Genomic DNA, 59,209 nt, shown 5'->3' on the forward strand with positions numbered 1-59,209 from the left:
GAAAATCGCTTATCAAAGATTTTTTATTTAACACTGTTCTATTAATAAAGACCCATTAGAAATGCATCATTTCTGATGAGTTTTTATTGATGAAACACAGTGTTAAATGAAAAGTTTTTGTTAAGCGATTTTTTACTAGTTTCCATCAATTATAGTAATTTTAATTTTATGGTTAACATCAATAGACTTACCATTAAGTAAGATATAGCTTATTTTAGTCAGCTGTTCGATCTCATTTTTTAATGTCAATTCCTCACTACGAAGAAGGCCTGCAGTTTCCTTTACAAATTTAAATCGCAAAAGCCGACAGCACAAAGTAGGTGATGGTTTAGAATTTCTCCAAAGAATAATGTTTTTATCATTGTAAATAGATGAGAGCTCTAAAGGCACAAAGCATGTAATAAACAGAGACTCCTCACTCTTCAGATTCCTAGTACACTCATCATCATTACATGTTTTTTTATAAATAATATGCCCACTTGAGCTATCAAAAGCAGCTTTGTATATAAGAGTTACTCTGTTATACTTATTTGCTATTACATTACCAGTCTGTGTCTCCAAAAGTTGTAGAGTGATCCAGTAGATCTTGAAATGGAACTCTAGCAGTATAGTCAGTTACACCAATGTTTTTAGGATAGCGTTGATCTTTTGCCACTCTAACGTTATTACATGATGGGTAGAGATGGTATTCTTTTTCATCAGCTTTATTTTTCGTATGCAGAAGGTATAAAGTCAGAATCCAAGCATTTTGCATACTTTTTCTCAAATGCTTCAGCTTTACGGCTAACATCATTCCAACGAGACTTCAAGTTCTTTAAGAATGCTATTAATTTGTTTCTTATAATTTCAGAATCATCTAAGTCTCACTTGACAACTAATTGATCATAAATTGTTAGATCTTGTATAGAAACATTATTTGATCTATTGCAGTTGTATAGATGGTGTTCTATTGACGTCAAGATGTAAACATTGTTACTCCGACGCCATCTTGTAGGTCAAACAAATGCGCATTAGTTTAACGCAAGGCTAATAAATATTATCTGTTAATGTGGTTCCTATCGAATAAACAGTTAAAAAGTTTCTTATTTTTAATAAAATTTATGTAGAATTTAATTCTCTTTCTCATGATATAATTAATTTTTTTTTGTTCAAACTAAAAGTCAATATTAAAAAACTTATTTTCTAAACGCTGTCAAACAAGGTAATTAACCTTAGCAACTAAGTAAATTGTAAATAATTTTAACAATAATACAATACAAACAAGCAAAACCACAAACTTAGAAGAAGATCCAAATGACTATAATTTTACTATAAACTAAAATACTATAAACTTCAAGTTGTTGAAACTTTATGTTTACCATTAGCTAAAATTACAGAATTTTTTCCATAAAACATAGACTTTTTGTTTACAATTTAACTCCTAGCATGGTTGATGGTCATAAATTAAACTTTAAAGTTAAAAGCTGTGTGTTTAAAAGTAGCTGCTCTTTACATTGAACCCTGCAGGTAAGAAAAGTATACTCATTTGATGAAAGTTTGATATAGGTCTTCATTGGTTTTAAGATACGTAAGAAGTAAAAAATATGAATCAAATCAAAAAATTAATAAAATAAGTTGTAACATTTCAAGGACTTTAACGTATAGTACAAGCATGAATATTAATGTATGTTGATCTCCTGCCACCATATAAACACTTCTAAAAGCATATGAAGCTGTTACAGTATTTTTATGGCTTGTGCTGCTTAAAGAAATGAAAAAAATTGGAGAAAAGGCCATTCATCATTTAATAGAGTTGTAAAACCTCATAGCAGTAATTAAATAGTATTCAGGTATTGTCAGAGAACTGTGAATCGTGTAAAATTGTGGAATGCAGATAAAAATATTGATTATCACTTAAAAAATTGATTTTACTTCATGGATTTGTTTGCAAAGTTTGCATTTACATTTTACTACAAGGATTAATCTATCATTACATCTAAGTTAGAGCTTCTGCAGTTTTGTCTTATTTCATTGAATTCATTGATGCATCTTTAACTATTTTTGATGTCTGTAAACAAAAACACATCAAGCAAAGTTTTTACCCAAAGTTTAAAATGAGGGAAAATCCTAAAAGCAGAAAGGGTTTGCTGAATAAAGGTTCCATTCGAAAAGAAATTTGAGTTTTTGTAACTTATTAGTTATTTTTGCTTTCATTTTTGCGTTTTCTCAAAACAAAATTTTTCAATATGGACATGTAATTGAAAATATGCTCAAATCAATATTAATTTTTAAAATGATATATAATCAATTTTTTTAGGATTGTTCACTTGTGTACATTTTTTTTTCATTATCAATTTAAAAAATCTGTTTCAAAAACTCAACAAAAGTGTAGTTTTTTTTCTTTCTATAGGAACAATTACAATAATAATACATCTATAAGATATCAAGGTTAGAGAGGATAAAACACAAAAACTTAAAATTAGTAGTAAATGTCCATGAAATCCACCACAAAAAAAGATCTTCAGTAAGTCGTTGAATTTTTATTTCCAAATCTATAATATTATATTTTTTTATTTCAATGATAGGCGTTTAGCTGTATATATTGCTGTGAAAATGGAGGAATATGCTCAAACATTACAGGCTGCTACTGCAGTTTAGTATGTTATAAAATTATAGTTTGTTATTGGGGTAGACCTGTAAAATTAAAATTTAACGAATGGGACACAAATCATAAATCACTTCCTTCCGTGGAGTACTTCGGTAAAGTATGCACATATGCTTAGCAGATATTGTATGCCTACAAATAATTTATTCATGGATGAGCCTAAATATATGTATTATTGAAGCATACAAGCAAATTAATTAGGAATATCAATATCATAGAAATATTTATTTTGTTCCTAATTATGTTCCTTATTAACTGAACTAAAAAAAAAAAGGTATAAAAAAGTTGATGTCTAAAAGTACTTAAAATTCCTGCTACATATTACATTTAAAATTATATATATATATATATATATATATATATATATATAATTTCGAGGAGGAGAAGGTTCTTAGCTGGGTTTTGACCCCGTACCCCGACCCCCGGGGTCAGGGGGCCCCAAAATAGGCCCCCCTAACCCCGGGGTCAGGGGGGCCCATTTTTTGGGCCGATTTTTGTGTACAGATATCAGGTAAGCCAGTTTAAATATTGGCCCGGGCAACGCCGGGTAACTCATGCTAGTATGTATATATATATATATATATATATATAAAGATATCATTCATTGTTCAGGTGAACATACTTTCGAGGATTTGATTGGTTCTTTTTGCCTATTGTATACTGCTGCAATCCACTCGCAGCACCTCTGACAACTCAAGCGTTTTACTATCTTGATGCTTAATAATAGCGGGAAAGCTATGGAAAGACATCTTGTCACCGTCATGATATCAACTGTTGACTTGAGTAACTGTTGACAAAACAAGTAATTAGCATAGCTTTACTGACAAGAATAAAATAATTTATTGCTTCTATGAAAAAAATAAATATATTTTTACACACGTTTCAAAACAACCTCTTTTAAAATGTATAATGAAAGTAAATAAACTAACTTTTTATAATTAAAAAATCTCTTTATTTAAACTTTTATTTTCACCTATAAAATTCCAATTAGAAAAGTTGTACTTTATATAGAACACAGTTCTAAAAAAAGTTGTAATGTATATTATTTGAAACGTGCTAGTCCAGCATTTTTTGTCAATTTGAGCATATTTTTGAAATACGTGTATTTGAAAATTGATTTCTTAAAATCCAGATAACTTAAAACGTTCAAAATTATGTTAGTTTATAGTCTCAACAAAAGAGTGTGTTATTAAGTCATTATTGAGATCCATTATTAAGTTCCAATTGTTTACATTCATCGTTGAATTCAATAGAATTAGAAAAAAACTGCACATGTCCAACACACTTTACTTTCAGTGGTAATGTATAGAATTGTACATAAGGCCCACAACTAACAACATCTTTAAATGACAAAGAGTCACTTCTTCTGAGAAACTCATTGCACACTAATCAATGAAATGAAATAGATCTTCTAAACATAATAACAGCTTGCTTGAAAATGTTTTAATACTTACATATCTACTACTCATTTACTAGTATTATTTATAGAAGTCCTTGAAATGTTACAACTTATTTAAAAAAAGTATATATAATTGAAGTTGATAATAAAATTATAATCATTTCGATCCTCTGCAACTTGTTTACATCTTTAGCACGAGCGTTCCCAGTAAACATTGAACAGTTGGTAAGTAGTTGGCCCGATCCTAATAACTATTAGCTACAGTTGGGCCAACAGTCGGCTATTTAGTTGGTATTGTGAAGAAACGTAACGCTTTTACCAACACTTAGCCAACTGTTTCATAAACTGTCGGTATTATTAACAGCCCAACATTAATAAAACAGTTGGCTAACAGTTGCTACCATTACTGGCCCAACTATAAGATTTTTTTAGCGATTTTTTAAATTTGCTTTTGCACTTTAATTGAAAGTGCAAATGTTATATTTATGTTTACAACTATCTTTACAATTTGACGTGATTGTGAAAAATGAGTTGCATATTTGAAATCAAAATGAGAAATGCTATACACAAAACAAATTGTTTGCTCGGCACCAGAAAAGGTTTTTTTTTTGTTGACTTGTGTAATAATACAGTAATAATCATCGTAATAATAACATAACAACTACAATAATAACAGTTGTAATTTACAACAGTAACAATAATAAAAAACTAGCAGAAAGCAACCCTAATACAGGTTATGAGTAATTAAATCATTAATAACAAAAACACGTTAACAACTTGATGTATTATCTAAAAAATTAAATACAAATTTATCTATAGATAATATTTTAACTTTGACTTCCTATAAGCAATGTCATCGCTAATAGTTAACGACATAAAGAACACATTAACATCAGTTAAGTTTTTTTAAAATCTGTCAAAACACTGGTACCAGGAAAAGAAAGTCAAGCAAAGCCTGCAAATACCTAAAAAAAGAAATTAAAAAAAAATATAGCTATAACAGCCTAGGTCTATCAACACTGCATAGCATAAAATATTTATAAGCACACATTACTGTGTCTCCAGAGTAATTAAAAAAGAAAAGATTATAAAAAAGGCTAGACAACACAATGTAGTAACACTGCCATTTAACACCAAGACTTAATAAAATTTTTTATCAAATAAAATACTTGGACTAAAAAGATCTTATTTATAACAATATTTGAACAACCGAGGGACAATTATGACAATTATATAAACAATTTGAGCATCTATATCATAAAAAAGCAAGCAACTCGTAAAACATTTCTTATAAATGGTCATTATCATTTGGGGTATTAAGAAATACGTAAGAGCTCAGTAATTACATAAGTTTTATTAATTCTCCCTCTCATCTAAGAGAGAGAGAGAGGGAGAGAAAGAAAGTGTTTCCAAAGCAGTTTTTTTACTGTTAAAAAAAGTAAAAAAACACGCAATAAATAGTAGTTACTGGTTTTATTATGTTACCAGTAAACAAAACTATTTTTACCTTGATTTAATTTCCAGCATTTCTTAATTAAGCCCCAGCTTCTCTCTAACAGTCAACTAATGATTAATAGAGTAAATTTCACATCATATTAAATTTACAAAATTAAAACCATGTTTCAACAGTAAGCAAACTAACCAACTGATGACAAAGGCAACTAAAAAAATAGAAAAGAACATAGTTCTGTTTGAAATTATAAAAAAATTTAAAATCATTTAAATTTAAAACTGTTATTAATTGTTACTATAAGTAGTAAAATTAATACTTTGCTTTGTTCTAAATTGTCTAAAGTAAAACCAAATTAACAGTGCTTGGCACAGACATTAACACTGCTTGACACTGAATTCTGGCAAGTAAGTTTTCTCCTCGTTGAGCAGCATTTCTTAGATTTCAACAACGATTAATTTCATCTTGCCTAGATCTATCTCTTTCACTGGACAACAACTATTTTCAAGTTGCCTATTAGCATTTACATTAATAACTTCTTTGAGCCTAATGTTATCCATTTCAATTTCACTATTATCATTAAACATATTACCAGTAATATTACTATTGTTACAACTGAATAATAAAAAAATTACATCTTACAAATTGTGATCTTTTATATTTAAAGGCTATATATTTAAACTTAAGATTTATTGAAATCCATATATTTTTATGTTTATATACATAAGTTGTTTATCAAAAATATTAAACAATATTTATTAACATCAATTATTTTTAAATAAACAGAAAATCTAGACTATATATATATATATATATATATATATATATATATATATATATATATATATATATATATATGTATATATATATATATATATATATATATATATATATATATATATATATATATAAATATATATATATATAAATATATATATACATTTATAATATATATATATATATATATATATATATATATATATATATATATATATATATATATATATATATACATATATATATATATATATATACATATATATATATATATATATATATATATATATATATATATATATATATATATATATATATATAAATATATATATATATATATATATATATACATTGTTAAATATAGTTGGCGATTATTTTAGTAACAATATCTTAGCTACCTATTTAAATAGGGTTTTTGTATAATCAATAATATATAGTAATATAAAAAAAAATGTTTTATTGACAGTTGTCACGGTATAAAATCATGTGTAATGTTTTAGTTAAATAGCCTACATCTGCTAATATCTACAACCAAAACTGTTTTTAACTCATTAAATATATTTTTTTCAGTGAATATCAGCCATAAAAACCCTGGCCAAACATGGCCGAAAAAATATAAGCATAGTATTAGCAAAAAAACGCAATTATTTCAACCATTAAACACTCTTTGATTGATCATAAAATGAGGAAAATACTTTCAAGAAGATAAACAGAAATGCCAATTGATAGCCAATATATGTATTAAAACTACAGTTCAAATTCGTAGTAATATAAATTACCTAACATTAAATGGCAAAACAAATAAAAAAAATATTTTTATAAACTTTTTTAAAAAAGAGCTTGACCGCCTAAAATATTGCTCAGGGTGACAACTTAAACTTAAAAAATTTTAGTGTAGGCGCCTTTTTTGATTAACAATCCTTAGTTTTTATATAAATCAATATGTTAGGTTCATTGAATAGTAGTTTTTTATACAAAAATTTAATAAAAATAATTTTGACTTTTGGCACACCAGAGCCCACTTTGTGGCAGTGTACATAGCGAATGGCTATTTTTGAAAGTAAGTATAATTTATGAGATATTCCTCATCATTTGCTATCATCAAACGATGAAAATGTTTTTATCATAACTTATCACCAATAACTTATCACGAATCACCTTTGGACTTTAAGTATCAGCTATGTTAATTATATCTTAAAATAAAAATAAAATAAAAAACAAAAATAATAATTTTAACAATAATACAATTTTAATAATAATAATACTTCTGGTATTCGGTATTCGGCCAAATATTTTGCAAATTTCGGCCAAAAACCGAATAGTAAAAAAAAGTAGCCGAATAGGCTGAATACCGAATAGTAATAGAATTTCGTAACATCTCTAGTATGAACAATAATAAAAAAAAAAACTATTTGAAATATTAACCACAAACACTAGTTAGATGTTGTCTAAAGATTTATAAAAAACTAACATTAGCAGTTATCCTCAAATATAGTTTCCTATTTTGTAGTATTCCTAAAAGTTATCCTATTATTATTATTATTATTATTATTATTGTTATTATTGTTATTATTATTATCATTATTATTATTATTATTATTATTATTATTATTATTATTATTATTATTATTATTATTATTATCATTATTATTATTATTATTATTATTATTATTATTATTAATGTATTTCACTATAAGGAAAAATTTACAAAATTATTAACCATAAAAGGTAAATATACGGTTGGTGCAAGAAGATGACAAATTCATTTGTATTGCCAAGCCCCTTAAAAATATAAATAAAAAAATTACATCGTTAAGTTACACTTTTTTTTTCGTTACATAACTATGTAATACGTGCAAAAAATGCAAATGAATACAACAAAAAATGCATATGTATACAATAAGAAATGTATACAATGAGAAAATGTATACAATAAGAAATGCATATATTATACGGATAAAAATAAAAAAAGATTTTATTATTATTATCGTTATTGCTACTATTTTTAAATTTAATTCATTAAGATTTCAAATTTCAATTAAATAAAAAGGAGATAAACATAAACAACAAAAGAAGGGAAGTTTAGAGCTAGTGTTGTGAACAATATTTATATATTATTATGTATACTTTATATAAAATAAATTTTTTTTAGAATTTTTATTCTATAAAACATTCCGGAATGACAATATTCCGGCATTCCAGCCTGAAATATTGTCATTCCGGTTCTGGCAGGAATGACAATATTTCAGGCTGGAATGCCGGAATTTATTTTTTACTTACTTTTTTAAGAAATGTGATACAGACTGTATAAATTAAATCAAAAAACCATTATCCTTCAGGGTAATAAAGAACTATAGATAAACCTTGGTAAAAAGTACAAAATTCTTAACAAACAAGATGTAATTTTAGGTAAAGCAGTTAAGCGGTCTTTAAAACTTTATTTTTTCGCTTGTAAAGCTCTCGCCAGTGGAGGGTTTTTAAACATTAAAAACATTATTTGAAATGATAAAAGAAAGAAATTGCTGCCCTATGCCAAACCCTCAGTCAATGTAGCAGCTCTTCCTTGTCGCAGCAGGCTATATGATAATCAATGTAGTAGCACTCCTTTGTATATATATATATATATATATATATATATATATATATATATATATATATATATATATATATATATATATATATATATATATATATGTATATATACACCGGCAAATCCGGTTCGGCCCGGAATTCAAAACTTCCAGCCCGGTACACCCCAACAAAACACAAAAATATAGTATAAAAATTGAATATAATATATAAAAAGTATATTCAAACAAAATAAATAAATATAAGAATAAATTTTTAAAAGCATAAGAAATAAACTTTTTATAAACTTGCATATTCAAAACACAAAATTATAGTGTAACAATTGAATATAATATACAAGAAATATATAAGTACTCACTTATTTACACATTTCTAAAAACGCATTTTATAAAATATATTATTGTTACAATTGTTTATCATTCAGATTTATAAGGTTCAGATCAAGATCAAGAATGAATATGATCAAGAGCAGCCCTAGCGCAGTGGTAGCGCACTTGCCTCAGAAACGTAAGATACGTGGTTCAAACCCCATCTTCAGGGAAGTTTTGCGACATTGGTTGGGAAGGAGACCTGAACTTCCTATTAAATCCTCTTCCACAGTGCTTTGTGATAAGACCGTAAGGCCATCACATAATACCTAAAAAAAAAAAAAGCGTAGTAAAAAAAAAAACAAAAAAAAAAAACAAGTAAAAAATAAGTGATTACTCCTATTTAAAAGTTTCAGAAGATGTCTAATTTGTTGTCAAATATCAAATATTTTTGTTTAAGTTTATTTTCAAAATATTTTAAAATCCTTACAGAACTCCCATTGTTGAACATATTGTTGGTATACAAGGGTCGGTATGCAAGTCCAAAAACATCATTTTGAGATAATGAACAAATGAGTTTTTTTATGATAGTTTAAATAGTTTTTTTGTGTAATTTTTTGAAAATGGTTACGTTATTTGCATAACAATGTATAAAATGGACAAAAAACACGTCTGTAAATTTAAAAAAATGTCATTCAAAAATCCCCATCTTAAAAAATGGCGTTTCTCATACTATTATTAACTTGAAATTTTAACAATTATATGTCTATAATATGTAATTTAAATACTATATGTCTATAATAAAGGAAAATGTGTTATTCCGCCCCAGACTTCTGGAGAATCTTTAGCTTATTAAAATTATGTAAATATTTTTAATGTCCCTCTTGCAAGGTTCAGATTTTTTACTTAAAATCTCCTCGTTCTACTGCTGATTTGGAAACGGTAATAACCGATGAATTTTATCGTGCATTAGATAGATGTGGAGAAGTTAGGGCTATCACTCTCAACATTTCTAAAGCTTTTGATAAAGTTTGGCAGGCTAGTATTCTCTAAAAGCTCTCTTCTTACGGTGTATCATTAAGATTTTAAAATCCTTCCTTACCAATCGTAGATAAATGTCGTCCACGATGGAAAGCACTCTTCTTAATTTCCAGTAATTTCAGGGGTTCCTTAAGGTTATATTCTTGGCCCTAAAAATTTTTAAATTTACACTAACGATCTCCCAGAAATTATCACTACCATTTATTCTTGTCTTGATAAGAAGCCAACACTATCGTTTGGAGAGGGCATTTAAGCTTGATCTTATTTTTGTTACAGCATCTCAGTGCCTAGTGAACTTTAATTTAGATAAAACTCAATTTTTTTCAGCTAACTGTTATCGCAATAATCTAGATCTGCTTATATTTATGAACGGTAATGTACTCTATAATTCATTTACCCTTCGTCTTTTAGGATTAACTCATGATATTGAAGATATTGTTGACTTAGCATAGGAACAGCCACAAATAGTCATTTAAAACTAATCCAAAGTAGCGTTCGTTATTGACTAACATTATTGTGTACAGAAGTACTACTCAAGCGCTGAATTGGCAGTGGCAGGATTTGAATCCATATCGCACAACAGTCCGGGTTTTAACTTTTTCAATACACGCTCTAACCAATTGAGCTATCCAGCCACTTTGAACAGCTGTTGATATCATGAAGACCAAAAAGAAAAGAAGATTGGGCAATTCATGAAAATCAAAAGAGTGGTAGAAAATATCAAATATCAGATAGAACCGATCTAGGTTTCAAAATAGAACGTAGAGAAGTAAGACTGTGCATGGATTTTTGCAGAAGGTCAACCAAAAATCAAAAACTTAGTGCCTTCAAAGTCAGTCACTTATTTGGTCGTGCAGATGAAGAAAATCAAAAAGGCACAAAGTTTTTTAGAAGTTACAGTACCTGTGACAGACAATGTTGTTTATCAGTTCGCCAACAGCTCTTATTTTAATCTACTATCATCTTCAAAAGCGGAGGCAAACTTAATGTTTGTTTACGTCTGTAACAACTGTGCATCGTCAAAAACAATATGCGCGGAAGAAAACAGTCCTGTCAATTGAAGCTGACTGGGAGAAAACCCAAAAAATACCATTTTGCACTGGAATTTGAAGCTTTTTCATTTAAACAAAGCTCTTAATGAAAAGCGTATAAAAGTTCTCATAAGCGGATCTCATAAAGGCTATTTATTTATAAACTATGTATATTTCTTTCAAAGAAATTAACTTTTATTTTCAGGCCGAAACTTATTGGTGTACGTGAAACTCGCGCAATATTGATCGGATAAAGTTAGCGTTAATATATTAAAATTAGTCTATGATATAATTGAACCATCTTTGTTTCATATATTCAATCAGTCACTTAAATCAGGTAAAGTTCCGGATAAATTAAAAATTGCTAGAGTAACTCCAGTATTTAAGTCTGGAGATGAGTCAGAACCCTCTAATTACAGGCCTATATCTGTTTTATCTTGTTTCTCGAAATTGCTTGAACGTATAGTGTACAATAGGCTGTATAATCATTTAACTGAAAACAACATGTTATACAGTAAGCAATTTGGTTTCAAAAAGCAACACTCAACAGATCATGCAATAGTAGAGTTATTTAATCACTTATCTAATGCTAAAGAAGACTATTATACGTTAGGAGTTTTCATTGATCTGTCGAAAGCTTTTGATACGGTGAATTATTCCATTCTAATAAAAAAACTGGAATATTACGGAATAAAGGAGACAAACTTAGTCTGGTTTGAAAGTTACCTTTCAAACAGAAAACAATATGTACAATTTGAAAATTTAGAAACGACCAAAAAAACTGTAAATTGCGGAGTCCCTCAGGGTTCTATACTTGGACCCTTACTTTTTTTACTATACATAAATGATTTGTCTCCAACATCAAACCTATTAAATTTTATTTTATTCGCAGATGACTCAAATCTTTTTTATTCTCACAAAAATATTGAAACACTTTTTACAGTAGTAAATGAAGAATTAAAAAAAGTAAATGAATGGTTTATATGCAACAAATTGTCTTTGAATGTTCAAAAAACTAAATTTTCTCTTTTCCACAAACCAAGCAAAACAAAGGAAATACCATTTATTCTTCCCAATCTTTTGATGAATAAAACTAACATCAAAAGGCAAGTATCTGTAAATTTTTTAGGTGTGAACTTTGATGAAAAGCTATCTTGGAAAGTGCATATAAATTCTATAGAAAAAAAATTTCAAAAAGCATTACCATGATCTATAGAGTTTAGCCACTTTTAAATTTTAAGTCCTTAAAAAGTTTATATTTTTCCTTTATACATAGTTACTTAACTTACGGCAACATCATGTGGGCAAGTACTAATTACACTAAGCTAAAAAACTTTATAGCAAGCAAAAACACGCTGTTAGAATCATATTTGGATCTGGTAGAGTGGTTCCTTGTGAACCTCTTTTACGTGTAATTGGTGCCCTGAATATTTTCAAACTTAATATCCATCTTGTTCTACTTTTCATGTATAAAACAAAATATGGACTGTCCCCCAAAATATTTGAAACTTATTTTAAAGTAATACACCATAAATATGCTACAAGATTTTCCGCTAACAACTTTGTTATACCAAAATCTTATTCTAAACAAGTTTCTTATTCAATTCAGAATCGCGGACCACTTTTGTGGAAAAAATTTCCAAACATTGTTTCCGGAAAAAAAAAATCTCTTCATCAGTTTAAAACTGATTCAAAACAGTTTTTTTTAAACGCAGATTTTGATTTATATTATTATAAGTCTTTCTTTTAAAAATAGATCAGATATATCATTTAAAAACTGAAAAACAAGTTAATTACTCGTATTTTCGTAATTATTCGAAAAAAAAAAAAAAAAAAAAAAAAGGTTAAAATTTTTTGACAATAATCATTATCAAAAATCACATTTTCTCGCTTTTTATTTTATTTTTTTTGCGGATTTATATATATAAAGTTATTATATATTCACTTTTACTTTTACCTAATCTAGTTATGATACTTTACTTTATCTTTTATATATTTTACTTAAAATATATATAAAGTTTTATATATTAACTCTTACTTTTACTTAATCTATTTATGATATTATGTATTAAACGATATTTTACTTTATTTATTATATATCTTTTGTAAACCTTCATTTAATTTTTCTTTTATGTTATATATTCTTGAAGCAACTTTGTAAAAATTATAAATTGTAAAACGGTGCTTGGCGATAAGGCAAATTATGCCTTCTTCTTGCTCCGGCCATTAACTTAATTGTAAATTTATGGAAACTGTTCAATTTGTTAAACGGCAAAATAAAATAAAATAATAATAAAAATAATAACAATAATTGGAAAATTTTTTAAAACATTGTTGGCATATGCTTAAATACAACAGCCATCAACAAATTTAATAAAAATCGAGCAACGAATTTAATCGATATTGAGTTAAAGAGACCTCTCCTTTGGCTGTCGCCATCACTATAACGATTTACACATCAAATCTTAAATTACCATTTCTTTCTATAAATAGTAAACAAATTAAAAAAAAGAATGTTTAAAGAACCTAGGAGTCTTTGTAGATGAAAACTTATCTTGGCTTTCCCACATAAAATACATCGAACCAAAAATTAAAAAAAATCTATTGGTATAATGTATAGAATTAGTCCTTTAATTAATACTCAAAGTCTTAAATTAATATACTTCAGCCTAATTCATAGCTATATTAATTATGGTAACATTGCGTGGGCAAGCACATAACCCTCTAAACTTAAAAGGATATTTAGTGTACAAAAACATGCTTGCAGAATTACATACGGAAAAACAAATTTGAGCATGCAAAGCCATTAATGAGGGAAATGAAGATGATGAATGTATACGAGATAAATACATTTCAACACATGATCTTTATGTATTATCATTCAAAAAATCTCACACCAAAAAACTTTAAAACAAAACTTAGGATAAATTAAGACAATAACTATTCTCTGAGATCAAACGAGATCAAACGATACGATCAAACGAGATCAAACGATCAAACGAGATCAAACGATACACACTCTCTCGTAAACTAAATACAAAGAATATAGTGTAGCATATCGAGGGCCTAAGATACGGAACAGTTTTAAAAATAACCACATCAATATGGTGAAAACCGTAAATTCATTTAAGCTTTATATAAAAAAAGAAACTTTGAAATCAAATGAGAGCTTTGAAACTTAAGATATACACAATCGTTTTTTAACTTAATTTTTAGATATATTTAAAGGAATTTATTCCTCTTAATGTCTTTTTTTCTTTATTTTTTTAATTTTTGTCATTTTTAACGGAGATTTTTTTTTAACGGAGTTTTTATTTTTGTTCTATTTTTATTTTATTTTATTATAATAACTTTATTTTCTTTGCACTTTTTAAAGCTCACATGGGGCTCTATGAAAAGACTCTGGTCATCCATATCTTTTTTGAGCCCCTGTTTGTTTATATAAATATATAAATATATTTTCTTTTTTTAATGTAATTATTTTTTTATATTATTGTATGAACAGCAAAGTATATGAAAAAACAAAACAAAAACAAAAAAACATCGAACATGCATTTACCGCATTACGAAAAGATAGCCAGATGAATTTGTTTTTAAACGCTTCTAAGCCAAAATTTCAAAAGTTGATTACCGTTGATAACTCAAACTTTACTCTTTTTTAGTAGTCTACTAACATCAAGTTATAAATATTTAATCAATCAAACTTAAGTCTAAAATAAACAAATTCAAGTATTACCTTTCAAATGAGTTATATACACCTCTAATTTGCATGTAAGTTATGTCGAATAAAATGATTTTAAATGACGGCGTATTTGAATTTTAGTTAAAGTTTCACTTATATAGTCGAATGCTTTTGCGGTTTAAAGCGGTCCAGTAATTGGAAATTTGAAATACATTGTTCAATACATATATTATCAATATAAATTTGGTTAATATTCCGCGGATGTCCGCCCCGTCTCTAATAATGATTTTTACAAGTAAAATGATGCATCCGATTTTGTACGGCGAAAACATTATATTTATTTTTTTCTTAATGGTTATGTAATAATTGGGTCTCAGCAGAACTAGATTAATAATCAAGACTAAATTAGTGTTTCAAACTTGTTTAAACATTTATACATCTTAAAATACCTATTTATAAGACTTTGTAATTGAAATTTAGTTAAAACATGAAAATATTGATATTTCTTTATATACAATAAAAGGAAAACTTGATCTTAGCAAATCCTAATACTTTGGATGCAGTTATAAATGGCATAAACTTAAGTGCAAATATTAACCTGCCTAATTTCATAAAGCATCATCGACAAGGCTATATATGCAAAAAAACCTCTAATATTCGTTTTGAAGAGAATAACAATGGGCAGAAAATGAACCAATATCAGTTCATTTTGTAATTGATAATAAGAAAAATCTACTAACTGCTTCAATCGATCTAGAAATTTCTGCTTAGATATAACTGTAGTATCTAGCAGGCCCCATATGAATTTTGATACTTTTGATTACGTCAAGTAGTAAAACAAAGAAAAGAAGATTGACTCATTAGTTGCATCATACTCATCTTTAAGAACTATAGTTTGCACCAGGTTGTAGTTTGCGCCAAGATGGAAAAAAAAAATAAAAATAAAAATAAAAAATTGAATATATTCCAATAATTTTTAAAAAGCTACACATTAATGTTAGTCTAGTTTATAACATTGATGATTTAAGAAAAGTTACTTAAGCTAGTAACTATGCAAAATGAACCGTTGCCAGGCATTTCTGGAGTCACAATCAACCAAATAAAAAATCCACCACTACATTTGTAGTATAAAAATACTCAAGTGGTATTTATGGAATCCAATAAAGTTATTAACTATTTTAGATTTTTTATAATTGATAAGGTTAATAAAATATGTGGTTGCTAAGCAATTTAGGCATCCTAGCAACCCAAAATTGAAACTAATGTCACTATTGAAACCGCAATTTCTTTTTTTATATGACAAGTTGTTAGTTTTGTCCAGTAAAACTAAGTTCTGGCCCACTGTGGGGTGTGCGCAAAATGAAGAAAATTTATTTTGCAAAGTTGTTGAACAACAAAAGCAAAATCCATCTTTTTTGAAGTCAAAACTAATTAATACTTCATAAGTATTTTTTATATTATTAGTATTTTCTTTATTAATAAATATTCTTAAAAAAAACTATAGCCTAAAAATAGCCTGATTGAGTTTTAATTACATTTCAAAAAATAAAAGCTTTACATTTTTAAAACGGCGACCTCAAGACATTACCTCTAAACATTAACCAATATTTCTAAAAACTTGGTTAAATTTTCATTTGATAACCTTTAATGTATACACTTACTAACATAACATAAAATTAGTTGTTCTTTAAGTTATTTCAATTTAAAATTGAAAATAGTAAAAAAATGTAAAATACGGTATTTTTCATTTACCCCGTTATGCATGAAACTTAACCAGAAACCAATTTCGAAAAATTATCGAAAATGAAGCATCCTAATGATCAATCATAACATTTAACAGAAAATTATGTTTAAAATTTTCAACAACGAATAGAATTAAAAGGCAACTACGTTTAATCAATAGATAAAAGATTATAATCTAAATAATAATCTTACATTATCCTATTACGATGATATGCCAGATAGATACAATTGTATACTAGTTCGCGAAAAGTGGCGAAATCACTAAAGACTGCCTTATATATGGTCATGGAATGAATTTGATTACATCAAGTTCTGAACGTCTCTTTTGCTTTCATTTAAACATTATCTGAAATGTTTATTAAAAGTTGTTAAGTTACGTTATAGTTTTAGATTACTTTACAATACGCTTAAGTTTTAAACTAACGTATGTGGTTCTAAAACCTCTGTGAAAATGTTGATTAAAGGCCTCTGCAACATATGTTATTCATTTATTTTCTACATTTAGGGTTTTCTTTAGGGCAAAAAAATTTTGGTTTAGAATTGGAGTACCAATTAAGGTTCTGATCTTTAGATTTTGATTTACTTAGAATTACTGGCTACTTTTCAATATTTTTGGTTTCTAACCTTTTCGGATATTATTTAAAAGTTGCTGCTTTTTAAAAGACAATGCCGATGATAAGCATGATTCTGCTTCTTGTTATTTATAACTCTTGTTGGTATTAAAACTATTTATTTGAATTTATTCAGATTCAAAACTATTTCTATATTAAAGCGTATGATGGTAATTTTTTACTTTTGATCAATGGTGAAGGTAAAATCTTATAATAGACAACGACACCACTTTTAATAAAGAACAAACAAGTAAAAACCAAAATAATTTATTTCCAAGGTTCAACGGGAATAATTTATTTCCATTATTCAACGTTTGGTAAACAACACTGCTTTCTTCCTACTTGATATCTACATCAAAAGTTTAAAACTAAATTTATTCCATATTAACATAAAAAGAGATGCAAGACTTAGTTTGCTTCAAATATTATAAATTTTTCTAACTTTGATAATTAAAGGAGTAAGAAGAAAATGCATTTAAGCCTCAAAATCAATGTTTTTAGTTTGATCGGTCATTGTGTTTAGCTTGATCAGTCATGTTTCTTGCTTATTTTGAAGTGTTTACGTCATCAAGTTTATAAGTTATCAAAGTAGAGTTTCTCAAAACAAAGTAGAGTTTCTCAAAACAAAGTAGTGTTTCTCAAAACAAAGTAGTGTTTCTCAAAACAAAGTAGAGTTTCTCAAAACAAAGTAGAGTTTCTCAAAACAAAGTAGAGTTTCTCAAAACAATAACTTTCTGACTTTTGCACTTATTCTTCTCAGCCTTTCAAGTGTCACAGAATTTCTTGAATAAAAATAATATTCTTTAATAATACATTAATAAAATAAAATATATCTTTACAAATATATATTACAAGTTTTAACTCTTCATTTTTCTTCACATTATGTCGGAGAGTGTTAAGCCTAAGGCTGGTTTCCATGCTTTATGAACATTCAAGCTTCCATAGAATATAATACACTAATGTTGATTTCTACTGTTTTTAACTTTAAATAGAATTACAATTCACGTTTTACGTGTGCGAAATCCCTTGCATTGGTATATACACTCCTTTTAAGTTGTTGTTACCTGTATAATAAAAAGTAACTATGGGTAACAAAACGGCACCGTAAAATTGTTTAAATAAGTGAATTGTAAAATTTAATATTATTTAAAATTTAATATAATTTACATTAGTAAATTTTAAAGAAAACTAACTGTAAAAGCATTGTTAAATTAAAAAAAAAAAAACTTAAAAATTATATCGAACCAAAGTCATAAAAAAACAAACAAATAATTGAAACCATTAATAAAATATACATATGTTATTTGTATAGTCTTAATGGAAACCAGCTCTTACACAAAACCATTACTTGTCTCAAATCCTTCCGCTATTTTGCCGTGTAAATCAGGTCTTAATTGTCTTAACTTTCGTAAAACATCTCCGTACAAAACCATATTACTTTTTTTCATGAACTCTAAGTACTCGATTTCTCTCAAAGTAATGTAACAAGTTATTGACTTCTTTGATCGTTTTATACCACTTATACATCTGACGCACCACAGTTGGTAGACATGACCAGTTACATTTCGAGCTAAGCCAAACGCTGAAATAAAAATTCCAGCAACAAAGAAAAACCATAGCAAAATGAGTACATACTGGTTTAAGATATTTGTTGAATATTCACAAATAAATTTGTTAGCGTTTTGTTTTTCAAGAGTGGTTTCTTTATAAGCTTCAAAAATCTCACAAAACCCCATTGAAGGAAGCAAAACCTCACCTAAATTGAAAAAAAAAATGATAATAATAGAATGAAAAATTCTGTCAATGATTGAATAAGGAGCTGTATGAAATGTAAATTTGTTTATATTTATTAATATAATGATTCACCTGGTTTAGGAGTTAGTCTTGCGTTAACAAACTCATGAGCTTTATTTGAATTTAACTTAGACCACTTTATGTACTCAAAACCGTATGACAAATAATTTCCCAATAACAAATAATCAGTGAAGTAAAATCCAAACAAATTGCAGACCAGATAAAACAATTTTACTCCGACGTTTAAAAAAACACGAAGTCGAAGCCGAAAAACTGAGTTGATATTATAGTTAAAGTAGTTTTTAACCAATGCGTCTACATCACCTGATGATGAATCAACGGCTTTTTTCAAACTAATAATATCAGTGTTGACTATTGAGTAAAATATGTAAGGCATGTAGTACAGCAAAGAGATTGTACCAATATAAAAAGGAAGCCACTGATACTGAAGATAAAATATTTTTGTCATTGGCATACATTCAGGATCTCTCCCATAAATATCTCGTACAAAACATAACTTTTCATCCTCAGTTAAACCTTCGTGGGTAATTTTTTGAGGGATCCCGTAGTAACTGCTCATGCTTAATTTGTTCTTCATTTCTTCGTATATATAAAAACCTGAAATCCAACAGGCCGAATGCACAAAATCTTGAGAGAGGTTACTTCCTGGTGGTATAATACATGAAATTTTGTCTGAAAAGTAATTAAACCCTGTAAGGAAGCTCGCTATAAGAAGCACCCTCGTCATGAATAACCGACTAAATTGATCACATGCATCGTCGTGTCGATTTTTTATTTTTATCTTCAAAATGTCTTTAAGTGCACGCACAACAACCATTTTAAATGGCTTCTTTTAACGCTTTTTTTCTTACGATTATTTTTTAAGTTATGTCATTGACTGTTTTATTGTGCATAGATTATACCTTATAAGCAATAACTAAAAGAATCTAAAGATAAATTTGTATTATAAATAAAAAACAAATATAATCAATAAAAAAATAAACTAATTCTAAAAATTAAATTTAATTTTTATCTTTTTTAAATTAAAGTGTTTATCAAATTTAGTATATTTAAATATATATATAAATAAATTTAAATTTGAAGATATTTCATAAAATTTAGTTTATTTGAATATTTAATTCTTTCAAAATTATTCCAAAAACCCGTCCAAGTATGTTGCTAAACCAATTAAGGGAACTAAAATTATGTTTTCACTGTTTTACCCATTGTCATCAATTATGTAAATTACGGAATAAAAAGAACCATTTTGGCATGATCAAATAACAGATGTTATAGTTTAATCATAAAGTTTTCGCTAAGTTGTTTTAAAGGAAACAACATTAGTAGAAATAATTTAATATTTAATTCAGAATTTCCGATGTTCAAGTCCTATATATGGCGGATTTACGTGTGAGGAAATGGTTCGGAATGATCGGCAAACTAATATAATTATTTCTCGAAATATTTTTAAACGCCGTATTTAAAATAGAAGTTTGACCACCTCCAAGTCCGTTTTCACTTCTTTACTATAGATTGCGAGTATCAAAAGTTTGACGGTGGTATTTAAAAGATTTATTAAAGTTTGGTAGTAAGTGTGAATAAAAAAAAAGGGATAGTTATACCCCAATTATATCCAAACTCATATACTCTTCTCAAACACATATAAATATTGGAGGAGGTGGGGGTGGGGTTTGAGAGGGAAGAGGAGAGGTAATGGTTACGCCCCAGTCATACCCAAACCATGGTATATATATATATATATATATATATATATATATATATATATATATATATATATATATATAAATAAATATATATATAAATATATATATATATATATATATATATATATATATATATATATATATATATATATATATATATATATATATATATATATATATATACATATATATATATATGTATATTTTTTAATTTATTGAACTCCAAAATGTTAGAATTCAGAATTGCAGGGAGATTTCTGTAAATGTGCCTCACATATGTGAAATTGTGTTTAAACGTTACATTAATTGTCGTATTTTGAAAATTTAACTGCTTAGTTGAAATTGTTATACAGAAATGACTCACTAATAAAAGCCTTTACTGTAAGTCTGAAAAACAAAACTATTTTAATTAACATTATATTTTTTGAATTATTTATTAATAAACATATGTTATAAAAAATTAATTAAAAAGTTTGTCGCACAACCGATTACGCAAATAGAGTAACAAATTCAAAAGGTTTTTGTATTTCTTAAAATTTAAACATTTGCAAATAATAACCAAAACTAAACTACTGCACCAACCCTAGCTCGTCCCAACCCTAGCTCGCCCCAACCCTCTTATTTCTGAACACAATAGTTTTAAGATTAAAAATAATTGGTTTCAAATATTTTCTGATTGACAACATTTTAAGCGATCATTAGACTCACCACATAAACAGGATTTAAACCTTTTTGGGTTGGTACAACCGGTATTAGTTTGTACCGTTAAATATAGATTTAAACAACAAAATGTTAAATAGTAAAAAATTTCATATAAAACAAAACTTATCAGAGATGGTGGGATGATCGGAACTTAGCTGAAGGGATGATCTATGAAAAATTAATTCTATGATTTTTTTAATTTACAATAATTAATTATATTTTAAATAAACAGTTAATAACTTTTTCATTATACAATAATTACTATCTTATTAATACTATTATTATTAGCAGTATTTACTAGTAACTATAGCAACTAGAGTCTATAGTTACTAGTAATAAGTAACTTTTTGCATATTTTTATTTTAATTTGAATTACTTGTATTTTATTGTCGTTAATTAAAAACAATTCCTTTTATTTAAAATCATTTTCGAAAAAATGATTTTCAAAATGAAAAAATAATACAACTATAGCATAAATATATATTTAAAGTATAAATGTTGTTTTAACCAAAATTTGTAGATAGGTTACAAAACTCGTCACTAAATTCTAGTTGTCTTAACGTTTGAAGCCATTATTGGAATTTAAATGTTTGACGGCAAGAATTGAAGAATATAAAATCTGCCGTTAAATTTAATTATAATTTTTTATATCTTATTTTCTCTCTCTCTCGCTCTCTCTCTCTCTCTCTCTCTCTCTCTCTCTCTCTCTCTCTCTCTCTCTGTATATATATATATATATATATATATATATATATATATATATATATATATATATATATATATATATATATATATATATATATATGTATGCATGTATTTAAAGCCATTTGAATAAATTTTTTTTAAAAAGTGCATTTTTAAAACAAAAAAAAAGCAAAGAAAAATTAAATATTAATAATAAAAACTTAAAACTTGCTATAAAAACAATTTTGAAGACGTTTCATTAAAGAAAAGTATAAATAATTAAAAAAATCTTTCTACGTCAACCACGTCAACTTTTTTACGTCAACGTCACCTACATCAACAATTAAGCCATTTAGTCACTTAAAAAAAAACTTGATTTTAACAATCTTTTGAAAAAACCTTGATCATATCAACCTTTTAAAAATTTTTATCAACCATATTCTTTCACTATTTCACAATTTCACAATTTCACAATTTCACAATTTCACAATTTCACAATTTCACATATTCACTATTTCACAATTTCGCATATTTCACTATCTCACAAATCTCTTTTACTATAATTTTTAATTAGTTAATTTTTTTATTTGTATGTTTTATGATATATTTTGTTATACCAAACTTTTAATATTCAAAGATATTTTTTGATTCAGCAAGGGAACAAGATCAGAAGATACTGTTGACTTATTCAAAGATAATGTTGGCTAAGCAAATTAATATGTTGTTGGTTTATTCGTAGATACTGTTGACTTAGAAAAGGAATGTAATCTGAACTCAAGCTTAATATTTCCCTGTTTCTTATAACTAACCAAAGGTATCTAAAGTAACCAAAGTCATACTAAAGTAACCAAAGTTATCTATCATACTAAAGTAACCTTTTTGTTAACTAACTAGCAGCTATCTTCAGATTCCAGCAGTTTTATTCAACGTGTAGATAAATAAAACGACCAAAATTCGGACTTGTTGGTCAGTGGTGTTGAAATATCACTATCAATCATATTGCTCTTTTAAAAATCTTATAAAACGTTATAGATAGTAAAAATCTTATTATAATTTTTTTTATCAATTATAGCGAACCGTTAAAAAACTTTTGTCAACGATACTTTTTAAAAAATCAGCTACATTTGCTATGAATTCAAAATTACTAATATTACAGTTATCTTAATCATTATTATTATTATCCCAATCTTTTTAGCGTTCAAAAAATGTCCAAAACGTTCAAAAGACGCTCAAAAGACGTTCAAAACGTTCAAAAGACTTTTAAAAGACTTCTTTTTTAGGTCCCATGTCAATAGGGGTATCCGCTATTCTCACTAATACATTAGAACAATCTTATCTCTGTAAATTCGTAAATTCATCCAAAGAAAAAACTATGAACTTGTCTAAACCAAAAATTAGGAAGTAAAAGTGGTTTAAAATAAAAAACGGTAACCTTCTATAAAAACATTATCTTGTTCAATCTAATAAAAAACATTGAACCTTTATATATGTATATATATATATATATATATATATATATATATATATATATATATATATATATATATATATATATATATATATATATATATATATATATGTAAGTATATATATATATGTGAGTATGTATATATATATGTGAGTATATATATATATATATATATATATATATATATATATATATATATATATATATATATATATATATATATAAATTTATACGTAATAAAAATGTGTAAATAAACTTACCAAATATATTTTACATAGCTTTTAAAAACACTCACTTTTCATAATAATCGTTTAATTATAAATAAATGAATTTTTTTTGAATCAGCAAGAAATAAAAAAATTTCAGCAAGAAATAGGAAAAATTTATTGTCATTTTATAAGTTTGATGATTTGTTTTGTTTTTTTATTTCTGTGCAGAGTAAATAATTAATTCATCATTATAATGAATTCTTCTTTTTCATTGTTTTTTTCCTTAAATTGTTCTTTTCCATTAACTTCTGCATGACATAGATTTTTTTTCGGAAAAAGTAAGACACATAATAATGTATTTTTATTTTAAAAATGTATATATTTTTAATTGATTTATTGGCTTCTTTTTTATAAACTATGGGTTGTCTTGATTTTGTTTAATTTTGAGAATTTCACCTGTTTGTCTCTGTTTGTCTGTGTTTTGTATTTATCTACATGTATTTGTGCATTTATTTTGATGCACAGAAAATGTTGTGTCCTCGCTGGGTAAATATATCATAATAGTTTCATAATGGTAGCGTGTTAAATGTTAAAAAAAAAAAAAAAAAAAAAAATTATTTATAATCAAATAAATTGTATTCATTGATAACAAACCGTTATACACTAGTCAGTGGGTTCACACCGCCAAACTCGAAAAGATTTTAAATTACTTTAAGGGAGTTTTTTTTTTCTTTGGTGATTGATTGTTTGGTTAAAATTGTGAAAATTATTTTATATTTAGATAATCTTTTTCAATGATCTTAAATTATCGAAATCACTTAAAACCATATTTTTTTAATATCACACAAAACAACTTTTTAAAAGCAATCCATATAAAATAAATTTCTAAGAAAATATTTTTTATGGTTTCATTAACAGCTTTCTGTAATTAGATAAACATTTTAAAACGTTTAGTAGATGAAATCTATCTAATTTGCGACCTTTCAACGCATGCTAACGCTATCGAATCAAATAATCATCTATAATATTTTTTAGAAGTTCTGATTCATAAAGCATGTCCAACTTTAGCTTCGACTGACTAAAAGCAACTTCAGAAAAGGTAATATATTAGGAAACATGGTTTAAAAAGAGAATTAGAAAATTTGGAGACATTAAGAAAGTTTCAAAACTTTGCTTTTAAGAAAAAAATCTATAAATAATAATTATAAAGTCGCTAAAGTTATTAATAAAAAAAATGGAAATAATTTAGTGGGTTGTGTTTGCCTTGTGTTTATTTTTTTTGTATTATGGAGTAATGAGGACCTTCAAATATAACGACAAATTTAATATTTAACGATAAAGACAAAAGATGTAATAAAAACCAAATTTTGTTTAAAATTGAAAATCAATAAATCAATTTATAGTTTTTTAATTTACATTTTTCAAGAGTTAAGTTTTGTACATTTATAAACTTTGTAGAGTCCCAAAACAGATAACGTACTTGAGCAATGAGTTCCAGATTCACAAGGACAACGACTATGATAGCGTTTCAACACATCCTAAAAAGCATAGTTAGTATAGAAACACTATATATATATATATATATATATATATATATATATATATATATATATATATATATATATATATATGTGTATATATATATATATACAAAAAAATATATATATATATATATATATATATATATATATATACATATATATATATATTTTTTATTTTTTTTTATTATTTTAGCCACTAATTAAAGTTGGAAGTTACTGAAAGAGAAAATATGAAGAAAAGATTGTAGAGCAAAATAACGATTGACGGACGACTTAAAAGATTGCAAATTATATGAATCAGGAAAGAAAGATGAAGGAAGCAAATTGCAAAGAACTGATTTTCGAGGAAAAAAACTAGACGAATAAGCGTTTTTGGAGCACTTAGGAACAGTCACAGAAAAAGGATGACACTTAATTGAATGACAAGTAACACGAGAATGAATTATAGTAGATGGCACAAGAGACGCTAGCTCTTTAGAGCAGTGCCCATTATAGTATTTGTAGAAAAGAGAAAGAGAAGCAACATTACGGCGATGTGATAATGGTTGGAGGTTGGCTGCAAGAGCAGGTCCAACAATCTTTACAATGCGTTTTTGCACCTTGTCTAAAAGAGAAAGGGCATCATTAGGAGATCCGCCCCAGATATGGCAACACTATTCCATACAAGGCCGGATTTGAGATTTATAGAGATAGAGAATAGAATCCGAAGTAAGAAAGTGACGAACTCGATAAAGAGATGCAACCTTAGCAGAGGCTAATTTTGCAACGAATTTGATATATGGTTTGCAAGAAAGATTGGAAGTAAGAGTTAATCCTAGAAGATGAAGAGTAGGTGACTCATCGAGTACATCACCGTTCATAAATATAGGAAGATCTAAATTATTGCGATAACAATTGGCTGAAAAAAATTGAGTTTTATCTAAATTAAAGTTCACCAGCCACTGTGAGCCCCATGCTGTAGCAGAAGTGAGATCTTTTTCAAGCTCAAATGCCCCCTCGAAGCAATCAGAGTGTGATGGTTTCTTATCACGACAAGAATAAATGGTAGTATCATCAGCAAACAATGCCATCTTAGATGTGAGAATATCTGGAAGATCATTAATGTAAATTAAAAAGAGTATAGGGCCAAGGATAGAACCTTGAGGAACCCCTGAAGTTACAGAATAAGAAGAAGAGTGTTGTCCATCGAGAACAACTTTTATGCTACGATTGGAAAGGAAGGATTCAATGATCTTAAAGATGTTGCCAGATACACCATAAGAAGAAAGCTTATGGAGAAGACCAAGATGCCAAACTTTATCAAAAGCTTTTGAAATGTCAAGAGCGATGGCCTTAACCTCTCCACCTTTATATAATGCACGATAAAACCTGTCAGTTATTACTGTTAGCAAATCAGCTGTAGAACGAGAAGATCGAAATCCATATTGATGGTCAGAAAGTAAGTTATTAGATTCAAGATGAGAAATTAAGTGTTTGTTAATTAAAGATTCAAAAACCTTTGTTTATGATAGGAAGAAGACTTATGGGACGGTAGTTAGACGAATCGGATCGCTCTCCAGAATTTTTGAAGATAGGGATGACAGATTCCGCTTTCCAGCAGGCTGGAAAACAAGACTCTGATAAGCACTTGTTGAATAGTTTTGAAAGTATAGATGACAGCTCCGGAGAACACTTCTGCAAGACAATAACAGGTATGTTGTCCGGGCCAGAGTTGTAGAAGAGTCTAGGCAGGAAATCACTTTAGATACAGATGCTGGGGTGATATTAATGTCAAGCAATGGATCAACCTGTTTGTTGGCAATACCAGGTAGAACGCAACTAGTGGAATCAAGAGATGATATTAATGAAAAGTTTTTAGCAAACAATTCGGCTTTGTCTTTAGGTGAGGTGACAAAGTCTGAACCAAACAAGAGAGGTGAAATTATTGATTTGCCCTTATTATTGATATTATTAAAGATTCTCCAGAAGTCTCGAGAGCCTAATTTTTGAGATGAGATACGAGATTTCATGACCTGAGAATAGCGGGTTTTGGCGTTAGACAATATCTTTTTACAACTGTTTCTAGTAGTAATAAACAGACGTCTGTTTTCTGGAGAATTGTTTTGCTGATAAATATGGAAGTAACGGTTTCGATTGGCAATCGCAGCAGCACAGAGTGAGGTAAACCATGAAGGAGAGTAAGGCTTGACCTGGAATCGTCGAGAGGGAATAAAAGATTCCATGCCAGCCTGAATCCACGAAGTTATGTAAGAAGCACATTTGTCGACAGGAAGACGAAAGATTTCTGCCCAAGGGCTATCACGAAGAAAATCACGAAAGAATCCCAGTCAGCTTTACTGTAGTTGTAAGAGGTTCGATAATAGAGGGATTCGGATGATGAAGAAGAATGAGATATTAGTTTTAAAGAGATCAAACTGTGATCAGAAGAACCTAAGGGTGAATGTGGAGAAACTGAGCACTGACTAGGATCAGAAACAAGACATAAGTCGAGTAGAGAAGGTAAATGATTATGGTTGTCTGAAAAGCGAGTTGGAAAGTTGACTATTTGAGTTAGGGATTGAAAAAGGCAAAAATTGTGGGCTTTAATGCCTGCCGAATTACTGACACTAGAGCCAAGCCATTCAGAGTGGTGAGCATTAAAGTCACCGACAACAACTATATTAGCTGATGGATAAAGAGAGAGGGCTCGGTTAATATAATCAGAAATAACATCAAAAAGTGTGCAGTCTTGAGATGAAGGAGAGCAATATAGAACAAAGAGAAAGGCAATAGAGTGAAGTGGTGCTAAACGAAAGCACATAAAAGAATTGTCTGTAAATTCAAACCTAGTTTCACGACAAATGGGTGAATTCTTACGAATGTAAATGCCGAGGCCAAGCATGTGACTAATGGAGTCTTTACGAATTAGAGGAAGATAACCATCAACACTAAGATCACAAGATGAGACAGCCGAACTCAAATTAGTCTCAAAAAGAGCAAGTAGGTCTGGTGAACTTTGCAAGAGATAAGACTCAACAGAAGAAAAGTTACTTCAAAGACCACGAATATTAGTGAATGATAGGTTTAGAGAACTTGGTGATGATGACGGTTTTTTGTGTTTTATAGTTTTCGGTACTTTATTCATTTTTAAATTAGATTGAAGAACTTGGCTCAAAGCATAGATAGTATTCAGAACACTGTTTAATAGCCCAAGCAATTGCCTCATTACTACTAATAAACCCTTACCGTAACAAAGGGCTCCAAATGTGGCCTCCACAATGCACACCAAAAGTACAAACAGGGACACCATCCATGCGCAACATGGCACTGTTAATACTTTGATGTTTTTCAGCTGTTGATGGAATCAGCCTCTCTGAGAGCTACCAAAGAGTTGGGAAACCTGACTACCAGGCCTCAGAACCATAAAACTGAATTTTAGAGCTGTATCCTCATTAGGAGATAATAGAGTGAGTTGCCAAGTCTCAAAAACAGAGACACAAGCAAAACCCATGCATTGAGTCAAGAAAATCCAGCATTCAACATCCTAAACCGGAAACAATGTATTAAAATACATCTGCACCAGCCTAATAGATGAATATATATATATATATATATATATATATATATATATATATATATATATATATATATATATATATATTAATATTTGTTCGAACATAAAAAAACATACTATTTATATTTGGAACTGGAAATTAAAGAAAATGTGGCGCAGTGGTTAGAGTTCTGAACCAATATATATATATACATACATATATATATATATATATATATATATATATATATATATATATATATATATATATATATATATATATATATATATATATATATATAAATATGTATATATATATATATATATACAAATATTTATATATATATATATATATATATATATATATATATATATATATATATACAAATATATATATATATATATATATATATATATATATATATATATATATATATATATATTATTATTAAATTGAATCCAACTTAACCAGAACCAACTTGTCAAATTTGTAGACATGAAACACATACAATTAAACAACTTAAAAGAAAACATTACGTTACAGCTTTTTTCTGCTAGGTGTTGGCACGTCTAACTTTCTACTAAGAATATGAAGCACAGTGTCAGACAGTGTAAGTCATGAAGTTATCTAGTATAAGAGATAGCGGAGGAGAGCACAGGGGAGGTGATTTATGATTCTTAGTGATAAGCAGCAAAACACCCTGTTGTTTATCACTGTTTTTAAGACCTTAAATTAACAAATCAAACTCCTAGCCTTAGAGTTGTTGCAAACTATTACTGCTGTTCCCATTATGTCTGGATATCCTACAGCTATCAGAGCAAGCTGAAACTTAAAGTTTTGTAACAATTTGAGGGCTAGAGTTTGATACTTAAGCTTTAGACTGACAGAATATAAAATATTTTAATGACTTACACATATAAAACTCATATGAAAGTTATGAAACTTTGAAAGATTTTTTTAAGGTGGAGTCGGTATAATTTTTCCGACTCCAGCCAAAATAAGCTCCGACTCCGACTCCACGACTCCGACTCCGACTCCACAGCCCTGATCAATACACTATGAATTGAAAGTCTGTTATTAAATTGAATCCGTGCAAGCATTTATTTCACCAAATTTGTTTACAACCACTTCTGGAACAACAAGAACCACCTTGTCCAATTGTAGACATGAAATATATACAACTGAACAAGTTGAAAGAAAACATGTTTTATCTTCATCTAATGATAGAAGAAGAGTAATTGAATGTGCTGACCGAAACAACGATTGGGTGGCTGGCGCAAATTTTAGGTGTCAAATATAAGACAGCATACAATTGGGTTCGCAGGGGAAATTTAAATTTTATTGGGAGAGGTGGTTTTAAACCAAAAAAATTAACCGATGATCTATTCAATAAAAATTTAATATTAGCGTCAGCACAACCACAATTGCCAATTATCTCGAAGGCAGACTATTTTCATTTAAAAAAGTGCACAAGCAGCCTACTACAATGAAAACAAACAAAAAAGAGCTGAATATGTTAGGAACATTATCGAACACATCACAAATCGTCATCAGATTTTGGTTGGATAAAACAAGTTTTAACTTTTTTTGTAGAAAAACGCAAGGACGTGCCAAACAAGGGAAATGAGCAATAATGAAAATACCTTCTTTAAAAGGTGCAAACATATATTTGATTGCTGCTATATCAAAAACAAATGTCGTCACGATGGAAACTCCCAGAGGATTATTTAAAGCAGATTATTGTAACGAGTGGATGTTGGCTTTGTTTAACCAGTGGGTTACATCCGGGAATCGTTTAGAGGATTTGGTCGTCGTAACAGAAAATGCTCCATGTCACGCTCGTTTGGAAAGAGTGTTTAAAAATTCACCGGCTCAGTTGTTACGATTAGGTCCTTACAGTCCAATGTTAAACCCAGTGGAAGCTATTTGGTCCAAAATAAAAATAAATGTTCAAAATGTTATTCGCATTCCACCTGTATTCGGTGCCGGGATTATGGAACAACGAATGCAGTGTTTAGAAAGAATTGTTACTGCGGCAAAAAATACAATAATGGGAGGTGATTGTACACGCGCTGTACAACATACGACTACGCATTACGCAACAATTTTAAATAGACGTCCAAGTTGGTGCTTAACTGAATATTGCAATGATTTTTATGTAAATAAACTATTTTGTTTTGTTTATTATTCATCTGAAATCTTAATTAAATTTTTCTCCAACAAAAATAAAAGAAAGTTTTAATTGACACCCAATAGGATTTTTCCAGTTACCGCCTAAACCTCAAATGCCTTTTTCATGACTTTTTTATATTTTATTCATATTATATTATTATTTCTAGCCTTAAATTACAAAGTATATTAGGAATACAAAATTCAAAATACAAAGAACTTTGCATTCTTTATAATTTTCTCAATTACAACTTTTATCTTCTCAATTACATTTTACGATTTCTTATTTACATCTTTCATGTTCTAAATTACATCTTACGCTTCTTAATTACAACTTTCATCTTCTCAATTAAATCTTACGTTTCTTAATTACAACTTTCAAGTTCTCAATTACATCTTGATAAGGTGCAGTGTGCGTGTATTTATAAAATCATTATCATTGTTATAACTCATTTTAAATATTTATTCAATAGTTAAAAAAAAATCTAAAACGTAACCACTCACCTCGCTAAATGTTTGACAGATAGTACCTTCGCTAATAAACGATCTGCATCTTTTACCATTAAAAAGTAAGGTAGAACAACATTCGTCTTGGGCACAATCAGAATCCGTAATACATTTCTATGGATAAAAGAAAGTTAAACGATTAGTTGTGTTGTGATGTGTTAACGTGATGTACTTTGTTTTTGTGCTTTTTGTTGTATTTAATGTATTCTAGCTGTTTTTGAATCCTTGTTGTTGTTGTTGTTGTTGCTGTTGTTGTTGTTGTTGTTGTTGTTGTTGTTGTTGTTGTTGTTGTTGTTGTTGTTGTTGTTGTTGTTGATGTTGTCGTTGATGTTATTGTTGTTGGTGTTATTTTACAGACAAGCAAACATACCAATATTTTTATGTTAATATCTTTTTTTCGAAAAAGCATTTTGTTCACTATAAAATATGCTGTTAATGAATTAAACAATGAGCTAATATTCGTAGTATACTACGAAATAATTATTAGTTACTAGTACCTAATAATTAATGAGTAAATAATAAGGTAAAATACAGGTAGAAGACGAGTAAAGTTTTATGTTTGTAACCAATAATGTTTTTTAAAAAGTTTTATAACTTTGTGACTTTAACTTTTTTAAATTTAAGTTTTAAGATTTCATTATAAAAATTTTTTTTATCTTAAAATATCTTATAAATAAAATTCTTAAAAACCTTGTGAGAAAAAAAAAGTACATAAAAAGTATTATCTTTTCACATATTTCAAATCTTTTTTCGTTTTTTATTTTTTTATTCAAAAATCACGCAAAAATAATACAAAACCACAGAGTTGTTCAGTTTTATCCAAGCTTTCTCAACTTTTTTTGCTGTTGCTACTGCTGTTGTCGTTTTTGTTGTTTATTGTTGTTATGGATTTTGTTGCTTTTATGTTTGTCATTTGTTTTGTGGGATTCTTATGATGTCATGCTTGTTGCCTTTTTTTTTGGTTTTATGCATTTATCAATTTTAATATTACTTTGAATATCAAGTCCACTAATCCCGGTTTTGCTTCTGCAACTAAAACCAGACTCAACAAAATAAAAACCATTGAACAATTAACAAGCATATTTAATTGTTAGAGTGCGATCGATATTATTCGTTACTTGTCGTTCGTTTAGGTTTTAAGTTGAATGACATAAGAAACTATTTTTTCTGCTGATTCATAAATCACCTATTGCCTAATCACGTGTTTGTAGTAAACATATTTATATGCAGATATTTGCTTCAAGGTGTTTTCACTTAGTTCAGCCCTTAACTAGTTCCCAGGATATAAAAACTATTTTAACATTTAAAGTAAATTAAAATAAATTAAACTTTTGCTTAAATTTATTAACTGTACATATATATATATATATATATATATATATATATATATATATATATATATATATATATATATATATATATATATATATATATATATATATGCACACACACACGCGTATATATATTTATATACACACATACATTGTATTACATAAACATTTAAATAGGAATACATTTTTTCAGTTAAATAAATTGTTATGCATATATCAAATAGTTTTCGAGTATTTAATCAGCTTTCAATGCATAAAAACTAAACAAACATAAAAATGCTTTGTAACATAATAGTTTTTAAACTGATTTCAACTGTATAAATATAAACTGTATGTATGTATTTATGTATGTATGTATGTATGTATTTATGTATGCATTTTTTTATTTAAAGAATGCATGCCCAAACCAAAACCCTTAATCGATATATGTGCGATCCACTGCGCCTATCCCTACACCAGTCGATGTATGTACACTCACTGCACCTATCCCTAAATCAGTGGATGTATGTACACTCACTGCACCCATCCCTATATCTCTGCGCCCATCCCTATATCTCTGCGCCCATCCCTATATCTCTGCGCCCATCCCTATATCTCTGCGCCCATCCCTATATCAGATGTATGTAAATAATAAAAGTCAATGTAACTTTCAACAATAATAAATTTCAATAAAAAGTAGTTAAAAAACATAAAAAAAAATTTCTCTAATTGTAGTAATCGGTCCCGGATCACTGTAATAGATGAACCAATGAGATACCACAATGATAAACGTACATTATGAAGCTGCAATTCTTTTTAAATTTGTACAAATAAAACTTTTAAAATTAACCAATAATATTCGCAGCCGTGACTTAAAATAAACCAATCAAACTTTACTACCGCGACTGTAAGATAAAAAATAAAAGCAATGGTCCCGTTGCGCTAGACACAACGTTAACAATAATCAAAATAACAATAGTTATGAACTTAAAATAAAAAATACTCATCTTTTTATACCTGATTTGAATAAATTTGAAAACGACACTTAATTATACATTAAATTTATGGTCTATAAATAACAAATCTCAAAAAGAATAAAAGTTAAATTTAAAGAAAGTTAAATTAAACCCGAATATTTTTGATTTCGCTGATAAAACAAATAAAATTTACTAACTTACAACAGAAAACTATGAAAAAATTTTACGCAATCATTTTACTAATTCTAATGAGAAAGGCCCTAAAAAGTTGAAAGATGCAATTAATTTAGAAGCCCAAAAGTATCGCTAAAAAAATAAATCTTGAAAACAGAATTGAATCAACTACCCCTGCCCAAGCTTTTGGTAACACTTAAAGATCATAAACCCAACTTTCAAAACAAACTTCCTTGCAGGCTATTGATTCTCTCAAAAAGTGAGATTGGATATGTAAGCAAAACTAAATTGGACAAAATTAAATTGGACAAAATTTATAATATTCCTAAAAACAAATTAAGTTTGACACAGTGGAAAAATACCACTGACGTTATAAATTGGTTCTCCATAACTAAAAATGACTGTATATTTTTCAATTTGAAATTAATAATTTTCACCCTACAATAACTGCATATATTTTAGATAAAACAATTGAATTTTCAAAAATCCACACGGTGATTTCAGAAGACACAATTTGTATAATAGAACATTGCAGAAAAACCTTATTTTATTTTAACAAGAAAACTTGGAAAAAGAAAAATATAAATGACTGCTTTGATGTTAACAATAGGCAGTTATGATGGAGCAGAAATTTTTTAGACTATTTATTTTAGATTTATTAAGTAAAATAATATCAGATTAATTAAGTAAAATAATATTGATGATCTAGGTCTTAATCGTGATGGTGGTTTAATAGTAATACGTAAAAAATTTGGAACACAACTTGATAAATTAGAAAAGATTTTTAAAAAATTTATTAAAATATTTACTTTCGAATCAAAATAAGCATAAATTCAAAAGTTGTGAAGTTTCTTGATGTCACATTTAACCTCTTTGAAAGTTCATATAAGCCTTTAAAAAACAAAATTTTCAATTATTGCATACTAATATCAACTCAAACTATCTACCCCATATTCTAAAACAATTCCCAATTTCAATGAATAACAGGCTAAGCCAAACTCCCTTGATAAAAATGAATTCAATTCCTCTAAAAGGAATTAAATTCATTTTTAAAAAGTGGATTTCAAAATTTTGAACTAAAATTTCACCTTAAAAAAAAAAAAATACAAAAAAGGATATACAAAAAAATACAATAAAGCAAAAATGTTTCCACTAATATAGGAAAAGTGTTTTTAAAATTGGTCAATAAACACTTCCCGCCCACTAATAAGTTCCATAAAATTATTAATCGAAACACAATTAAAATTAGCTAAAATTGCACTAAAAATATGGAAAGGATTATAAAAGGTCGCCATAATGATTTGCTAAACAAAAAAGAATTCCTAAATAAAAAACAACAAAAAATTATAATTGTAAATAAAAAAACAATTGCCCAATGAATGCAAAATTTTTATTAAAAAACGTGGTATATAAATGAGTTGCTTCCTGTAAGAATCTACCTGATAGTTTTTATTTAAATGCAATAGAGAAAAATTGAAAAAGAAAAAATTTTGGCTCTGTAAAAAAGCAAGCTTCTATAATATAGTATAATGTGCTAAATCCCTCTATATCTCTAGGCTAGAGTCTAGTGGGTGACTAAAAACAACGTAGTATATTCTATTTAAAGATCCTGAATAAAAATAAGACAATATTTAACTCTATTGTGAGTATTGCTTCACCATTTAGTAAACTTGGTACTGATGTTCATTTTAACCCCGTTGTTTGTAGTCTCCCAATAGACTCTAGTCTAGAGTCATAGATGGATTTAGCAAGTGGTACAAGTAATTGGTGAAAATGTTTACTTCTTTTATCATTAAATTATTTGTGTTTACTGCATTTGGAGCTGCACGATCTGTAATTGATGATAGTAAATATTCATCATCTTCAAAAACTTCTGGATTAAATGGTTAAATGCCAGCTACTTAAAATCCTTTCTGTATATTAGATGGTGATAAAACTTTTGTGTATGGTTCGCGAACTATTGAAACAATATCGTAAATGGTCAAAGGTCTTGGATTTGTGACCATTCAATTGTCACATGCAGCATTGTGGAACCTTTTCAATGATCCGAAAGCAGTTCTATCCAATTTGGGTACAATGGAGAGGAAAACTTAGCATTGCAAATCCGTGTTGAATTGCAAGATCCAAAGCTCAAGCAGAAAGATGAATTTTATGGCTGATATATCAAAACTGAAGATTCATGAGAACCGTTTGAATACCTCATAAAATGTTTTATCCATTCTATAAAAATGTCTGAATTCATCCAAACAAATCCCACACATTCAGGAGGACCTTCTTTTATCATGTAATCATTATATTTGACCCTTGGAAAATCAAATAGTGGAAGAATAGAGTTTCCAATTGCATTTGAAGCCCAATATATACTCACCTATGCTCCTCGTGATTCTTCCTACATGTTTACATTCTTTACCTGCTAACAATTTTACTGGCTTTTGTACCGTTGTTAAACCAGTTTCATCAACTTTATAGAAATAAAGATCAAGTTTATATTGCTTTCTAACCGTTTTTAGATTTTAAATTTAGAAATTCTCCTACAGTATATCGGTTCAAGACAGTTGATCAAGCAAAGTTAGTTGCTTCAGGTGTTCGTAAAGACAACTCTGGTTGTCTTTTCATATAACCTTGCAACCAATCAAATCCTGCAATTTTATTTTTAATCCATAATGATGGGCAGATCTTATTGTTTTTTACAGCAAACTCATATGCCAATAATTGTGTTGACTTCCAAATTGTGTTTTTGTGTTCAAAGTCCAAGGCTCATTTTTGATGCAAATAGTAAATAACTTCATAAAATTATTTCATCTTCTGCAGTAAAAAGTTGTTTATTGTTGTAATTAGGCTTAAAAGATTCATTTGAATTGAGCTACTTTTTATGGCAATATCTTTTTAAAGTCATTCGATTTATACTAAACTTGCAAGCTACAAAATTCACTGGTCTGCCCTCTAAAACTTCATTCACAACTGCTTTCATTGTATCACATGGTATAGCAACTCTGTCTGTTTTTTTTTCTATGCATAACCATTTAAAGATCTGCAGCCGTATTCATATCCCTCCGTTAAACCCTGCGCTAAGCTATCGGCTTGTTAAAAGTAAGTGTTTTTAACACCAGCTATAAAATAATCTCGTTTTCTAATGTTTCCGTTTGGTTAACGGCAGGTACAAATTTACTTATCGGAAGGCTGTTAGCGCTAAAAATCTAACCCTGCTATACCCTATGGGGTCGTCCATAAAGTATGCACGCTCATAGGGGGGGAGAAGGGGGTTTTCAAAAAGCTTACGAAAGCGTGTGGGGGGAGGGGAGGGTTTAATTTAAAAGTACGTACTTTTTCTAATTTATCATAATTAACCAGCTAATCAATAGAAAAGTTAAATTTCTGACTAAAAATCCTAGTTTGTCTACCTAAAAAGATGTATTGTATAGGGAGTAGAGTGTATAGTTTCCATCTAAACACACATATGCATGGGCACCCGCAGGATTTTTTTATGTTCCAGATAGAACACTTTCACACATTGTGCAAACTCCAAACTTAAGTATGTTTATACCTATGCCAGTTGAGAAGGCCTTGCAAAAAATTGAGATGGCGGAAACCTGGAAACAAAAAAACCCTAAAACGCTTGCTCAAACCCTCCTGCCCAAACGTGAGGGCACTAATGTAGTAAAATTTTCAACTTAACTATCTAAACCTAAATATATATTTATCGACAGATTCTAAATTTCGTACAAAAATATGGTAAATAACAAAAGTTATGACCATGCAAATTTTCCGATCCCCTCCCCCTCCCAAAAAAGAAGCGTTTTAGGGCTTTTTGTTCATACGCCTCTGCCATCCCAATTTTTTGCAAGGCCTTCTCATTTGGCATAGGTATAAACATTAGGCTGTGTAGATTTTTCCTTTTTTTTTGAAATTTGATGATGGCTAGTATTTTTTTTTGTAAATCAGTATGCAAAACATGAAAATAGTTTTTTTTTGAAAAATGAAATCTTCTAAGCTACTTTTTTTTACCCTTTAACGATTATTTTTTGGACTTGAAACTGAAGTTTGCCGTTATCTCCGAAGATCGCATTTATTTACCGAACCATGTAGTAAACTAAAATTTAACTTTCTTCGCAAAATGATGCATTTCAAAATTTAGTTTAACAAACAACGTATAAACAATAATTATGTATTAAATACACACTCTTTTTCGCAAAGTTTATATTATTTTTGGATTATGTTGGAATGATGAACTGTGCGTCTTACATTTTTTATTTCGGAAAATTGTTTATGTATATATTTATTTCTATAATAAAAGTTTATATAAATAAAATTAATTTATTTTACAGAAAGATGGCTGTACTAGTAAAACTTTTTTTTACTGTATTAAATTTTTTTTACTGTATTTGTAAAACGTCTTATTTTTTTATTTGTAGGTAAAGTAAAGTATTTTTAGAGCATAAACAATTTTTCGAATCTTTTAAAAAAAAAAATTTATATATAAACGTCTTATATAACCAACAAAACCAGAAGTAAATCAGCGTGTCAATTTAATAACTTGATTGGAAAGAGTTCAGAGTTTCTTCCATCAGAACTCCCAACTTCCAGAGATATTCTCAAGTATGGTCTATATTTAAGGGAGATTAGTGGAAAAGATTACAGAAACTATACTGTAGATCAGCTTGTAAAGGATATTATTCCAGGAATTTTGTTACAGTGGAAAAAAGAAAAGAACAGTGGAAAAGAAGAATCTTCTGAAAGAAGAATCTTCTGAAAGAAGAATCTTCTGAAAGAAGAATCTTCTGAAAGAAGAATCTTCTGAAAGAAGAATCTTCTGAAAGAAGAATCTTCTGAAAGAAGAATCTTCTGAAAGAAGAATCTTCTGAAAGAAGAATCTTCTGAAAGAAGAATCTTCTGAAAGAAGAATCTTCTGAAAGAAGAATCTTCTGAAAGAAGAATCTTCTGAAAGAAGAATCTTCTGAAAGAAGAATCTTCTGAAAGAAGAATCTTCTGAAAGAAGAATCTTCTGAAAGAAGAATCTTCTGAAAGAAGAATCTTCTGAAAGAAGAATCTTCTGAAAGAAGAATCTTCTGAAAAAAGAATCTTCTGAAAGAAGAATCTTCTGAAAGAAGAATCAAATGTAAAGTAAAAGATTTGTGGTTATTGGCTGTTAAAGTTAGTAATGGCAATGTAGCATCACCAATTAGAAATAGATTATTGAAAAAACTTGATAAACTTTTTGATTTGTTTACATGCAATTGTAAAATACTTTTTTGTTCAAAGAACAATTTTGAAGAAAACTGTGACAGAAAAGCTCACATTGTATGTACTTGTTAAAAAGGAAAAAAAATTCTTCTTGAGTTAAACTTTGATAGATATCAAAGAGAAAAAGTTGGAACCAAAGCTATCCTTCAAATAGCTGGCATTGATCATATTGAAACTCCAAAACAAAATAAAAAAATTAAACGACTTTCAATAGAAAATCAGGTTTCACAAAGAATAAAAAAAGAAAAAACAGACCAGGAGATTCTTAATCAAGAAAATGATTTTTTTCTTCCCAAGAGTGACTCAGACGAAGACTGTGAAGATACAAATGATAAAATAAAAATTAATATTTCAAAAATAAAAAAAGTAAAAGAAAAAAGTGTGTTATATAACAACATGAATACAAGTTTAAGAGAAACTGCAGAAATAGCAACTGCTGCCCTCATTGATGCTAAAATTATCACTAAAGGAAACACTTGCTTAATTATTGACCATTACAAAGTTAAGCGAGCTCAAGAAAAAATTGGAAAAGAGTTGAGCTTAAAACTCCAAAATGAACTTAACAATAATGGCTTGAGTAGCAATTTTTTGATGGTAGAAAAGATGACACTAAAATTTTCTTTGTGTTGAAGGCAGAAATTTCCCAGGTTTAATAAAAGAAGAACATTATACTATGTGCAGTGAACCTGGTGGAAACTAACTATTCCATTTCGTTCCTGAAGAATCAGATTTAAAAAAATCTGCTAAGATAATTGCTGATCATTTAATCAAATGGCTTAAAGAAAGATGTTTACATTTGACATTAGAAACCACAGGTTGTGATAGTACTAATTTAAATACTGGATGGGCAGGAGGAGTAATACAATGAATTGAAAAAAAACTTAATAAAAAACTTGTATAGATTGAATGTGATCTGCGCACTGGGGAACTAAGGTTAAGAAGTCTTATTAAGTTTCTTGATGGTCCTACTAAAGCCAGCAATCATTGGTCAGAACCGCTGAGTAAGATGTTGAATGATGCTACCAACCTTGAAATTAACTCAAAATCTTTTATAAGTGTGTTAAAACTCTCCAATTATCTACCTTAGTCCTCACATTATCAAAGATCTAAGCACTGATCAGATCTATGCGTACCAAATTGTGACATCTATTAAAACTGGAGTTCTGCCTAAGAGACTTGCATTACTAGAAATCTGTCCCGTTTGTCAGAGTAGATGGCTAACTACTGCTTTAAGGTTTTGCAGAATCTGGGTATCTAAACATGGGTTAACAGGTGACCTTTTAATTAAGTTGAAAATGATTGTTGAGTACATAGTAGGTGTCTATATTCCCAACTGCTTTAAAATTAAAGTAAATTTGTGCTGGGTGAAAGGATCAATAAACTTACTTAAACATATGCAATTACTAAAAAATCAAACTCAGGAGGTAATTGACATTGTTTTACCCACTTTCAAACGATCAGCATGGTATGTTCACCCTGAATCAGTTTTGCAAAGTATGCTCTGTAGTTAAATTGAAGATGAGAGAAAAGAAGCAGTTGATAAAATGGTTAAATAAGAGGAGCAGGGAATGATGCACTTCAATTTGGAGATCTTTTAGGATTCAAAAGACTCCTGCCATTATTATGGAAGCAACCTGTTTGTCTGAACTTATAGACTGGAGTGATATTACTGAACCACCTCTAACATGTCATTTATCAACTGAAGCAGTTAAAAAATTTTTAACACTTTAATGAAAGTAACAAAGTGGCCTTCCCATACACAATCTGTTGAAAGATGTGTAAAAATTACATCTGAAAGTGCTTGTCATGTCTTTGGTCAGGCCAGAAGAAATACTTACATTCAAGGTCAAATTTCTAGCAGAGAATTAATGTCCAATAGTTCTAGTAAGCAAGACATGGTAAATCTCATTAAAAAAAATTAGTTGCACACTATTATTTAATCATCTTTAGTTAGATAACTATTTCTTGGACTTGTTTTTTTATGAAGTAAATATAAACATATGAATTTATAAAAAAATTGATGTTATACTTTTTACTTTAAAATCTAAACTCTTTCTAATTAAAACAATGAGCTGATATACATTTAGTTATTGGTATTACAAATATGTGTGTGTATATATATATATATATATATATATATATATATATATATATATATATATATATATATATATATATATTATATATATAAACTCTTTCTAATTAAAATAATGAGCTGATATACACTTAGTTCTTGGTATTACAAATGTGTGTAAATATATATATATATATATATATATATATAAATATATATATATATATGTATATATATATATATATATATATATATATATGTATATACATATATATGTATATATATATATATATATATATATATATATATATATATATATATATATATATATATATATATATACAAAAGAGGCAGCTGCCTCGGAGGGCACTTTCCTAGGCGGCATTTCGAGTTTTGATTATATATTTTCTGACATCCATAGATAAAAATGGTAGGACATAAAAAAAAGGAGTCTGGTGATTTCTACAGAAAGCAAAAAGAAAACAAAGAGAAGAGGATGAACAAATGTCTGAATATTAAAGTAATTTTTTTAATAACACCAAAATTAAGCCAACAACAACTATGAGAGATTCTTGTGATGTTAGTGTTTGCGATGAAATCCATGAAATTCAAGATGCAACAACAAGTTCAAACTTGGAAGTGAAAAATGAGCTGAAAAGTGAAAAATCTAAATTGGAAGATGAAGCAAATTTATCTACAATTTTGCAAATCGCATTGCCAGAAGAAGAACAGAGTTTTCAAACTTTACCAACTACAGACCTGATAGATCCTGCCAATTGGCTTGATTGAATTCCAGATGATCTTTGAGTGACTCTTGTTAAAAATGGTCCATCAGCACCTAATCCATCTTTTCTATTTCCTGTCAATACCAAAAACAGAAGATTTAATCCTTCATGCACGCAAAAAGTACTCAAGAATGGTGAAGTTGTTAAAAGATCCTGGCTTATATACTTTAAAAGAAAAAATGGTGTGTTTTGTTTCTCATGTAAGTTGTTTGGTGACATGGACATACATTTGAAAACAATCGATTTTGCAGACTGAAATTTTGCACAGACAGCTGAAAGAACATGAAACTTCTAAAAATTATATCTGTTCATTAAGCAAATTAGTGGAATTAGAAAACAGACTAGATACCGACAAAACAATTTATGCATCACAACAACGACTTCTCAGTGCAGAGATACAGCGTTGGCAGTTAGTTCTGGAAAGATTATTTGTAATAGTGACATTTTTAGGAGAACATTGTCTTGTCTTTTGTGGAACTTCTGATGTTTTACAAGAGAAAAGTAATGGAAACTTCCTAAAACTAGTTGAACTGATAGAATAGTTTGATGCAGTTATGGCAAAATAAAGAAAAAGGTACGATCCCCTTCTTTATTCTTCTCCTCATTCACCAAATAAAGAATGAGGAGATTAACACCCATTACTTGGGGAAAAATATACAAAATGAACTCATTCAAATAATTGCAAGACGAATTCGTGAAGAAACTTTGTCAAAATTGAAAATGGCAAAATATTTTTCCATTATAGTGGATTGTACCCAAGATGTAAGTAAAGTGGAACAAATGTCAATTGTGCTGCTTTTGTTCAGATGGAAAATGCTGAAGTTAAAGTCTGTGAACATTTCATCGATTTCATACCTGTAGAGCAGACAACTGGCGCAGCACTCACAGATGTTATTCTACAAATGTTGACTCAAATTGGGATTCCAATTGAAGATATGCGTAGACAGGGCTACGACAACGGTGCGAATATGAAAGGACATCAGTCAGGAGTGCAAAAAAGAATATTGGAAAAGAACAGCAGAGTCTTCTTTGTACCATGTCATACTCATTAATTAAATTTGGTCGTTAATGATGTTGCAAAATCATCTAAAGAGGCAGTGGCTTATTTTGGAATGGTGCAAGCCATTTATAACTTTCTTAATGGATCATCTCGTAGAAGGACAGTTTTGAAAAACCATCTTGGAAAAAAAATCTTTCCAAAACCTTTGAGCACAACAAGATGGCAAAGCAGGATTGAAGCTGTGCAACTTTTTCAATACTGTGCTAGAGAAATCTTTGATTCTCATTTTGAAATCAGCCAGGACATTTCTTATGATCCATCTTCACGACATGAAGCAGAGGTATTAGCTCAAAAGATGAAAAACTTTAAGTTTTGTTGCTGTACTGTGATATTGTTCAATACTTTGAACCAAGTAAACTGATATTTACTTGGTTCAAAGTATTGAACCATATCACAGTAACTGATAATGCAGAATTAATTGCAGCTGAATTAGATTTGGAGCCATCATTTTTATTTGAAGTTTCTATTAGACCAAGGTTTAAAAAACAAATGGTTTCTTATGAAACTCAAGATAATCCCATTATAAATCCAAAAGAAAGATTTAAAGTAGAATGTTTTTATTGCATTTTGGATAGTGCTATAAATTCTATTGAAGAAAGGTTTAACCAGTTAAATGAACACTGTGATGCTTTTCAATTCCTGTATGATATTGCAAATATTAAAAAAGATTTTTCGAAGAAAAGTCTTAGAGAAAAATGTTTAAATCTTCAAAAAATATTAAGCACAGATACTTCTGCAGATATTGATGGCATGGAATTATTAGATGAATTGCTTGCATTGTCTGAATTAATTGAACCAAAAACGTCACCATTAAAAGTACTAGAGTTTATTTTAAGAAACAATAATTTCACTCCAAATGTTTCTATTGCTTTACGAATTCTGTTAACACAGCCAGTATCAGTTGCATCTGGAGAGCGTAGTTTTTCAAAATTGAAATTAATTAAAGATTACTTAAGATTTACTTAAGTAATCTTTAATTAATTTCAATTTTGAAAAACTACGCTCTCCAGATGCAACTGATACTGGGTGTGTCACAAAATTGTTTGATAGGTCTTTCTTTAATTTCCATAGAAAGTGATATGGCTAAAAAATTAGATTTTACTGAATTATTGAAGGCTTTTGCATCTGGAAAGAGTATGAAAGTAAACTTCTTTCACTAAGTCATGTTAAAATATGCCCATTTTGTATGTATTTTGCTTGCTTTTGGTGTTTGTACTGTTTGGATCTAATGTTTTGCAAATATACGATTTTATAGGTTACTCATAGTTTTACTTTAAGGTATTTTTTTAATATATTGCTGCTTTTTAGTTAGGGCAGCAAACTGGGATTTTGCCTCGGGCGGCAAAATACCTGGAGCCGGCACTGTATATATATATATATATATATATATATATATATATATATATATATATGTACAAACATATATATATATATATATATATATATATATATATATATATATATATATATATATATATATATATATATATATATATATATATATATGTATATATATATACATTTTAAAAAGTATTAAAATTTAATAGCAAAGCATTATAAATTGTAGTTTTTTCAACTTGTAAAACACACAGTTAAATTAAACAACTTTAAATCATCATTCTTATGTAATCCAAAAAATATAACCATTGCGAAAAGGAGAGTGTATACTTAAAATATATTTGTTATTCACACGTTGTTTAATAAACTAAGTTTTGAAATAGCGAATTTTGTGCACAAAGTTATATTTTAGTTTACTACATGGTTTGGTAAATAAATGCGATCTTCTTCGGAGATTTCAGCAAACTTTAGTTTCAAGAATAACTAAGTCCAAAAAAATAATAGTTTAAGGGTGAAAAAAAGTAGCTTAAGAGATTTAAAAAAAAAAAAAAATTATTTTCATGTTTTGCATACTGATTTACAAAAAAGAAATACTAGCCATCATAAAATTTCAAAAAAAAGTAAAAATCGACACACCCTAATAAACATACTTAAGTTTGGAGTTAGCACAATGCGTGAAAGTGTCCTATCTGGAACATCAAAAAATCCTCCGGGCACCCATGCACATATGCTACCCCTTATATATTGGCCCTGAGTAAGGCGTATTTCAGGCAGCCTATTTTTTGAGTGGGCAAAATACAGGTTTTAGCCGTGCCGTGGTTAATGGGACAGAGGCCCCCAATAACGTGTCATTAGGGTCTCAAAATCTTCCAAATTTTACCGCTAGGTTTTGCTAAAATAAAAAGCTCCTTATATTAGCAAAAGGGCACACATTTTAGCTCTCCCCACCTCTCCCCCTCTAATTTAAGGGGAATGGGTAGCTTACCCTCGGCACTGGGTTTTAGGCTTTGTTTTTAATATTACTGATCTCCGTTATAGGCTATTCACACGAGGGTACATTTGACGGAACATTTCGTGGAACATGAAATATGAACAAATATCCTCTCGTGTGAACACAACTTGAACAAAAATTCACGGAACATTTGAGGAACTTTAGTTCCGTCCCGCCAACCCAGAACAAGGTTTTGTATAAAACATGGTGGCCTACATTCAACTATTTTTAAAATAACCGTATGATTATAAGCTAAATAACACATTAAAAATGCATTGCAAGTTGTAAATTTGTTGTGAAAGGCTCAAGCTATTCCTTTTATAAAGTTGTTGTCGTCTTAACTAGAGTTTTTAGTCCTTGATCTCTGCATTATCCTTGGTCTTGGTCATATATCAAGATAAGAGTATCGATACTATTGACCTTGCAACATGTTGCCTTGAAACTCTTAGTCTTGGCCTTCCATCTTTTTTATTGAATTCAGGATATTTTTTCGAATATTATTTCATAATTTTATTCATTTAGTTAAAAACTTGTGGTAATTGCATGCAACCAAGGTAGCCATTCCGGACGATTTTTTTATAATTTAAAAAAACATATATAATTTATATCATCGTATAGAGCTTGACCTTGATGGGGTCATTCGACCTTTGAAGTTAAGCGGATCCAAAGTTATTGAATTTTTTTTAGTGCAAAAATTGATGATTTTTTGACAAAAGTTATAGGGCTAAAGTATGGAAAATTTGCAGTGTAATGGCACCGAAAAAGAGAGAATTTTTGGATCATATTGACTTTTGAATAACTTTTGAACCGTTATTACATTTGACTTGAAGTTTTCCATATTGATTCAACAACTATAAGAAAATAAAATACAAAAAGAAAATTTTTTTAATTCTGTCGGGATTGCCCAGAACTGTCTATTTTACAGACTGAGGGTTTTTACTTATTTACTTAGTTTTTGTGTCATATTGACTCTTGAATAACTCTTGAACCGTTATTATATTTGACTTGAAATTTTCCATATTGGTTCACTAACTATGAGAAAATAAAATACCAAAATAATTTTATTTAAATCAGTCGGGAATATCCAGATTTTTCTACTTTCCAGACTGTGGGTTTTAACTTATTTACTTAGTTTTGGTGTCATATTGTCTTTAGAATAACTTTTAAACCATTATTAAATTTGACTTTAAATTTTCCATAGTGATCCAACAATTATAAGAAAATAAAATACCCCAAAGTTTTTTTGTTTAACTGACGAGATTTACCAGAATCATCTATTTTACAGATAGATGGCTTTCACATATTTACTTAGTTTTGGAAAATAAAATTTGGGGTTATATTATAATTACACCATACAAATATGCATAAAGGAATCATGGAATCCAAGTCATACATCATTTTGAAATTATTGTTTAATTTACAGACCGGTCAGTAAATTACTGCAAAAGGGCATTAAAATCTGTCGAAATTATTCAGAATAACCTATTTAGCAGACAGAAGATTCTTCAATAAAGTTAAAATTTAATTTTTAATAAAAATAACTTATAGCAAACGAACTTTCTGAAATTTGGAGTACTTACAACTGCAATAGGCAGGTATAACAGCAGAAACACAGATACACAATAACGTGTTAAAAACATTTTGTTAATTCATTTTAAAAATATATAAATTCAAAACATTTTAAAAATATATAAATTCAAAAACTAAATAAGTATAAAGTAAGAAACTTACTCTTTAAGATTGCTTATGTGAACCTATGAAAACGCCTTAGATAAAAAAAAAATGAAAATAACACAGAAAAATGTTTTTGTTCTAAAACTTATTTCACTTACTTTCACTTTCAATTTAATTTTCATAATTTAACCAAAACAAACGCAAAAATCAAAACAGATAACGTCATTAAATACGCGAACAAAAGCATATATATATACACATAATTTATATATGCAAATCCTAAGTACCAATTCTTTAGGTAAACTTAAATAAATACTTGATTTAAATAGAGGAAAGGCTAAACTTGCAATTTCCACCCGGACGTTTTTCGAAAACATTTTTTTTCTATATATATCAACCTAGAAGTTTTTAAACGCTGAGAACTAAAATTTTTTGTATAAATGTTAAAAAACGTCCAGATTCCATTAGATTCCTCGTCCTTTTCCTAATAAATAAGGAAAGTTTCATAAAAATTAGATGTGTTTAAGGTCTTAGGAATCCTTACCTTCAAAAGCTTCGTTTTAAAAAAACGTTACCGCGGCAAGTTTTTTTATGAAAAGTGGTCTCAAGATATGGGTAATATATAAATGAAGCCGTTCAAAGCTTAGTACTTTCTATATATGGTTGGAAAGAGATTGAGTAACACTAACTGATGCAAAAAACCTCAAAGCGCTGGCTTAACCATACAAAAAGATATAAGAGAGCAAAGTTTATGAAAATTACGTGTTTTTTGTCAAACGTCAAACGTTTTTTGTTAAGCCGTGGAATCGCTAACCAAGGAAATTCCGATCCCACATGAGTATCAATCATGAGTAGACCAGATAGTGGGTGATGATTTAAAAACGATTTACCTGACCGTCAAAATATTATGTTATTTTTAACGGCATTTAAAGTTTGTATAAATAGAATAGAAATTTAGTCATTATTAGTTTATTGTTAGTTTAAAAAGAAGTTATATTCATGTGAGTCTTTAAAAACTTAATCTTCAAATATACCATTATTACAAAGACAGTAGTATTCTTAATTGGGATCAGATTCAATTTGAATTGACAATAAATATAATTAAGGTAACATTTAAGTTGCGTTGAAGAAGTTTAATTTTCATTGTTTAAAAGTATTTATTTAATTATATTCTCAGCAAGCATTGTTATTAATGCATTTTTAATAAACTTATAGCAATTTTATATATAAAATTCAACTTTGAATTAATAAGCAGAGTTGTTTACCATTGGCCTTGCTAATTATAATAATTATTATTATCATTATTACTATTTTTATTATTACCATCATTGTTATTATTATTTATATTAATGTTATTAATGATATTATTATTGGTTGCTAGCATTGTCTTATATTTTATTATATTAGCTTTGTCTTATCTTATTATTTTAATTTGTAAACATTACCATTAGTATTTTCCTCATAAATATTCCGTATTTACATATTATTAGTTAATCTACTGTTTGTGAATAATTGTGAAAGTAAGACCTTTATTCAGAATATATATTATTGATTGACTATTGATAGAACTGTACACTATATCTTTGCCACAGTGTGCTACAATTATTGACATTTAAAAATAAAAACAAACAATAGTGTTGACAGATCAATGTTGTTAAATGACATAATTATTACATTGCATGGAAAAGTAAAAATAAGAATAAAATTAGCATTTGAAAGTTTCTGTTCACTTGGCTACCAGTTTTTAGCAATTAATAAATTATTTAGTAAGCCCATTATTTATTAAGCCCATAACATAAAATTATTTAAAGCCCATAACATTAAATTATTTAGTAAGCCCATAACATTTATACCAATTGTAAAGTTTAACCTATTATTAATTCTATTATTAATAATTTCTTTTTTTTTTCTTTTTTCGTTATTATTATTGTTTCTAAATTCAATGTACTTATCCTTTTTAGTAGGTAAAACTTTAATTTTACACAATGTCTCAGCATTCATATAAAGACAGTATTGACGCCAGCACAACACATACTGGTCTTTGCATATCTCCTGTAAATAAATTTATATGGAATATTGCTAACACAAGAGTATTATTAGATTTATGGAAAGATAATTACAAAGTGCTTATAACTGCAAGAAGAAACACAAATATTTACAAACAAATGGCAGCTGAATTTTCAAACATTTAATATCATACCTCTGTTAACTGGATCTCTTATTCAATCTAAAATTAGTAATTTGAGGAAACAATTTAGGTAATGTACATATTCTATATTAAATAAATGTAGCCTTAGAGAAATGCTGAAAGTATTTTACAAAGTTACCATGTATAATAATATCTAATTGCAATTTAGTTTGTAACTGAGTGTTAATTTAAAAATTACCTAAAATCTTATTCAGACTTCAAGTCTTTCAAAGTCAAGAGAAATTGTGGTTGAAATATGATTTATAATCATTTCTCATATGTGTAACTTTGTTATGTATATTTTTTAATTACAGATTGCCGCAATGGAAGATGGCAAGGAGACTATCAGTTTTTTAAATATTGAAGCTTTGGATGATACAAGTGATGTACAATCTATTGTCACTATTCCTCATGAGGAACCAACTCAATCTACATCCGGCTGCAATAAACGAAGAAACTCTGATGATGAAAAAACTTTGAATAAAATAGCAAAAACTGAACCGGTAAGAACAAATAAAAAAGCAAATTTCTCTTCAGAATATTTAAAAATAGCAAATAAAAATCTAGATGTTCAAACCCGTTCACAAGAGCTACAAATTAGAGAGGTTGCTGCTTTAGAGCGTATGTGCGATGCAATTGAAAATGCATCTCAAGCCCAAGTAGATGTGTCTAGGGCCTAACTAGAATATTATAAATTCTTAATGAAAAAATAAGGTGTTCTATTAGTCAAGATATCTCTTTAGTAAATAATTATGTTAAAGTCAAAAGGTAGATGAATTTCTATTTATATATGTTTTTTATGTTACCACATTACTATCTTCAAAGGAATTTTTACTTTGTGATTTCAAGCATTAAAATGTATCTCTGGTGATATTTTTTAAATTTGTCATATTATTTTAACAAAGTGTATTTTATATGGTACAAATACTTTTTCTATATCTCTATGCTATATATATTAAGTATTTTAATATTTTCTTTGCGATATGATACAAGCCTGTAGATGAATTATAGTGATATGTTTTTTTATTATGCCAATGTGATTTGTTTTTTATCTATACAAACTGTATTACATGTTTCATTTTTATTTTTGTTAACAAATAATGCTGTATTAATTCTAACAATCGGTTTTTAATAATGTGTTCTAATTTGCCTTGAATTATAATATAATAAATATTATATTTATGTAAGGTATTTATATAGTTTTAATAACTTTTTAGGGAGATATCTGGGATACAAGGGACATAATGTAGAACATCTTGTTCCAGGAACATTTGTTCCGGAATAATGTTCCGCCAAACATCGCTAGTGTGAACATGGTATTAGACTCGTTTTTTACTTACTTACTAAGACGGGTGCCTGAAAAAAACGTCGGCCTTAAGTAAGTTTATTTGTATTTGATTTGTCATTAAAACAGAAATGATTATTTGATTCGTCATTAAAACAGAAATTTTTTATTTGATTCGTCATTAAAACAGAAAATAGACAGACTTAACCAAGATTCGAACTGGGGTCTCCGCCGTCGAAGTCCATTTTTCCTCTTGGCCAAGTGAATACATTTACTACGTCTAATTTAACTTTATTAAAATTAAAATTTGTATATATATTTAAAGACATTTTTTAAATTGGGATACCGTGCCGCAAACAAAGGGCTTTGGGGTCGTATAAAGTATCTAAGGTACCTCCTCCAACTTTTTTTTTTTCAATAAACTTTTTTATTGAAATAAAAAAAGTTAGGGGGCGGTGTATAAAAAAGCTACGATTTTTTATAATCTTTTTCATTATTCATTAAAAATGGCTGCGCATTTTGAAAATTTAAAATCTTTTGAGTGTAACTTTTTAAATAACCTGTCTGAAGGAAATGTAAATATTTTTCAAGAAACCCAAATGAACTTAATTGACACACCATATACTGATTCTTTTGATTTTAAAATAATAAACAATCATTGTTCTTTTTCAGTTTTGCATATAAACATTAGAAGCATGCAGCAAAATTTTAAGAAACTAAAAGAATTTTTAAATATTATAAATTACACGTCATAGCTCTTTCGGAGACTTAGCATGATTTTGAAAATTCTCTTGAATTGAAATTTTACTTTTAATTTGCCAACTTATTAGTCAAACAAGAGGAAAAAGAGAAAAAGGTGAAGGGTTAGGGCTTTTTGTCTCAAAAAACCATGATTTTAAGATAAAAAACATACTATGCTTCTCAAACGATAATTATGAAAGCCTTTTCATTGAAATTATAAATAAAAAATTTCGAAATATTTTAATTGGATGCGTTTATTGTTCATCAAGTGGTAAAATCAAATCATTTCAATCTTTAATCAAAAATACAATTAAAAAAATAAATAAAGAAAATAAAACCTTAAACGTTATTGGAGACATGAACCTTGATGCTGCAACTTGTACAAAGTTTCCGAAAACAAAATCCTTTTTTGATATGCTTCTTAAACTGTCTTGTCAGCAATTAATAAGCCAACACGAGTGTCAAAAACCTCGGCAACGGCAATAGACAATATTTTAATTAAATATTACCTGGAAATGGAATTTAAAACCGGGATATTTATGACTGATATGAACGATCACTTTTCGATATTTATAAAAGTAAAAAATTTAAAAACCATGTCTGATTGTAAACCAAAAGTTATAAATTTGAAAAAACGCAATCTTAAAAAAAGTAATACTAATGAATTATCAATTAGACTAAAAAAAAAAACCTGGTCCAACGTGTATAGATGTCATGACACTTACGAAGCTTTTAATAACTTTTTAGATATATTCCTAGATTGCTTTAATGAAATCTGTCCTCAAGTGAACATACAAATTAAGACAAAAGCAGGTGCCAATCCGTGGATGGATAAATCACTGATAAAATGCTCAAAAAAGAAGCAAAAACTCTATAATAAATTTTTAAAGAATATAAACACTAAAAATGAGATAAATTACAAAAATTATATACATTTCTACCAAAATCTTATCAAAAAGGCTATAAACAAATACTACAGTAATCAAATCATTAAATGCAAATCTGATAATAAGAAAACGTGGTCCATCATTGATGAGATAATGGGAAGGAAAAAAATAAACTCAAATTCTTTACCAAAAAGAGTTAATATTAACAACACTGACATATTCTGTAAAAAACAAATCTCGGAAGAATTTAACAAATATTTTATAAATATTGTTTCTAGTCTCGCTAATAGAATAAGTCCAACATCTGATTCATTTAAAATCTAAAACACGCAAATAATGCTATCATGTATGATAATGAATTCAACAATAAAGAATTCGAAGAAGCCTTTTCCTCTTTAAAAAAAAAGAAAGCACCAGGGTTTGATGAAATAACAAGAGATTTAGTTATCTTCAATAAAATCAGTCTAAGCAGCATTCTGATCCATATACTTAAGCTCTCAATAACATCGGGGGATTGTCCCTGATGTATCAAAAGCTTTTGACATAGTTGACCATTGCATCCTAATAGATAAACTAAAGCACTATGGTATAATTAATAAAACTTATAATTGGATTAAAAGTTATCTTACCAATAGAAAACAATACGTGTGTAATATACAATCTGGAGTTTTAAATGTTTTATGTGGAGTCCCCCAAGGATCTATCCTTGGTCCACTCCTATTTTTAATATATATAAATGATTTTTGCAATGCATCTTTAGAACTTAATTCAGTCATGTTTGCTGATGATACAAATATTTCTTACTAACAATGATATCAAAAAATTATACTTTGGTATAAATATTGAACTAAATAAAGTAAATAATTGGTTTAGGGCTAACAAACTCTCACTTAACTCAGAGAAAACAAACTATATATTATTCCATAAAAAAACAGAAGAAGAAAACCTTCCTCTTAAGTTGCCTGACCTTATCTTAAATGATAACTTAATTAAAAAACAAGCCAATATTAGATTCTTAGGAGTTTTTGTTGATGAGAATTTATCCTGGCTTCCTCAAATAAGATATATTCAATCTAAAATCACTAACATAATTGGTATGATGTATCGAGTTCGCTCATATATCAATAAACAAAGTCTCAAATTAATATATTTTGGACTAATTCATTGCTTCATCAGCTATACAAACATAACATGGGCGAGTACGCAACCACCAAAACTAGCAGAATCATTTACTCTAAAAATAAGCGTGAACACGCCAAACCTATAATGAAAGATATGAAAATGATGGATATTTTTGAAATAAATATCTATCAGCATTTAATTTTTATGTATCGATTTAATAATAATCTCTCTCCTGCAAACTTTAAGTTTGAAATAAACATAAATGAAAACTATTATCTAAGAGCAAATATTAGTAACTCATATGAACTGCCTAAAAACTTTAATAAATATGCTGAATATAGCATTGCATATCGAGGACCAAATATATGGAATAGTTATCAAAAAGGATTGAAATGTATGGCAAAGTCATTAAGTTCATTTAAGTTTCCAATAAAAAAAGAAATTTTTAAAATTTGAGAATCATTTGTGCTTAAAGAGATCACCAAGTCATTTTAATTATTTTAGTATTTATTTTATTTTATCTTTTTTTTGATTTACTGATTAGCGCAGCTGTTTTATGCCCATTAGGGTTTTTAATTTAATATCTATATTCTATTAAAAATGTATGAAGGGGCTCTATGAAAAGATTGCGATGACGTATTGTCATTTTCATCTTCTTTGAGCCCTTGTCTGTTTAACTCTTTATTTTATAAAGATCATTGTAAAAAAGAAAAGTTTTTTTTTAAAACGGTGCTTGTTTACAAGATTTTACTGCCTTCTTTGTTTCTACGGACATATTTTTTTTTCTTGTATATATATGTTAATTATTTATTGTTAAACAGCAAAAAAAAAAAAAAATTTAAACTCAGTCTATAAATAAATTTAACTCAGTCTTTTAGAAAAAGACTGAGTTAAATTTATTTATATCCTAATATATATATTTTTATTGTTTTTGTTTTTTGCTAAGCCTATAGCGCTTCTAGCTAATTTTTCACTTTTTTTTTTTTTTTTTTTTTATTAATAGATGTTTTATTTATTATTTTACCACTTTTGTACATTTGTTTATTTTATAAATTTAACGAAGTTTCTTATTTTAAAATTAACCTTTATATTTACGGAATTTATAAAGGGGCTTGGTGATAAGACATATTAGTCTTCTTCTCGCCCCTGCTATATTTATATTTTGTTAGTAAATTACGGAATGTATATTTTTAAACGGCAAAAAAAAAAAAAAAAAAAAATTATAATGTTTTTAAATATTTGTATACAATTTTAAACTTTTAGAATCGTTTTTCTCACAAAAGTCTAAAATGGGCATTTAGGCATATATATATATGAAAAGTACATTTAAAAAGTTTTTTGCAAAAATTTATTTCTTGATTAATTTATCTGAAGTTTACATTTTTAATAAAATATTTGTAGCTTCTATTATGATTTTTTTTTCCCTAACTTTATACAAAGACTTATATAAATGATTCATAAATACTTTCTAAAAACTATTTAAATGCGACTATGCCGTTTTTTCCCGTGTACTCTTTATATACATCTATAAACATATATACATTTATGCACACACACACACACACACACACACACACACACACACACACACACACACACACACACACACACACACACACACACACACATATATATATATTTTAAATTGAAATCTAGGATCATGAAGCGAGTCTTTTTTAAAAAATTACAATAACTGATAACCATGTAATAACGTTTATCTTATTAGCCGAATTAGCTGATAAGATAAAGTGTAACTAAGCTAAGCTTTTTTAAGAATAATGTTATTGAATAAACGTTTATCACGTTTCAAAACATGACTTGAGCATAAGTCAAGTAAATTTTGGAGATCTTCGATTATGGTGCACATGACAATATCATCAGCATATAGAAAGTGGTACACCCCAATGCTGCGGCCAAGGTAGCAGCATGAGTTTTTGCCTTCCCCCTTCTAATAATTATTTTACAAAAGTATGATCTTAAAAAGATAAAATTTTGATTAGATATATCAAGTGCTACTTAAAATAAACGATTTTGATATTTCCGTTTTGTTTAACCTTTCCAATCCATGTTTATGATTTACATAATCGAACACTGTATGGATTGGGGGGCTAATAAAGCTTTCTATATGCTCTAAGACAAAGCCCTGTTGAAGTAACATTAAACTTTTTCTGTTAAAATCATACTAAGCATAATTGAAAGAATTTGCATACAATTTTTACAAAAATATGTTTTTTTGTGTGAAGAACCTTATACTAAATATTATTTAAGAGTTATTTTTAAAAGTTTTTGAGATACTATTTTTTTGTTGCTGTTTTTTAAAGAATATTATTATAATTAAATAGTTGAGTAACATTTTTTGTATGTTTAAAGATTCATTTTAGCCTAAATAAAGTTCATTTTGAAAATTAAAATAAATTTTGAATAATTACTAATCAATTTCTTAAACAGAAAGAACACAGTGCATGGTACACAGTGAAATAACTAATTTTGAAGTTAACCCGTTAGGTCCCAGTTTCCTCAATTAAGGAAAGTAGGGAAATATTTTTTACCGACCTAAAAATGGGAGGATATTTTATTTGTTTTCATTGGCAGCACTTGTGACATACCCCTGATCTATTTTACCAGATAATATATCAGTCTAACTCGACTCCAGTTACAATTGGTTCATTAGTTGGAAGAGGTTTATTAGTGCTTGCAGGAAGATTGTGTTAACCAGATAGAAAACAACTTCCTTTCAAATAAGTAACTCTTTACTCTATTTTCATATTCCGCATTTTTATACTAATTCTCTGCTGTAATTTTATGTTGTTATTTTTAAATTTTTACAAAAAAATTCTGCCCTAAAGTCTGTGTTCTTAAATGAGGACCTACAGGTACTACAGGTTATAAAGTATAATAAAGTGCATCATATTTTATTCGTATTTTTTATTTTTATTTCAGGCTTTGATATGTCTTTGAAAAGGAATAGAGTTTTCATAACATTGGAAGAAGCAACAAGTTATTTGTTTTCTGAGGAATGTGAAGCAGATATTCTTGCTCTTCCACTAAACGTAGATAAACTTACGGACAACGAAAAGTTTGATGATAAATGCAAAGAAGCCCCAGATGTAGATGATGTTCAAGGACAACTTGAGATCCAATACATAATTAGACTGGAGATGAAAATGAAGGTGACTCAATTGAAATAACAAAAAAGAAGTCAAAGAAGTACGTTCAGGTATGGGTAGATTCAAACGTTTATGGGAGGCGTAGATTTACATGATTGGCTCCTGGAAAAAACATTCAATTACAATTAGAAGGAAAAAATGGTGTTGGTGCCTCTTTACTTGTCTTATTGAAACGTGCATAGTAAGTATATATTGTATTTATAGTATCATTCATGGAAGTAATTTGATTTCAATGAACGAGTGCAGAAGGCAGATTGCAGTGCCATATTTGAAGCTGGAATCACATCAAGGGCATGAAAACAGAAGGCCTGTGAAAATCTTCAAGGAGTAAAGTGCTTCTAGATGTAAGATTTGATGGAAAAAATCATACTATTTTGAAGAAAGAAAATCAGAGAATGTGTCAAAATTGATTTTGTACGTCTAAACCTCGTACATTTTGTAATAAATGCAATGTAACTTTGTGTATTTCTTATTTTGCTCCATATCACACGAGACCTTGAACATTAACATTCTTATGTGCACAATAATTATGCATTTACTTATTTTTATGGTTCTATGATGCAAGCAAAGATTGTTAATGATATTAACAATCTTTGCTTGAATTATAATGAATTTTTCATTACTCAAAATATCTTATAAATATTCTCCCCACGTCCCAGTGTCCTCAAACGAGGACAGGCTTAAAAATACTAATACAGCAATATATAATTTTTTATAAATACTAATAAATATATTATTTTATTAATTTGTCTCAAAGCAACAGAAAATATCTAAAATAAAATATAAATATATCTTTCAAAATAAATAGGGACTTAATGGGTTAATATATAGTTTAAACACTTGGAGAATAAATCCTCCTCTTTGGTGCAATAAAGATGATTTCTTGAAAAGAGACACAATAAAATTACTCGGATTTAATCTTTTGATCTGTTTGCAAAAATGGAAGGAAATAGAGTTATGAGAAAATGTTTAATTCATAAGAGTGAAGAAGTATAAACATAAAGTTTAAAAAAGTGAAACTAAGTGTTAAGTAGATAAAAACTCGTATTTTTTGTATTTTAGCGTAATTAAATTAAAATCAAAAATTTTATTTTATTTTATCAGCAAAGATTTTATTTTATCAGCAACCATTAATAAAAAGATCACCGGCTGCGATTTACCAATTAAACAAAACCATCGTCTGTTGGGATTGCAACGTTTAGATGCGCCAAGAAAAACAGCACGAAAACTAGTTAACGGAGCTGGGTAACGGAGGAGTTTTAACTAAGAGAATTATCGGAGCGGTTAATAAGAGGTCGTCCATAAAGTACGTACGCCAAAAATTTTGAAATTTGAAACCCCACCTCCCGCATGTTGCCATGCGTACTTTTAAGTCCCCGTACTTTTTTCATATACCCCCCATAACTTTTTTTTTTCAATAAAAAAGTTTATTGAAAATAAAAAGTTGGAGGAGGTACCTTAGATACTTTATACGACCCCAATGCCCTTTGTTTGCGGCCCGGGATCCCAATTTAAAAAATGTGTTTAAATATATATACAAATTTTAATTTTAATAAAGTTAAATTAGACGTAGTAAATGTATTCACTTGGCCAAGAGGTTAATGATTTGGATGGTGGAGGCCCGAGAACGAAACCTGGTTAAGTCCAGTTGCCCTTTTTCTGTTTCAATGACGAATAAAAAATAAATAACTTTATTTTTATTTGATTCGTCTTTTTAATTTCTGTTTAATGAAAAATCAAATAAAAATATACTTACTTAAGGTGGACGTTTTTTTCAGACACCACTCTAAATAAGTAAGTAAAAAACGAGTCTTACGGAGATCAGTAATATTGAAAACAAATCCTAAAACCCACAGTCAAGGGTAGACTACCCATTTCCCTTTAATAAGAAGGGAGAGAGGGTGGGGAGCACTAAAAATGTGTGCCCTTTTACTAATATAAGGAGCTTTTTATTTTAGCAAAACCTAGCGTAAAATTTGGAAGATTTTGAGACCCTAATGATACGTTTTTTGGGGGTGACCTCAGTGCTATTGGCCACGGCACTGTTAAAACCTGTTTTTTATTGACTCAAAAAATAAGTTGCCTAAAATACGCCTTACTCAAGGCCAGTATATAAAGGGTAGCATGTGTGCATGGGTGCCCGGAGGATTTTTTGATGTTCCAGATAGGACACTTTCACGCATTATGCTTACTCCAAACTTAAGTAGTTTATACCTATGCCAAATGAGGAGGCCTTGCAAAAAATTGGGATGGTAGAGGCCATTCCAATTTTTTGCAGGACCAGAGGTGTGGAACATAAAAAAATCTTGCTGGTGCCCATGCATATATGTGCTTATAGGGAAACTATACCCTCTACTCCCTCTACCATACATCTTTTTATGTCGACAAACTATGATCTTTTGACAGAAATTTAACATTTCTATTGATTAGCAGGTCAATTGTGATAAATTAGAAAACAAAAGTACGTACTTTTAAATTAAACCCTTACCCCCTCCCCTCATACGCTTTCGTACGCTTTTTGAAATACCCCCTTCTCCCCCCTATGAGCGTACGTATTTTGTGGGCGAACTCTAAACGGAGCCTAAACAA

General features: G+C 28.4%; 1 protein-coding gene and 1 non-coding gene across 5 annotated transcripts; both read right to left on the minus strand.

The window, feature by feature from the left end:
- Positions 1-18,074: 18,074 nt before the first annotated feature.
- LOC100215091 (innexin inx3) lies at positions 18,075-24,031 on the minus strand. Of its 4 annotated transcripts, none has more exons than XM_065818519.1 (4): positions 23,908-24,031; positions 19,142-20,016; positions 18,624-19,031; positions 18,075-18,339 (listed from the first exon to the last, which is right to left on the minus strand). In XM_065818519.1, exons 2-4 carry the CDS (start codon positions 19,905-19,907, stop codon positions 18,284-18,286), a joined length of 1,230 nt encoding a protein of 409 aa, XP_065674591.1. In that variant the 5' UTR covers positions 19,908-20,016; positions 23,908-24,031; the 3' UTR covers positions 18,075-18,283. The 4 variants fall into 4 exon arrangements, with proteins under 4 accessions (XP_065674591.1, XP_065674594.1, XP_065674593.1 ...); XM_065818522.1 differs by having other exon boundaries at positions 18,611-19,031; XM_065818521.1 differs by having other exon boundaries at positions 18,571-19,031.
- Positions 24,032-25,221: 1,190 nt separating this feature from the next.
- On the minus strand, positions 25,222-32,756 carry LOC100210448 (uncharacterized). Its single transcript, XR_010643462.1, has 3 exons — positions 32,598-32,756; positions 31,604-31,720; positions 25,222-25,394 (listed from the first exon to the last, which is right to left on the minus strand). It is a non-coding gene; the product is annotated as an uncharacterized LOC100210448 (transcript).
- Positions 32,757-59,209: the final 26,453 nt, after the last annotated feature.

The sequence above is a fragment of the Hydra vulgaris genome, chromosome 14 (genome assembly GCF_038396675.1).
Source record: "Hydra vulgaris chromosome 14, alternate assembly HydraT2T_AEP".
Taxonomy (NCBI): Eukaryota; Metazoa; Cnidaria; class Hydrozoa; order Anthoathecata; family Hydridae; genus Hydra; species Hydra vulgaris.

What these genes read in the sequence shown, in the direction of transcription:
- LOC100215091 (XM_065818519.1), bottom strand. Translation starts at nt 19,907, where the DNA reads ATGGTTGTTGTGCGTGCACTTAAAGACATTTTGAAGATAAAAATAAAA. An exon ending in AAGACTAACTCCTAAACCAG is followed by an intron (nt 19,032 to 19,141) that starts GTGAATCATTAT and finishes TTTTCAATTTAG; the next exon opens with GTGAGGTTTTGCTTCCTTCA. An exon ending in AGCGGAAGGATTTGAGACAA is followed by an intron (nt 18,340 to 18,623) that starts GTAATGGTTTTG and finishes TTTATTATACAG; the next exon opens with GTAACAACAACTTAAAAGGA.